Source organism: Astatotilapia calliptera, chromosome 6 (assembly GCF_900246225.1).
Source record: "Astatotilapia calliptera chromosome 6, fAstCal1.2, whole genome shotgun sequence".
In the NCBI taxonomy this organism is placed as follows: domain Eukaryota; kingdom Metazoa; phylum Chordata; class Actinopteri; order Cichliformes; family Cichlidae; genus Astatotilapia; species Astatotilapia calliptera.
The window spans coordinates 10444340-10497017 of record NC_039307.1 but is presented as its reverse complement, the minus strand read 5'-3'; the positions used below and the strand labels follow the sequence as shown (position 1 = coordinate 10497017).

General features: G+C 38.1%; 4 protein-coding genes across 4 annotated transcripts; all 4 read left to right on the top strand.

The window, feature by feature from the left end:
* Positions 1-5935: 5935 nt before the first annotated feature.
* LOC113023833 (polymeric immunoglobulin receptor-like) lies at positions 5936-17119 on the top strand. Its single transcript, XM_026170233.1, has 8 exons — positions 5936-6077; positions 7031-7185; positions 7439-7759; positions 7846-8139; positions 13143-13178; positions 13272-13352; positions 13445-13521; positions 16529-17119. Exons 3-8 carry the CDS (start codon positions 7636-7638, stop codon positions 16754-16756), a joined length of 840 nt encoding a protein of 279 aa, XP_026026018.1. The 5' UTR covers positions 5936-6077; positions 7031-7185; positions 7439-7635; the 3' UTR covers positions 16757-17119.
* A 6999-nt stretch (positions 17120-24118) lies between these two features.
* LOC113023402 (CMRF35-like molecule 3) lies at positions 24119-25385 on the top strand. The gene is made up of 3 exons (XM_026169403.1): positions 24119-24159; positions 24313-24686; positions 25192-25385. Exons 1-3 carry the CDS (start codon positions 24119-24121, stop codon positions 25383-25385), a joined length of 609 nt encoding a protein of 202 aa, XP_026025188.1.
* A 3751-nt stretch (positions 25386-29136) lies between these two features.
* On the top strand, positions 29137-45624 carry LOC113023830 (polymeric immunoglobulin receptor-like). The gene is made up of 11 exons (XM_026170228.1): positions 29137-29596; positions 32698-32906; positions 33104-33433; positions 33740-34060; positions 34156-34476; positions 34607-34906; positions 36865-37158; positions 41715-41750; positions 41844-41924; positions 42017-42093; positions 44714-45624. The coding sequence occupies exons 2-11, from the start codon at positions 32870-32872 to the stop codon at positions 44819-44821; spliced, it is 1905 nt and encodes a 634-aa protein (XP_026026013.1). The 5' UTR covers positions 29137-29596; positions 32698-32869; the 3' UTR covers positions 44822-45624.
* A 2160-nt stretch (positions 45625-47784) lies between these two features.
* LOC113023832 (polymeric immunoglobulin receptor-like) lies at positions 47785-51776 on the top strand. Its single transcript, XM_026170232.1, has 6 exons — positions 47785-48698; positions 48908-49234; positions 49778-50098; positions 50223-50365; positions 51350-51409; positions 51714-51776. The coding sequence occupies exons 1-5, from the start codon at positions 48662-48664 to the stop codon at positions 51374-51376; spliced, it is 855 nt and encodes a 284-aa protein (XP_026026017.1). The 5' UTR covers positions 47785-48661; the 3' UTR covers positions 51377-51409; positions 51714-51776.
* The last annotated feature ends 902 nt before the right edge of the window (positions 51777-52678 follow it).

Genomic DNA, 52678 nt, shown 5'->3' with positions numbered 1-52678 from the left:
AAGAAGACGAAATAAACGAAAAGAGGGTGTCTCAAGACGACCTTAGGTTTCTCGAGAAACTTGAACAAGGCATAACACAAACAAAAAGGGGACATTACGAAATGCCATTGCCATTTAAGGAAAGGCCACAAATGCCAGATAACAGACAACTCGCCGAGAGCAGACTCAATCAGCTCAAACGTAAACTAACGCGCGATGAAAAATACAGAAGAGACTATGTCACATATATGAATGACATCATACAAAGGGGCGACGCCGAAGAGACCGATGATAATGGACCTGAAGGCGAGACATGGTACATACCGCACCACGGCATCTATCACCCAAAGAAACCAGAACGGTTACGTGTGGTGTTCGACTGTTCAGCCAGACACAAGGGTACCTGTCTCAACGACCATTTACTAAATGGCCCCGACATGATAAACAACTTGATCGGCGTGCTCGTCCGCTTCCGACAACATCAGGTAGCGCTAATGTGCGACATTGAAAAAATGTTCCACCAATTCAAAGTCGACACGAACGATCCCGACTACCTACGCTTTCTATGGTGGAAAGGAGGAGACATGAGCAAACCACCTCAAGCTTATCGAATGACCGTACATCTCTTTGGTGCTGTTTCATCACCTGGTTGTGCAAATTACGGATTTAAACGTTTAGCCAAAGTGAACAGCTCCAAGTACCCCGTAGCGGCACAGTTTATAACCAGAGACTTCTATGTCGATGATGGGGTAACAAGCGTTGAGACCGTGAAAGACGCTGCACAACTCACAAGAGAAGCACGTGCGAAAGGTGGGCTAAGGTTACATAAGTTTGTGTCTAACAACAGTGTTGCACTCAAAGACATTCCTGCTTCAGAACATGCAACAGACACAAAAACAAGGGACTTGACATTCAGCGAATCACAAACAGAAAGAGCACTCGGGATGTATTGGAACATAGAAAAGGATTGTTTTACATTCAACAAAGCTGTAAAGGATCAACCCCCAACCAGACGCAGCATCTTGTCCACAGTCGCAGCAATATTCGACCCGTTGGGTTTCATTGCTCCGTACGTTCTTAACGGCAAAAGAATCCTGCAGGAAATGTGCCGCCAAGGTACAGACTGGGACGATCCACTTCCTGAACATCTCAACCCGCAATGGCAGTGCTGGAAAGAAGATCTACACAACCTGAAAAGGTTGCAGATAAACAGATGTTATGTTCCTGCATCGTTTGGAGATGTGGTAAAAAGAGAATTGCATCACTTTTCTGATGCAAGTACGACAGGATATGGACAATGCACTTACCTAAGACTGATAAACAAAAACAAAGAGGTACACTGTAGTTTTGTAATGGGCAAAGCTCGAGTCTCTCCAACAAAGGTTACCACAATTCCGAGGCTGGAGTTGACTGCAGCTGCAGTATCAATCACAGTAAGCAGCATGCTAAAGGAAGAGTTACCCTATGACAATGTGGAAGAGTTCTTTTGGACAGATTCAAAGGTCACGCTGGGGTACATTAGCAATGAAGCAAGACGCTTCCACACATTCATTGCCAATAGAGTGCAAAAAATACGTAACAATACCGCACCACAGCAATGGTTCTATGTACCAACGGGTGAAAACCCTGCTGACATAGCTTCAAGGGGCACATCAGTAGCAGAGCTGCTATCATCAAACTGGCTCACAGGCCCTCAGTTCTTATGGGAAAGGAAGTTAAATCTTCCAACTAAAGAGTCTATTGAACTTTTGGTGGGAGATCCAGAGGTGAGAAAAGTGCAAACACTCAACAGCCAAACTACAGAACACAGGAGTCTCTGTGACCGTCTCACAAGGTTCTCATCCTGGTCACATGCTGTCAGTGCCATAGCACGTCTCAAGCGGTTCCTACTCAGAGACAAATCAAAGTCACTCAGCACTGTAACTGAAAGACAAAACGCTGAAATGGTGATTATCAAAAACCTACAAGGACTAACATTTTCAGATGAGATAAAGACATTAAGCAAAGGAAAGGCACTACATGAGAGCAACAAAATTTACAAGTTGGATCCTTTCTTGGACGAAGACAATGTGCTCAAGGTGGGAGGAAGGCTACAACACTCATCGCTTCCTAACACATTCAAACATCCAACTGTCATTCCAAGAGACCATCATACTACAAAACTCATAATCGCTCACTGTCACGAAAGAATAAATCATCAAGGAAAGAGCTTCACAATGAACGAAATACGGTCCAGCGGTTATTGGATTCCCAAGCTAAGTCAAACAGTATCAGACTACATCCGTCAGTGTGTGACATGTCGGAGACTAAGGAGAGCTGTGGAAGGACAAAAAATGAAAGATCTCCCCACAGAAAGAGTCGAGCATTCTCCGCCTTTCACATACTGTGGTATGGATGTTTTCGGCCCGTTCCTAACCAAACAAGCAAGAAAAGAAAACAAAAGGTACGCTCTCCTTTTCACTTGTTTCTATTTACGAGCAGTACACGTAGAAATGTTAGAAGACCTGACTACGGACGCTTTCATTAATGGACTAAGGTGCTTTATAGCTCTGAGAGGCTCTGTCAGACAAATAAAATGTGATCGAGGTACTAACTTTGTAGGTGCCAAAAATGAACTGTGTGCAGCACTGAATGAAATAGACACCGAAAAACTGACAATCTTTCTATCTGAGAAACAATGTGAATTCGTGTTTAACACACCCCATGCTAGCCACGCAGGTGGAGTATGGGAACGACAAATTCGGACTGTGAGAAACGTCCTCAACGCCACACTCGCTCTCGCAAAGAGACGACTCACCGATTCATCGCTCAGAACCTTTCTCTATGAAGCAGCTGCAATAGTAAACAGCCACCCATTGACGACAGACAATCTCAATGATCCAAACAGTTTGAAACCAATAACTCCAAATCATCTCCTAACTATGAAGACCACAACAGCCTTGCCTCCTCCAGGACAGTTTGTTAAAGAGGATCTGTACGCCCGGAAGCAATGGCGTCAGGTGCAATACCTAACGGAGCAATTTTGGAGCAGATGGAAGGGAGAATATCTGCACAACATCAGGGTCCGGCAGAGATGGCATGTTGTTAAAAGGAATATGCAAGTAGGTGACATAGTGATGGACAAGGAAGAAATACTGCCACGATCCCAATGGAGACTTGGTAGGGTTGTGGACACCATAACAGACGAAGATGGACTTGTGAGAAAGGTCAAAGTAACCTTTGCAGACAGAAACCTTAGTAAAAAGGGTGAACGTTTGCATAAGATGTCTACAGTGGAACGCCCAGTTCATAAGTTGGTTCTACTGCTGGAAAGTTGTGAAAAACAAGATGCACTAAGCAGTTAAAATGCGATGAGAATTTGTTGTTGCATATACAAAGGTATTATCATTGTTAAGTTACCTGTTTAGAAATTATTTGTGTTTTATTTGTTTGTAACAGCAAATAATTTGGTGGGAGTGTAGCGGCGGATGTGTAAAGCTGGCCCACATTCACGTAATGTAACGTTTGTGCTTTTGTTTTGGTAACTTCCTGTGGGACCGGAAGTGAATGTTTTAACGGTAAACGGCTTGATGTGCAGAAAGACGGAAGAAGGTGAAAAATTAATGCTAACGGAGAAAAGGGAGAGAGGGATATAGTTAAATTGTACGAAGACAAATGGTTCTAGCTACAGTCGACAGGGGAACAAGGTTTGTAATGTATAAGATTTAATTTGAGCAATCTGAAATGCATAATATGTATTATATAGTTTAATAGATAACGGTTAGACCAGCGTAATGAGCGGTTAAGATGCTGTACATGAATAATATGGTAATTGTTTCATTTGTTTGTCTAGCTCTTACGTTGGTTCGTTGTCTGATACACGGCAAGGAATAATAAAGGTCATTCAACAACCATCAGTTCTGGCCTTCTCAGTTCGACTGGATGCTACAGATGAAGTCAGCTATCTCATCGTAGCATATTTATATGCATATTTATAATTATACGCTTCTTGGAGTGAGTGCATACACTCGTGAAGTTTAGTAACTACAGGTCACTGCAACAAGCCCAGGTACAGTTTACCGACGGATGGGTGCAGGACCTTGAAATGCACCGTGTAGAACGAAAGACCATCGTACGTATCATAAGTTTACCAGTCTCACAAATCGTCGTCATAAATACACATTCCTTAACCGTTTATTAATAGGACCTTTGAGCTCAACGGTAATTAATTAGCAGTGGAAATAATTTCTGGTAGCATCACAGAAATGCAGCAGTGACAATAATATTGTATGCTGTAATCGTACTGGGCAATTAGTGATACAAAACAACTGTTTTATCCTGTGAATAAAAGTATATGTTTTTGTCAATGTACCATAATAACAGAAGCGAAACGCAATATTGTGTCAGGACAATTCACTATTTATGCACAATAAACAAAGGAGCATAGCGCGACAATTTCTGTTCAGCGCCAGACTTGCTTGTAACCTATATCACCAATTATGTTATGAAAATGACGCATTAACTACAACAGAAGACTTGCCTTTGTGGAAATGCTTGGAGCAGACTAACCTGTGAGCTGGAGTGTTCTGGGACGTTATATTTGGTCTTTGAATGGCTGCAATCCAGGCCATCCGTCGCCTCTTTGTTACTTCGGAAACATGGCTCGAACAATTTCTCTTCAACGACGTAATCCGATAACAACCGATCTCTTTACCCGTCGGCTTCCCGTGGCTGTCATGCGACCGGCTATTGCAGTTAATAATACAACAGCTTCTTGACATTTTTGTGTTTCTTTTTATCGCTGTGTGACTGATTTCAATTGAAAGGCTGTGTGCGCTAGTACCTCTTGCCACGAGTTCCCAGAATCCTTTGCGGTTTTACCCCTGAATGACGTCACATTTTCAATCTCTATATAATATGCATGTTAAATTTTATATTTGGGGTAAAATATCAAGTCTTTTCAAGTAAACCGGTTCAAGTCCAATTCAAGTCCCAAGTCATTGGTGTAAAAGTCCAAGTCAAGTCACAAGTCTTAGAACATTTTTTCAAGTCAAGTCTAAAGTCATAAAATTAATGACTCGAGTCTGACTCGAGTCCAAGTCATGTGACTCGAGTCCACACCTCTGCTTACGCATATGTATATGTGGAAGACAAAGTGCCAGAGAGAAAAAAAAGAGGAAAAAAGAGAAAAGAAGACAAAAAGAAAACAGAGGAAAAGAAAAAAAGATGAAAAAAGATTGACAGAGTAAGAAAGAGCGAGAGCCGTCCTGAACCCTCACTTATGTTGACTGAGGATCCTTGTACCTTTCCTCCTCCATGAAGTACAACCCATGAATCACATAACTTTCTGGGCATTCTACACAGACCTTATCATCCACCTTAGTTACAGTCATCATTGACAGGTTTATGACCAAGGTTATGCCAGCCTTACATACGTGTGTAGGATGTAATTAACTCTACTTGACAAGTTTTTATTAAAAATGGCTTACAACGCCAAAATAAACCATAAATCTAACTAGTTAGGCATTTTTACAACTTTGAACATTTTGTGGTGTCAATTTTATTATTATAAATTATGGCTCTTTTGAGACATAATTTATAACAGTGCCAGTGCTATTAACAGTGACATTTATTGCGTGTCTTGTGCATTTGTCCTGTCTTCCTCCTCTCACCCCAACCAGTCGCAGTAGGTGGCTGCCTGAATCTGGTTCTACAGAAGGTTTCTTCCTGTTAAAAGGAAGGTTTTCCTTCCTACTATCTGCAAGTGCTTACTCATAGTCTCAGTCTGTCTGCTCTTCCTGGACTACAGCTTGACATTCAACACCATAATGCCAAACTGGACCACCCTCAGATTCTCCCTGTGAAATTCTCCTGGATCAAAGACTTGCTCACCAACTGGCATCAATCAGTCCGATTCAGTGTGCTCTCCTACTCCCTGTGTGTTTGGCACGCAGGGGCCACAACTGAGAACAGGAAGGCACCAGGGGTGGCTGCCCTCTGCCACCCCTGGAGGCCATCACCAACTCCTCCTGTCTCAGGAAAACCAGGACCATCACAGGTGACCCCTTGCAACCTGCATACCACCTGTTTGACCCCCTGCCCTCTGGTTGGAGCTTCAGGTAAATCAGGTCCTACACCTCCAGCTTCTTTGTGCAGCACGCATATGTCAACCAGCATGCAGCCTGTTTCAGTTGCTCCTGCTTTTTTCTTCATACTTTAACTTTTATTAATTTTTGTCTCTGTCTTTTACTTAGCAATAGAGTGGTAGTTTGTTTTAATAGCTTTCTCTTTAAAAAGGGATTCCTGCTGTCTACTATTTATTTTTTATTCCGGCAGGTGTGGAACACACACACAATTTCATTGTACATGTACAATGACAATACAGGGCTATTCTATTCTATTCTATTCTATTCTATTCTATGCTATTATGGAAAGCTTGTGAAAACTTCTTTAACCACTAGATGGCATATGTCAGCTATTTCAGAAACCCAACTAAGAATGTTCCATCTGTGTTGATGGTCCAGCCCTACCCCTCCCTTCACATTACTATGGCATTAAATAACGCCTATTGTTCCCATCATTTTTTTTTAAACCTGAGAAAATTTCCTGTCAAGCCTCTATTTGGACAAACTAAAGCAAAGATGAGGAGACTTCAAAACCTGCTGTTCACCTTTTGCAGTAAGTTGTTTAAACTGGTAAATAACTAAAATATAAAGATCAAAGGCTGATGTAGACCAAGTAGTACATCTATCTCTTCTAGTAATTTAGAAGAACAGTAGGCCAAATGCTTTTTCAGTCTTGGTAATTTCGTTATACAGCATTAACATTGTTAGTATGAAATCTTGCATGATGACCACAAAGAAAATACACACACAAAAACGTTTCACATTCTTTTTCCAGTTGCTCTGAGGTGTGTGACCAGTGCAGTAGGGGTGATCCATGTAACTGGAAATGTGGGGAGTGCGGTTAACGTTTCCTGTTCCTATGATGAGGGTTACGAGTCTTATGAGAAGTACTTGTGTAAGAATGACTGTGGTGACAGTGATGTTCTTGTTACAACATCGGAATCAAGGAAAAATAAATACAGGATCCATGATGACAAAACAGCACGAATCTTCACAACGACCATCTCTGATCTTCATTCTGTGGATGCTGGAAAATACTGGTGTGGGGTGACCATAACTGGAAAAGATATTTACACTGAAGTCGAGCTGAAATTAGTAAAAGGTAAATAAAGACTTCTTTTGCACACTGAAAGTGAGTTACAGTTAAAGATAAGGAATTCATAGATAGTATCTGTTTGTTCAGCATTATCTGTTTCTCTGCTGTAAAATTTAAACTACTATATGAGCATCAAATGATGGAAAGCAGTCACAAGTTTAGAAATATAAACTTGAGTTCAATATGAAATCCTTAAGTTATATATACAGCTGTTTAATGGGTGTAACATGTCTTCTGATGCTTTTACCCCTGTTGACAGACCACTGCTGTGATACTGTGACCAAAATTCTGAATTATCAGGGATATTCAGAATCCATTAGTTGTCCGTATGAGCGTCAGTACCAGAACAGCCTGAAGTACATCTGCAGAGGAAACCGGCCCTCCACATGTCTTCAGCAGGCATTAATCACCTCTGACAACAAGGAAAATGGACGATTCAGACTTGATGATGATAAAATGTTAAAAAAATTTACAGTGAACATCACCAGTTTGAGCCAAGAGGATTCAGGGTATTACCTTTGTGGTGTCCGAAGAAACTTTGCCCATAATGTTTTCTCTGCAGTTCTGTTGGAAGTTGAGGGTGAGCAGTCAAAGCTACAGTGTATTTAATTACATCCGTTGAATATCTGATGATTCTGAAATAACCTTTTTCTTTCATTCATACAGAGTTCTGCTGTGTCAAATCAACTAAAATAAATGGTACTGTGGGACATCCACTAACTTTGCAGTGTCCTTATCCTTCACAACACCGGGATAACAGGAAGTTCCTCTGCAAAGGAGACCAGCACAACAGCTGCACAGATATGCTGAAGAATCAAAGCAGATTCACACTACAAGATGCTTCTTCCAGCACTTTCATTGTGATAATCTCAAAGCTGGAGGCAGCTGATGCTGGGACATACTGGTGTGGATCAGACTCACAGTGGAGAGTTGGAAACTACACCAAGATTCAGTTGTCAGGTATGTTATACACTTTTGTACACACTATGATAATACAATAAATATATTTGTAGGATATGTGTTTGTTTGAGCTCCATTATGGAAATAGAGAGTAGGTGATCATTCAATTGTCTGAGGTTTGATCTAATAAAAACGGTTAGTCCAGTGCTCCCCACCCAAAGAATAAAATAAATAAATAAACAAAAACAAAAAAACAACAACAACTGAGCCTTACTACTGCTGGTAAATCACTACCAAAACTTTTTGCTGCCTCAGGACTGCGCTCTTCTGGACAGAGATCTCCGATGTTATTCCCGGGATCTGCTGGAGCCACTCGCCTAGCTTGGGAGTCACCACACCTAGTGCTCCGATTACCACGGGGACCACCGTTACCTTCACCCTCCACATCCTCTCGAGCTCTTCTCTGAGCCCTTTGTATTTCTCCAGCTTCTCGTGTTCCTTCTTCCTGATATTGCTGTCATTCGGGACCGCTACATCGATCACTACGGCCGTCTTCTTCTGTTTGTCTACCACCACTATGTCCGGTTGGTTAGCCACCACCATTTTGTCCATCTGTATCTGGAAGTCCCACAGGATCTTAGCTCGGTCATTCTCCACCACCCTTGGGGGCATCATTCATTGTCTCATCCTGGACTGTGGTGCTGACACTCACCAGTCCCCGGCCCCCTTCCTTCCGCTTAGCGTACAGCCTCAGGGTGCTGGACTTGGGGTGAAACCCTCCATGCATGGTAAGGAGCTTTCTTGTCTTTATGTCAGTGGCTTCTATCTCCTCCTTTGGCCAGCCTATTACCCCAGCAGGGTACCTGATCACAGGCAGGGCGTACGTGTTGATGGCCCGGATCTTGTTCTTACCATTCAGCTGACTCCTCAGGACTTGCCTGACCCTCTGCAGGTACTTGGTGGTTGCAGCTTTTCTAGCGGCCTCTTCATGGTTCCCATTCGCCTGCGGGATCCCCAGGTACTTGTAACTGTCCTCTATGTCTGCAATGTTGCCTTCTGGTAGTTCAATCCCCTCAGTTCTGACTACCTTCCCTCTCTTTGTTACCATCCGACTACACTTCTCCAGTCCGAACGACATTCCAATCTCATTGCTGTATAGCCTGGTAGTGTGGATCAGTGAATCGATGTCTCGTTCACTCTTGACATACAGCTTGATGTCATCCATGTACAGGAGGTGGCTGACAACTGCTCCGTTCCGTAGTCGGTATCCGTAGCCAGTCTTGTTAATGATCTCACTGAGGGGGTTCAGGCCTATGCAGAACAGCAGTGGGGACAGAGCATCTCCTTGGTAGATCCCGCACTTGATGGTGACTTGTGCTATGGGCTTGGAGTTGGCCTCTAGTGTTGTGCGCCACATCCCCATTGAGTTCCTGATGAAGGCTCTTAGGGTCCCATTGATCTTGTACAATTCTAGTCATTCCAGTATCCAGCTGTGGGGCATTGAGTCATAGGCCTTCTTGTAATCAATCCAGGCAGTGCACAGGTTGGTCAGTCTGGTCTTGCAGTCTCGGCTGATTGTTCTGTCTACCAGTAGCTGGTGTTTTGCGCCTCTGGTATTCTTGCCAATTCCTTTCTGTGTCCCGCCCATGTATTGACCCATGTGCCTGTTCATCTTAGCCGATATGATGCCTGACAGGAGCTTCCATGTGGTACTGAGGCAGGTTATTGGTCGGTAGTTGGAGGGGACCGGTCCCTTCTTGGGGTCCTTGGGGATCAGGACCGTCCGACCTTCGGTTAGCCATTCCGGGTGTCTCTCGTTAACTAGCAGCTGGTTCATTTGTGCTGCCAGACGCTCGTGGAGTGCAGTCAGCTTCTTTAGCCAGTAGGTGTGAACCATGTCGGGCCCTGGTGCTGTCCAACTCTTCATACTGGAGACCCTTTCTTGGATATCTGCCACTGTGATGGTTACTGGACCCTGTTCAGGGAGGTCGCTATGGTCTGCCCTCAGATCCACTAGCCACTGGGTTGCGTCCTTCTCCCATATGCTCTTCCAGTATTGCTCCGTCTCCAGCCTTGGTGGTGCTGTTCTCTTATTATTATTGTTCCCTTGCCACTGAGAGTACACCTTTGCTGGTTCTGTGGAGAACAGCTGGTTTATTCTCCTGCCTTCTATCTCTCTGGTGTACCTCCTCAAGCGGCTGGCCAAGGCTGTGAGTCTTATGCACCTTCTTTGTCGCACCTTTCTGCAACTCCATTAGTTGGCTAACCTCCCTCCGTGCTACTTTGATCTTGCTTTCTAGCCTCCTTCTCCATGGAGGGTACGGCCCCTTGTGGCTGTTCAACTTGTAGCCAAGCATCTCACTGATCACTGCTGCCGTATTGTAGATCAGCTTGTTAGTGTCGGTAATCGTGGTTGTAGGTATTGTCCGTAGTGCTGCATTAACATCATCTAGCAGACCTTCTGAGGGTACTTCACGTAATCTTGGTAACCGGCTGTGGGGGATCCAGGTTTTAAGCTTGGCCATGATCCTATTTTTCAGGTCAGGTCCTCTGGCACTCAACGATCCTTCTCCTATCGCACTTGGGGCTATGTACCCACTCTCGGGTGGGGGTGATGATATCTCCCCCCCTGACCTGGCGTCCTGACTCCTCCTGTCGCAAAACAGTTGTCAAGCTCTAAAAAGTACTGAAATAGTTCAGCTGATGCCATTTTGTAAAGGCAGAGAATTCAGAAACACATCATCTCTAAAAATGAGGTTCATACATTCTATATATTCAAGTTTCATTCTATATATTCAAGTTTCACTCTATATATTCAAGTTTCATTCTATATATACAAGTTTCATTCTATATATTCAACAGATCATTCTATATATTCAAGTTTCATTCTATATATTCAAGTTTCATTCTATATATTCAAGTTTCATTCTATATATTCAACAGATCATTCTATATATTCAAGTTTCATTCTATATATTCAAGTTTTATTCTATATATTCAAGTTTCATTCTATATATTCAACAGATCATTCTATATATTCAAGTTTCATTCTATATATTCAAGTTTCATTGTATATATTCAAGTTTCATTCTATATATTCAAAAGATCATTCTATATATTCAAGTTTCATTCTATATATTCAAGTTTCATTCTATATATTCAAGTTTCATTCTATATATTCAAGTTTCATTCTATATATTCAACAGATCATTCTATATATTCAAGTTTCATTCTATATATTCAAGTTTCATTCTATATATTCAACAGATCATTCTATATATTCAAGTTTCATTCTATATATTCAAGTTTCATTCTATATATTCAAGTTTCATTCTATATATTCAACAGATCATTCTATATATTCAAGTTTCATTGTATATATTCAAGTTTCATTCTATATATTCAACAGATCATTCTATATATTCAAGTTTCATTCTATATATTCAAGTTTCATTCTATATATTCAAGTTTCATTCTATATATTCAACAGATCATTCTATATATTCAAGTTTCATTCTATATATTCAAGTTTCATTCTATATATTCAAGTTTCATTCTATATATTCAACAGATCATTCTATATATTCAAGTTTCATTCTATATATTCAACAGATCATTCTATATATTCAAGTTTCATTCTATATATTCAAGTTTCATTGTATATATTCAAGTTTCATTCTATATATTCAAAAGATCATTGTATATATTCAAGTTTCATTCTATATATTCAAAAGATCATTGTATATATTCAAGTTTCATTGTATATATTCAAGTTTCATTCTATATATATTCAAGTTTCATTGTATATATTCAAGTTTCATTCTATATATTCAAAAGATCATTGTATATATTCAAGTTTCATTCTATATATGCAGAAGATCATTCTATATATTCAGACTTTGGTTGGAATATATATATATAATATTTTCCTAAAGGGCATTCCATTATATATATATATATATATACTTTGTTAGAGTGTCAGTTTAGGACATTTGGATTGAAAAATAGAGCAGTGAAAAGTAACAGGGCCATAATACACAGAAATGTGTAATGTGTAAACAGCCCAGCACTCGCCTTTGACGGATATCCTTCAGAGAAGCCAAGAAAATCAATTTCCTTCCCTTACCTGCAGTATTGCTGGATAGTCTGTCACAGTGAGCCCCCTGCTGGTGATGTATTAGTGTAACATTGATTATAAGAGTAGGACTAGAAGGTTATCCACATTGTGGTTATTTCCTAACAAACTGTCAGTCACAGGTTGTAAATAAATGAGTGCTCAGAGTCCTTGTTTGCATAAGTAGTTCCTTTGTGTATCTGGTTTAAAAACACCTACATGGCAAAAAACCCTGTGTGATTGGACTTTTTATAGTTTTGTACTACTCTCGCTAAAAAAAATCATGGTAATGACACCATTCACCTCTATGTAGCTGTGTTTTTAAGCAGTTATGCTGAACTGTTAATCAACTAATTAGTGCAGAGGTTGTTCGGTACAATAAGTTTCTTTGACAAACTGCTTTCATTGTATGGGCTTGGTTGGCTCAATAATTGATAGTTTCTGTTTAATGATGAGTAAAGAAAGGTGGCATCAAAAGTAATGAAAAATAGAGTATTTACACCAACAGGATTTGCAAGGTTTTGGGTTATTTATTTATTTACTTTAAACTGTGAGCGAAAAATGTTGCAGACTTCTTTTGCAGTCATTGCTTTTATCCTCACAAGGGCATGTATCTAGTAAGGGTCCCCAGGCTAGATCCCCACATGCTACCTAAGCTTACCTCGGAATATGACACAATTGAATCCATATCCCAAAAAGTTGATTCTGTTCATTTGGATATTGCAGAGGATCAAATAATTATTTTCCCCACTCTATATTTCACATGTTATAAGTAGATTTGACCTGCTACATACTAAAGATAATAATGAAATTCTTTCTACATAATGAGACAGGAAGGAAAGAGTGAGCGGCACGTGATACATTTTTAGTTTATCATCTCCTGCCATTGTATTAAAGTCTGTGTTAAAACAAAGTTGCTAAGAGCACTTATAGTTATTTTCTCTTGCAGTCTTTCCACAGAGCACTCTGGGGAAAAAAAACACAGGTAAATAACTTAAAGATATATTATATATGTATGACTGTCAATGTGTACTTCTGTGTTATGAGAACAATAGTTTTTTGTTTGTTTGTTTTTCAGCACTCTATGTGATACCCCCTGTACTGCTTTTGATATGTATCCTCGTTCTTGTTTATAAGTACAGACGTTCCAGGATTGAAGGTATCTTTTATATTCATATGCACAGAGAGACCCTTACACTCAAATGTGCATGCAAATACAGCATAACCATATTTAATGCTGTGTGTTTTCAGAAGCTGTTCTCTCCCTGCGGAGAAATGCATCTAGGAAAAAGAGTTCAAAGAAGGTGATTGGTGCAGCACAAAGTGAAGTAAGAAAACTAAAGTCTAAAGTCTTAATAGAGAAGTATGAATGAATGAATTATGAATATTTAGGATTAAAAAAATAACTGATTTTTTACTGTTTGTTAGGTTTAGTATGCAAGATTAGTTTGGAATGTGGGACAACTGGAATTTAATTGGATCTCCCATTTGGATTTGTTATGTCTACATTCATTTACAGATGAGGACACAATTATTAGCCCCACCCTATGAAAATGAATGTTTTTGTAAAATATTTTCACAGGTGTTTTTTTTTTTTTTTTTTTAAACAGAACAAGTGATTTTCAACACAGCATTTCTAAACAAACTAATTTGCACACTTTCACAGAAACATTTGGGGGAAATAATACCAGAATCAATGCAGTGTTTCTGATGTTTATAAGACAACTATAGTGGCAGCCTAACAGAAACTTTCCTGACTTCAGCCAATGTGACCATTGAATTGCTTCTCTGTTCATTATTTATTGTCCCTCTAGTGTCCACTGGGTGGCGACATTTTTCCACACAAGACAGCACCTGTGACTATCACAGTCAGTATAATAAGCCCTATTAAAAACTGACCTTTTTCATTCAGCCACAGCACTGCTGCTATGCAAGGATGTGGTTAAAACTTTGGGTTATGTTCCAGTTTACAAACAGTTCAAAAACTTCAGCAAATCTGTTTAAACTTGAGAAAAATACTTTTAGATGTAGAAAGTTATTACAGGATTTTAAAATGTCAAGAACTGGAGTGAAATCAGTAAATTCAATGAAAGTGACACATTATGGAACAAGCCTGGGAGAGGTAGGAAAGAAACAATCTCAAGGACAGACGTGTACATAGGGCTGGGTATCGTCACTGATTTCTAGAATCGATTCGATTCCAATTCCTAAGGTCCTTATTTGATTTGATCCAAGATTCGATTTGAACCACGACTCGATTCGATGGGAAATTTTGCCTCAGACAGTCAGACATATACATATACAATATACAATATACAATAGACATATACAAATTTTATTTTTATAGATATAAAAATATGGATAAGTGTGATCACACTTATCCATATTTTTATATCTATAAAAATAAAATTGACACTTGTGAAACTTTATCAAAGGTGTAAGCATCACAGCAGATGCCTTTGTGTCAAAGTAACTGTGGATAAAACACAGAAAACCTTGAAGGAGATTTTCCTGGCCTGGCTTTTTATAGCAGATAACCTTAAAAATATTCTGCAGTAGAACAAAAACTGAAGAAAACCATGACTCAACATATGAACATTACCTGATGCTGCTGAAGTGAAGCAGAGCAAAGTTACAGAGGCTCTATTAGAGACACAATTTTGCATAATTTTTAAAAAGTTTACATTTCTTCAGTATTGAACACCAGAAATAAGGTTTTTTTGTCAGAAGTCATTTAAGTTAAAAATTAATTAATTAATTAAAAAAACAGTGGCCGAGAGCACATTACGGTAGACTGGTGGGTAATAAGCAAGCACATAATGCAAAAAAAAAAAGATTTGAGATGGGAAACTTTTCTTGAAGTACACTGAGAGAGAGAGAGAGAGAGAGAGAGAGCTGTGCATGAAGTGTGATTTTTATCGTGGTGGAGACAAAGTAAGAGGGAATTCATGACGTTCATGTGAAGCAAAAATCTGAAGCCAGTTTGCATCTTGTTTTGCTCCTGGTTCCGTCAATTTTGGTTGGAGAGAGACAAAAACCTGCAGCTTCAGAATGTAGCACAAAAAAAGACATAAACACAAAGCACAGACCCGACGCATCAGAATCAGTGAGCTGTCGGCTTTCAGCCCCGGCAGCATGTACGTGCCATCGGGTGAGAAAGCCGACATCTCACTGATTCTGATGCGTCGGCGGGTCCTTAACGTCTTTGTGCAGAATCTGTGTACCTGCTCTCATTTACTGTTTTAGCTGTTTGGTGGTTGTCGAAATTTTTCTGAGGTTCAACCTGAGATTCTGGCGTTTCGGGCAAAATAAATTTATACTTAAAAATTGATTCAGGATTTTAATGAATCAATATCGCGTTATTCAAGCTAGAATCGACTTTAATTGGAAAAATTATAATCAAAACCCACCCCTACGTCTACACTACAACTTGACTCACTGTTAAGGTGTACAACCATAAGGAAATACTTCTACTGGCTTTAGTGTAATTGTAGAACATTTCTAAATGTGTCCACAACTCAATTCTCTGCAACACGTGTCATTCATTTGTTCTGTTTAATGTGTCTTGATTCTTTTTTAGATTTATAAAAATCAAGGTGTGGTGACCTCCAATGACCAAAGCACCAGTAACGTCTATGAAGAAGTAGATGTAGAAGTACACTACGAAAACTTGACCGCAAGTGAATAAATCTACTGCAATGAAAATTTCCATAAACCCAACAGAAGATACAGTTCAGTCCATAAATATTTGGACAGATACAACTATTTTCTCATTTTGGTTCTTTAAATGAAACAACTCAGATGCAGCTGAAGGGACTCAAAAGTAATTGGACAAATTAAATAGGTGAAAATAAAATGTTAATTTCTAATACATGATTGAAACCCTTTGCTGGCAATTACACCCCCAAGTCTTGAACTCATGGACATCACCAGGTGCTGGGTTTCCTTCTTTTAGTCTTTAACAAATAAAATGCACGCCCACTTGGGTTAAGATCAGGTCACCCACTTGGCCATTCAAAAATATTCCACATCTTTGGTTTAATAAACTCCTGGGTTGCTTTGTCTGTATGTTTTGGGTCATTGTCCATCTGTACAAGTCCATCTGCCCAATCAATTTGAAGAGTGCTGTCACTTGGTTGGCTGTTGTAAACGGGTTTCTCTTCACCATGAAATGATTCTGCGATCATCTACCAAAGTTGTCTTCCATGGACATCCAGGTCTTTTTGCATTACTGAGTTTACCAGTGCTTTCTTTCTTTCTCAGGATGTACCAAACTAGATTTTATCACTCCAAATATTGAAGCAATTTCTCAGATGGGTTTTTCTGTTTTCTCAGCTTAAGGATGGCTTTTTTCACCTGCATGGAGAACTCCTTTGGATGCATGTTGTCTGTTCACAGCAAAATATTCCAAATGCAAGCATGACACATCAAATCAACTCCAAGCCCTTTATCTGCTTAATTAATAATGACATAATACAGGAAGTGCCCACACGTGCCCATGAAACAGCCTTTGAGTTGTCCAGTTACTTCTGGTCCCTTTATAAAGCGGTTGGCACATGTTAAGAAGCTGAAACTCCAAAACTCTTTATTCAATTTGACTGTGGATACCCTCAAATGAAAGCTGAGAGTCTACGCATTATGTCCATGTTCAGTTCAGTTCAGTTCATTTTTATTTCAAACATTTCAAACATGTGCCTTCACAATCATGTCCACTGTATAACTATAATTAGAATATGTTCTGGCAAAGAGGTATAAAAACAATTATAAACTGGAAGTAGCGCTCGCATCTGTAGTTACTAGCTTTGATTTTAATTGCTTAGTGTTCATAAAAATATCTGCTGTTTTTTTAATGTGAAAATCTAATAATGCAAAATCTCACATGATTTTTAAGTGAACAAATACAAAAGTGGAACACAATCAAATTTGTTTGCATACAGTAATAAAACATTACCTTTTATTCTATTTTATATATTAGTTTTTGGTTTGGTTTATTGTTTTGAACTATTTAAAGAAGTCACCACTTTGTTAGAGTGTCAGTTTTAGACATTTGGAGTCAAAAATACAGCAGTGAAAGTAAAATATACACACATATATATATATTGGACCTGGTCATCACCCATGGGCTGTCCACCAGCGTGTCCTCTGTTGTTGACTTGGCTGTCTCTGACCACTACTGTGTGTGTTTTTTTTTTAACATCACCGGTTTTATTCAGCGGAAGACCTCAGTGCGAACTGTGAGGAGGCGCTATCTAACCTCTGAAGTGGCTGCAAATTTTACCAGGGTTTTAGTCAAATGCCCCCCTGTGATTTTACCTGCACCCTGCGATTTGATTTTTAGTTATTTTAACAGCAAACTGAAGAAAAGCCTTGACTCCGTTGCTCCACTCACCACCAAAAAGATTAACGTAAAACATGCATCACCCTGGAGAAACGAAGAAGTCAAAAAACTCAAAAGAAATTGCAGGGCAGCAGAAAGGAGATGGAGGAAAAAGAAAAATAATATCAACCATCAAATATTTTCCGAGCAACTTAAAATGTACAATAATACATTAAGGAAGTCAAGAAATTCATACTTCACCAAAATAATCAGTATTAACAAAAATAATCCCAAGGTCCTCTTTTCCACCATAGATCATTTATTTAACCCTGATTTTAAAAGCTCCAAAAGAACCCCCACAGACTCGCTCTGTGAGCAGTTTGCAGACCACTTCAGGGGAAAGATCAGCGCCATCAGATCTGATATTTTATCTAATCGCGATATGATTGTAAACACATCTGAGGGCTCGATTGTACCTGAGGAGACACTGGACAGCTTTGTCCTGGTTAATGCTGAGAACTTTCAGAAGGTTTTCTCCACAGTGAGACCCACCACATGTCTTTTAGATCCAATCCCTTCTTCACTCTTTAAAACACTTTATGGATTTTTTGAGGCTGAGCTTTTATACATGATGAATTGCTCTCTTCAGTTGGGTGTCTTCCCTGCTGCCTTTAAAACGGCGGTGGTGAGGCCCCTTCTGAAGAAGAGCAATTTGGATTGTAATGATTTTAATAACTACAGACCTGTATCCAACTTACCATTTTTAAGTAAAGTCTTAGAAAAACTTGTTTTTACTCAGATTACTGATTTTCTCAATGATAGACAGATCCTGGAGATATTCCAGTCTGGATTTAGGGTGAACCACAGCACAGAGACTGCTCTCCTAAAGGTTTTAAATGATCTTAGATGTAACTGGGACGCCCAAAAGCTCTCAGTCCTGGTGCTACTGGATCTAAGCGCAGCCTTTGATACAGTAGACCACGCTATTCTTTTAAATGCTGGTCTCTGGGGTCCTCTCAGCCTGGTTGGGGGGCTCCTTGGCCTCCCTCCTGCTGTGTGCCCAGCCCGGAGGCTGCGGTCTGTGACCGGCTCCCGGTGCAGACGGTTCTCTGTTATAATGTTTCCTCACTTGGCTCATGCGAGCCCAGCCCAATTTTTACTCTTTAAGTGTGCGCGTATGTGTATGTGTGTGTGGGTGGGGGTGGGGGGGATATACACTGAAAAAAATATGTTGTTGGATTTACTTAATTCAATGGTGGACATTTGTTGCACACAGATGTTTTGCTTTGGCAGCAACTTAAACAATTGAGTTAAATTAACACAATTTATTCATGTTCAATAAACCTGTGCAATTTGTGTTGATAAAATGTGACTTAAACATGTTTTGATGAAGTAATTTGAGCTCTTGAAATATTTTAATCCTTCACAATTTTCTCACTTTATCCCAACACGATTCAATAACTTTTACCCAATACTACTTGGTCACTTAAATACTACATGTTATCTTCAAATTACATTTTGCTATTATATTCTAGTATCAAATACACAATTTTCAAATGGAGGCCTTATAACAGATTATATTGTTCTCTTCCAAGATGGTTGCTGGCATCCACCAGTAACCTTTCAAAACAAAATGTCTAATTTCACTGCAGTAGGTAAAGAATTAAACTGACATTACTCCTCTACTGAATCTATATAAACCAACAGTTAAATAATGTCAGTTCTTCCGTGTTCTCTGGAATCAATCACAGCAAAGAAATTGGACTCTTTCTTTTGAAAAATGTTGGGAAAGAACAATACAAAACATTCTATTTAAGGCCTCTAACGTCAAGATTCAGTTAAACAACAATTATAACTAAACAATTTGAGGTAATGTTAGTTTCCATTAACATTAAATTAGGTTACTGAATTGGCAAACACCTTCCTATTAACACTACCCATTTTACCCCAATAACTAAAGAAATTAGCACTTGCAGGTCAAAACCTTTATTCAAGAGATGCAAAAATAACATTGATACAGTGACTGTCAAAAATTACGGCACTGATCATACTGTGACATCTTGGTTCAAAACAGCACACTTAGAAATATTCAACGTTCCTTACTTCAACTGAATGAAACTGAAAATACCATTTCACACGGCCCATATGGGATATTTAGACTGCATAACTGTTCATGCTACATCTCTTCACTAGTAAAAGAAAGAAAAAATACAAAGAGAAATTTAAAAATGCTGCCAAACAGACAGAGAACTTGTACAGAGCAAAAGGAAAAACAAACAACAACAACAACAAAAAAACGGCTCGTCCTCATGGCAGTTGCAGTGTATATAAAAATGAACCCTGCGATCTGTTCCTGGAATTGAGGTTCAAAAATGCAGCAGAACAAGTGTGAGATTTAAATGTCTTCTCACCTAGAGCTGGTCACCTCACATGCATAACAGTGAGCTTCGTTGCAGGAGCAGTTTTGTCTTAGTTGTGAGCTTTTCTTGAGAGCTGAGTTGCTTCCAACTCCATTACCACCCTTTGAATCACCTCAAAAGTGTAGCAGAGTTGTGATGGGTAACTCATATTGAAGGAATAAAAAAGGTCCAAACAGCATGGCTACTGCAAAGGTCACGTTATCCAGATCTTGAAGAACTACTATACCCTCGATGATGATGCCAACGTCAGAAAAGTCATTGCCTGGTGCATCCTCTGGAGACAGATGTTCATTGTGGTTTTCTCAATCTGTGCAGTGGCCTCAGTCAAGTCCTGGTTAAACACAAAACATTTCTTTAAGATTCCTTTTTAAACTCATCTCTTTTGAATCTACCAGTTCTAATGTTAGAGTAATTTAAACCAATGCAAGCAACATAGTAAATAGCTATAGCCAAAGAGTGGCCTGCCATGCTGCCATTCATGGTCTAACAGAGTTTCTAAGAGAGGGTGAAAAACATAATTTCAAATGCTTTACATTAGTTTTTCTTAGAAAGACACCGGCCCATCAGAAATCCAGGTTTTGTCACTCAGAAGATGTTAGAATTTAGACTTTCAGCCCCACAATTTGGTTAGCTGTTGGTCTTTTTTTTTTTCTTCAAACAAAAGCTAATGTAAATATTGGTGGGATTTTCCTTTGTTCACTAGAATGACAAATTTAAAGTTTTTTCACACTGATGTGACCCCTAATACAGGGGTGGGGCCTCAAGGGCCGGCGGCTGAGTTCACTACCAGGCCTTATGTGAACTTCAAATTATTAAAGAGGACTACTGGTCCTAACTGGTCCAATGAGGATCAAGTGGATAACTAAATGCATTTTTAAATGTTGCAAAGCCACAATCTACTCATAAAACACTCACCATGAACTCCTGCACCAAGATGTTGCAATTGTCTTTCACACAGATGCGGAGCACTTTGATGAGACTCCCTTTGAGCATTAATGTCATCCTAAAGTATTATAACAAAGAAAACAGAGATTTGTGAACTTTTCAGTAGCACAGAAGAAAATGATCCCAGACCAAAACTTAAACCAGTCAACATGCAACACCAGCATCTACAAAGCAATATCAAAAGTTCCTGTTTGACATCAACTTTATGGATATATAGTTTCCAGAACATTTATTTTTTTAAAAAGATCAATTTTTCTCAGTGGGCCAGTAAATGCATGACGAAAATTATGGCATCCTTTCGGTGGAATCAGTACTCACAGGTAATAGTTGACTGTTTCAATGGATGCAGCATAAAAATCTTTTACTGACCTAATGCAATACATATACACTTTGTAGTTAAAGAATTTTAAAGTTCTTACTGTCATCATGGCAGCTACATCCTTTAGCTTTGTGCCCTGTTCCCCCGATTACTTTGCAAACACTTTCAGCAGACTGTCAGAGAGAAACTCAGCTCCGTCAGAAACCTTGACTGTAAAGGCATGGTTGGGATGCACTGGAATGCTGCATTTCATCTGAAATGACATAAAATTATTTTGAAATAACAGCAGGCACTGTGCTTGGTTAATAATCAGTAATGTTTTGTTGAATAAAAACTGTGTTTCCAGATCTTATGGGATTAAAAAAATCCAAAGATGTTTATTTCTGATTTGCAACCCAAGAACCCACAAGTTACAACCTCATTTTAGTTCAAGTGTGCATTAATGTGAGTCCAGTAATCACCTTTCTGACAATACATACAGGTATAAGTTAAACCTATGGCAGATTTTGGATTTCTCAGTTGTATTAATAGGGTGGTCTATTTGAGTATGCATGCACCTAATAATTATAAAAAACCTATTATAATTAAGTTACAGAAACCTTAAGCGAAAATAGAATATACTTTCTTACCATAACACCTTGAACCCACAATCCATCAGCTGACTCCTGGTGAAATGCAGAATAGATGTGGTCTCTCAATGTGCATCAACAAAAACAAAAACAAAAACAAAAGGACAGCAGGTGAGGGCAGGAGGGGTAGGGATGTAAGCTAGCATAATACCGCTGATGATATTAGCTAAAGCTGTTCAATGTCCAAAATCTCACTAACACCACGGTGCAGTAAATACACAATGTAACTGAAGAGTCAGTTGACAAATCTATTCACACAGAAAACCAAATTATGTTATGAGTGCCTCGTAATTAGGTTTAATGTGATATTACGGCTCTTGTGCCAAAGACAAATTCAAATGAAAAAGCGCCAATTCTTTGATAACAGATAAAACAGCAAATAAGCTAACGGCTCTTTTTTAGCATGTTACATGGCGGCACTTTAGACGTTTAACTACATTTGGCTGAAATATGGTAAATATTAATTCAAAAAATCAAGACATACCAAAAAACGTAGAGTTGGCTGCTCAACTTGACTGAGATGGATGCATTTTTTAAACCACGATCCAAAGCCCGCGAGATGAAATCACGCGTGGTTTCACGAGATTTAACGTTGCTATCTTATTGACTTACTTCACCTGAACATGATATGAACAATTTAATACACCCTTTCTGCATATCATGTAGTTTTTACACTATATAGTTACATTTATCTTTAAAACATGAGGCAATTGTGTTAAATACATGCAAGATGCTTACATAAATCCAAGAGATGGCCAGTCCCTTTTTTTCAGTGTATGTGTATTGAGAGTGTGGGGAGTGAGTTGGAGGGTGGGGTGGGCTGCTTTTAACTATGTAAAGCACTTTGTGCTACATTTTTTCTGTATGAAAAGTGCTTTATAAATAAAGATTGATTGATACACACATATATATATATATATATATATATATATACACACACATACGTGTGTGTGTGTGTGTGTGTGTATATATATATATAGCATTTTTCAAATCTACTAAATGCATTTTATATGTGTAATAAAGATTGCCTCATGATTTCTCAGGATAACAATCTGAGAAAATGTATTATCTGTGTTTGTTATTAATTAAAAATGTACAAAAATAAATAGCTTACTGTAAAGAACTGTGTAACATTAAAAACCACCAGGTTCCTGCTTCCTTCCTTGTCATCATCAGGGGAACAGATTTTGAGGTGGTTGAGTACTACAGACACCCAAGATAATAACGATGAAGGTGTTTTTAAAAAGGGCCAGAGCTGCCTTTGCCTATATCTAATGAGAATTATCATTGTTACGGCCTTTGCAGGTTATCCTGTGAAACAACAACAACACAATAACAACAAACCTCTCTGCTAGAAGCTAGTTAGGAATTAAATCTTTTGCTAGCGAACTGCCATTTATGCATAACCTCATTTTAACAGAAGCAGAAAAAACTGCTGATAAGTCATCAAATACACTCATGGCTAAACACAGACATAACTGAGTGAAATACAACATCAAATTTACGGTCTTATAATCGCACTGTCAGTTGTTCGGCGGCTGTTTTACTCTGAGCTGAAGCTGCGGACATGCACACCTACGGTGCATTCAGTGGTGCATGGGAAATCCCATACACACCCTATCCTTTTGGACATTAAAGAGAGATTGGGCAAAATTCCATTGTATATTGAAAGTTAGTAAAATTAAAAAATATATTTAGTTAAAGACAAAGACTTCAGTTTGCATGTCTTTAAACAGTGGTATAAGATTATCTGTTTTTTCTGCTGCAGAATCAAATAACCGTTTAACTCTAATTTTGAGCTAATTAATAATGGAATAACTGGTTCGTCTTAGTTCAGTCTTTATTAAAGTATCTGTGCAGGCCCCAAGTTGAAGACGATTTTTTTTTTTAACTTGTCGTCATTAGATTCAAGCTTTGGGACTAGAACAAAATCAGACGATTAATGATGCTTTTATATTAATGCATGCTTAATGTCAACAGGATGAAACACAAAACCTCTGAGTTGTTTTTCTGCAGTGAAAGCTTTATAGGTACAATTTCCTAAATCTCCTAACTCTTTTATTGGCAGTGCTGTTCTTAACACTTCTAACTTCTAAATACTTCTTTCACCACTAGATGGCCTATGTCAGCTATTTTACAAATTACTAAAATACATTTAGAGGAAGAGACATCGAAGAAAGCGCCATCCCCTCTGTACTTATAGTTCAGCTCTGCACGTCCCTTCTCATTGCTGTAAAAGACCACAGTGTCTGCTTAACATTTTCAAATCTTAAATTTTAATCAGCCAAAGCAAAGATGTGGAGCCTCCAAAACCTGCTTTTCATCATCTGCAGTAAGTATTTTAAATGAATAAATAATTAAACATGTAAAGTTCAAAGGCAGATGTAGATTAAACAGTAGATTTATCTCTTTTAGTATTAAGGAGCAGTATGCAGGACCAGTTATGAAAAGTTAGATGGCTGTCCTGGTCATCTGATTTCTTTTTACAGCTCTAACGTTGCTTCAAATAAAACACATTTTCACATTATCTTTACAGTTGCTCTGAAATGTGTGACCAGCGCAGTAGGGGTGATCCATGTGACTGGATATGTGGGGAGTGCGGTTAACGTTTCCTGCTCTTATGATGAGGGTTATGAATCTTATGAAAAGTACCTGTGTAATAATGACTGTGGTAGTGGCGATGTTCTTATTACAACATCAAACTCCTCGAAAAATAAATACAGTATCCATGATGACAAAACAGCACGAATCTTCACAACGACCATCTCTGATCTTCATTCTGTGGATGCTGGGAAATACTGGTGTGGAGTGACCATAACTGGAAAAGATATCTACACTGAAATCGAGCTGAAATTAGTACCAGGTAAATAAAGACATGGACAAGTTGAGTTGTCCATTTAAAGTGATTAAAAATTATATAAAGAAAGTTAAACGTACTGCCATTACCAGCTATATCTGCTGTAAAATCAACATACTGTTAAACTGTAGCTTAACTCAATACTCATTGGTTCAGTTTAGTACAATCAATCTTAAGCTCCTATGCTGACATCTCAGTGCTTAAGCCCGATGGATAAACATGTACAGACCAGTAACAATAAGACATAAAACACTCCCGAGTAGATAAAATAATAAATGCAAACAGTAAACGCTCATATAAGTACTGCATGATGCAAAAGACATTAAATCAGTGACTAATGAGGAGATAAAATAATAAATGCAAAAAGTAAATATATTTAAACCCTCATATAAGCATGTATGTGAAGCAAGCGAAAGACCTTAAAACAATGAGTTGAATATAAAACTCTTGTTCTTTATATATAACCATTTTTTGGCTGTAACGCTTCTGGTGCTGTTTACCTTCTTGACAGACAGCTGCTGTGACACTGTGACCAAAGTTCAAAGTTATGAGGGATACTCTGAGTCTGTCAGTTGTCCGTATGAGTCTCAGTATCAGAACAGTCTAAAGTACATCTGCAGAGGAAACCGGCCCTCCACATGTCTGCAGCAGGCACTGATCACCTCTGACACCAAACAAAATGGACGAATTTACGACTGTGCGTAAATCCCCCCTAATATTGGTATGATCCGAGCTCAGACACTTAGGCTACGTTCACACTGCAGGTCTTAATGCTCAATTCCGATTTTTTGATCAAATCCGATTTTTTTGTCTGCGTGTTCACACTACAAATAAAATGCAACAGCAAACGCGCTCTAGTGTGAACCCTCAAAGCGGCCCGCATGCGCAAAAGAAGACTTCACACACAACGCGCTCTGTTTAGACCCAGAGCAAACAGTATTGTTTGATAGATGGCCCTTAATATAAAGAGTTCGGACTTTACATTTCCCAATTTTTGCTTTAAGTTATTTTGTCATTTACATAATAATGTAAATAACCTAATAATGATCCTTATTGCTGTTTTAGAGAGGAGCGGTGCTTCAAAGGATAGTTGCAGATTTCTGTCAGAATCTGCAGATTATACAGTACAAATAAAATGTTCACGTTTCTCCAACATTGTCTTCCCAACAGTTTCACTGATATCTACACGGGATGGCCAGAGAAGCGTTCGCGATGTCTTCTCCGGCGCTGATAATTGGCGTCTGTCTTGTGTCAGTGACGTAAAAGACGGATTTAATGCGACCTGACCGTTCAAACAGCAGTCGCTTTCTAAAACATCGGATATGTATCGGATTCAGTACCACATACGAAAGATCGGATTTGAAAATATCGGATTTGTGCCGTTCACACTGGGTCAAAAAAATCGGATTTGATGCGCTTTCGCTTGCAGTGTGAACGTAGCCTAAGCGACTGAGCGAGGGGGCAGGGGGAGCTGCTACCTGCGAGTGCGCTGTTGGAGAAGCGCAGCGAGGCAGACAGAGGAGAACTGAAGTCTGACCAGGTACCAAAGCAAATCATTCGTACTGTAAAAATAATGTAAATATGACGGTGTATCACGAAAGATTGATATCAAACTGATCACTTGACCCATATTACATTAGTTGTTCTTCAAGTGAATCAACAAATGGCGAAATGAAAAGCCGAACAACAATGCTGTTTTTTTAGAGTCTTAGCTTATATGTATGTTTATTTCATATTTTCAGTTGTTACCCTCCACGGATAAATAAATCGGTTTCAGTAATGATATACAAGAATGGACATAATGGGCTTCTTTCAAAGAAAAAACTCTGGTAGATGTTATTTTATATATTATGCTTTGTATGTTGTTCAGTATAGTTCTATGCAAAACAAGAGGAATTTCAATACACAGCAGTATATTCACAGTTTAAACCAGATATTTACACACACTTTATGCAAAACACTATAAAAAATTTTTTTTTACTGTACAACATCAATTTAGAGGAAACTTGTTCTGTCTTGGATAAATAAATATTGAAATATCTTTTGAATTAGTTAAATGTCAGAATAAAGAGAGACAGAGCGGTCTATTTTTTATCGCTTTCATCAAATTTAGGAGTACATATCCACTAAGTTTATTGTTAATTAATAAGAAAACTCCAGACGATTTCATTCTGAGCTGAAGAAGCTTCTGATAGGTTAGTAGAGTCCATGTGAGTAAATTGGTGGCACAGCTGTGGATGCATATAAGGCAAAACACAAAGCCTGTTTCTTTGAAATGGGAAAATCAAGAATTGTCAACCAAAACACCAGGAAAAGAATTGTGGAGCTCCATAAGTGTGGCTCAATTTTGAATACAATTTGGTGCCATTTACAGTTAAGAAATACAGAGTTTCTCTCTTTACTCTTAAAGTTAACGAATGTTTTTTATATTTATCAACCTAAAAAATTTAGTCTGATTTGATGTTACAATTAAAAAAGTGTTTGTGTTTTTATTAAAAATATATATATATAAGTGTAGTGCAGGTCTATGATGATTTTTAGTGCTGCTATCATCTAGTTCTGATTCTGGTTCTGGCTTGGTTAAATCCTAAGTAGTCCTGATTTTGAACTGTTGTAGTCCTGTTTTAATTCCGGATCAGATCTGTGTCATGAATCGCTGTGTGGCAGGCATGAGTTGGACCCAAGATGCAGGCACTCAGACTCGAGGGATGAACTCAAAAAACTCAGCTTTATTTGCTGACAGGGGAAAAGCATACTAAACTAAACTAAACTAAACTAAACTAAACTAAACTAAACTAAACTAAAAAAAATATAAACTCACACTTTGCAGAGAGGCACACGAGGAAACACACAGCTTGAGGGACAACACTGACTCAGAGAAACACAGGGTTTAAATACACTGGGAAGTAATGAGGGGAATGAGACACAGAAGGAGGGCACAGCTGGGAGAAATCAGGACTGACGAGACAAGGAAGCAAAGCAGGACACATTCACATAAGACACGGACCTTCAAAGTAAAACAGGAAGTATGACACAGACTTACACAGAACCGAGGAGACACAGAAACATGAAGGGCAAGGGATCAAAACTAGAAACCATAGAATAACTCACACAAAAATCACAAAGAACTAAACACGCTGGGTCAGGAGACCCAGGACCCTGACAATCTGGGTCTGGTTGAATTGGGGTTTAGTCCTCGTGTCTTGATACAGACCTGATTTTGTTCTGCCTTGCTGCTTAATTAAAAAACTAGTTTAAGGTGTCCTGCATATGTGATATATATTTTTCCCTATATGAAGTCATTCTTTTTTGAACAAAACTCAAAACAGAGCCAATTAATCTTTCAGTCATTTCCATAAATAAATAAATAAATTTCATACCATGAATTATGGTTAACATTTGGTTTTGGTTATGGCTTCATGGTTACATGAAGTAAATGTAAGTCAAGCCAATATGTTAAAACATCTGTGGGTGTGTGCACCAGTAACCACAGTTAAGTTATAAACGTAACTTATAAACCGAAAATTATGAAACCATTACGCAAGTCCACGGGTCTTCTGTTAGGTGCATGAAAGATTGTTATTGAAAGTGTGCAATTTTACTGTGTTCTGTTTTGGTTTCTATTTTTCAGATGCAGCACTCTATGTCTTTTACACCAGCGGTCCCCAACCCCCGGGCCTCGGACTGGTACCGGTCCGTGAGTCGTTTGGTATCGGGCCGCGAGAGTTGAGGCTCAGGTGTGAAATGTATGGTTTTGAGGGGTTTTATCGGTTTTCAGCATTATTTTGTCTTCGTTTTTATCGTTAACTTGGTTTTCCTGGGTCTTTTCACGTGTGTTATGAATAAATCTTCTTTTTTTCGGTACCGGTACTAGTTTTATTTTGTTGTATTTATCTGCGACACCTTAAAGGCCGGTCCGTGAAAATATTGTCGAGCATAAACCGGTCCATGGCGCAAAAGAGGTTGGAGACCGCTGGTTTACACAGTACCCATTGCGCTGCTGATAATGTGCGTTCTAGTAATTGTTTATAAGTACAGATGTCTCAAAGGTATTGTTACATTCATATACACACAGAGACCCTTAAACTCAGATGTGCATGAAAAACTAGCATAACCACATCTAATGCTGTGTATTTTCTGAAGCTGGGGACACCACGAGCAAACATACACCAAAGGCAAAGAGCTCAAAGGAAGTGATGGGTGCAACAGGAAGCAGAGTAAGTCTTAGAGAAAGAGTATTAATAGAGTTGTGCGTCTATAACACACTCCACTATAAATAATTACAATAAAAGAAATGACTGATTTTACTCATAGTCCAAACAACCTTTAATATGTAAAATTTATTTGACGATTTAATTAAATAGGAAGATGTAGTCTAACTGTTTTGAACACAAGAGTTAAAAGAGAAGTGCTCCCTTGACCTGTTTTCACTTCTATATCATAGTGTGACATTAACTGTACACTTTTAGGAAGTGTATCATGGTGCATTGTTACATTGTGGCATGAAAGAGTGGCTATTGACCAACAGGCTGCACTTCCAGAACACTGATTATAGAATTTGTGTGCTGTTACATTTATTACCCTTAACTATAATTCCTTAAAAAAAATGTTTACTGAATTTTGGTTATTATAACCCTGGATGGACATAAATTAATACTGCAACCTGACTTGCTGGAGGAAGCATAAGGCTACTTTGGCTGAAATGCCAGTGTATAGACATTTTTTTCCAACAGCCCAGGTCTCTGCAACGTGTGTCGTTCATTGTTCTGCTTACTGTGTGCTGATTCTTTTTTAGATTTATGAAAATCAAGAAAGTGTCTTGACCTACAAAAAGCAACGCACCTGTAGCCACCATGAAGATCCAGGTAGAGATGAAGAGGTCTACGCAAACATGCCCACAACAGAAGAAATCCACTGTAATGAAAGTTTCCATAATAGAAAAACATGAATTGAGTTCACAACTGTGGTTCCATATATTTCATTTCATTAGTATTCCTTAGAGTGTTCATAAAACTTTCTACTCTTTTTAAAATAAAAATGTAGAATTCTCCAAATGTAAATTATCAACATGAGTGTGAACTAACTAAATAAGCAAAGTAAAATAAAGTACAGTCTGGCGAAACATAATAATACATTTAATAGTACACTGATTTATATTCATCTTCATTTATTTTACCTAATTAAACTTTTATTACCACAACTGCTTTTCCAGTTAACAGAGTTTTGTACCCCCCAAAAAAGACAGACATACTTCAGAAGAGCAGGACAATCAACTTCTTTCCTTCCCTTTCAGTGTCTGGATATAACATATATATTCACTGGACTGTAATGGAAAGTATATCACAGAGGTGCAAAGTGTAAAATATAGAAAAACACACAACACAGTTTCACACTACGCCTTGTGAGTCCATATGTTACTTAAAGGAAAAATCATCAGAAGGTTCTCCAAGAACAAATACTTTCTTGTCTTGGTCATGAAAATAATGGAACGCTGAATTTGCCAGGATCTACTAAAGAAAACATGAAGTTCTTTTGTAAATTATGGCCATATGGTAACATGGTGGCGTGGTGGTTAGCATTATTGCCTCACAGCAAGAAGGTCCTGGGTTTGACTCAGCTGACCAGGGCCTTTCTGTGTGGCGTTTGCATGTTCTCCCCATGTTTGCAGGTTCTCTCCAGGTACTCCAGCTTCCTATCACAGTCCAAAGACATGCAGTTATGGGTGTTAGGTTAACTGATGATTCTGGGGATGGAGACAATGGTTGTCTGTCTCTCTGTGTTAGCCCTACGATAGACTGGTGACCTGTCCAGGGTCTACCCTGCCTCGAGCCCTATTAGGCTCCAGCAGGCAAACCCTGACGAGGATAAGCGGAACACAATGGATGGATGACCATTATTAGAGTAACAATAGAAGATTCACTACAATATGTTTATTTTCTCATGACGTGTAAATCACTGGTTGTTTTCTGTGTAAGAAAAACATGGTAATTATGCCATGAACATGTACAGTTTACATCTGAAAGAGAAGGTACAACCTCTCTAATGACCTAAGGATGTGTGTGTATGCCAGAGCACTCTGGAACACACACAGTCTTTGCAGACTACTTGTAGAGGGAGGGCCCAGTGAACCATGTGTCTCAGAATGAAAGCATAATGGTGAAACAGTAAATATGGAACCCCCAGGCCGCCCGACTTGACTGGTTGATGTAGCCTTTTAAGCTTTATACTAGGACATTACTTGTCAAATTGATGGAAATATTTTGATGGGATTTTTAGCAGGAGTGTTTGTAGTGTTTGTAGTAAGTAATTACATTCTCACCCTTTTGGGCACAGTTCATTTTAATGATGTTAACTTTGCCCAAAAGGGTGAGAAACAAAGGGGACCATCTAATTATGTTGGTTCTGAACTTGTCCAATAGAGGTTCAAAATTAGCCTGAAACATGTTAGATATCAAAGGGGGGAATGTAATGCCCAAGTATTTAATACCAGTCTGAAGCCAGCTGAAATCATCTGGCTGGAACAGGGTTTGGGGGCAGTAGGCAGTCAGAGGGAGCGCTTCGGACTTTGACCAATTTCATACTTGAACTTTTATTAATTTTTTCTGTGTGTCTTTTACTTAGCAGTAAAGTGGTAGTTTGTTTTAATAGCTCTCTCTTTAAAAAGGGATTCCTGCTGTCTACTATTTATATTTTATGCCGGCATGGTTGGTGTGGCACACACACAATTTTACAATTTCATTGTACATGCACTGTTAAAAAAAACCATCCTGAAACAACGGTAATATTCCGGCAGCTGGGGCGCCAAAATACGACCGTGAAATAACAGAAAATAACTCCCCATAAAAATACGGTTATTTCCAGTAATGAAAATACAATTAGTTGCGCTAATTTGACATGGGATCTCGCCTTTTTCAAGTGCCGCTAAACATTAAATCAGGAACATGTTAATGTGATTAAACAATGAAATCATCTATAAATAGGGGGAAAAAAACATCTTAAAAAAACGGTAATATTCCGGCAGCTGGGGCGCCAAAATACGACCGTAAAATAACAGAAAATAACTGTCCCATAAAAATACAGTTATTTTCAGTAATGAAAATAGAGTTTGTTGCGCTAATTTGACATGGGATTTGACATTCAAAATGTGAAGTCAAAGTCTATTTACGTAACTTTAATGATATTCTAGAAGAACAGAAGATTACTGTAAAATGCACAGTAAAATACCTTCATATTAGGGTTTTTTCCTATGGTCGCAGCCATACCCGCAACCTTGTTGTTGTTAGTTCACATTCATTGGCCAATGCTTAGCGTCATGTTATTTATAATAATTACAATTCCTACCTCTACATTTCTTTTTCAAAATATATCATTAGCATAGCGTGTCCGTGCAATGTTTTACATTGTGGCATGCAGAGAAATCTTAACAAAGAAGCTCACAGAAAGAGATTGAGCTTGTAATTTAACCCCTAGCTGGTAGGGGGAGCTCTTTATTAAAACACTTGCCGGTGCTACAATATGCCTCAAGGTTCAGCAACAGCACAACAGAAGTCACTCATGGTACAGCACTCTCTCTACAAAACAACAACTGTCAGTGACGCTGCACCACGGCGTAAACATAACATTCAAGATAACAGTTAAAAGTAACGTAACCATAAACAATAAAACAAGAACATCTGAACAGCAGCACATGTCCCAAGGCCTGATGGGAGACATTTCTGGATGTATTTTTACAATCTAAATATGCATATGTACAACAAAATATATTTAACAAACAAGTAAATTGTGTTTTATTACATTTACAGTGATGTTATGTTATTTTACATCTGACGTGTCAGATCACAGTCTACTTATGTAAATGTAATGATATTCTAGAAAAACAGTACACAACTGTAAAATACACAGTAAAATAATTTGACATTACTATTTTTTGGAACAGTGTGTACAATGACAATAAAGGGCTATTCTATTCAATCCTATGCTATTATGGAAAGCTTGTGAAATCTTCTTTAACCACTAGATGGAATGTGTAAGCCCAACTAAGAATGCTCCACCTCATCTGTGTTGATGGTCCAGCTCTACCCCTCCCTTCACATTACTATGGCGTTAAATGACACCTATTGTTGGCATGATTTTTTTTAAACCTGAGAGAATTTCCTGTCAAGGCTCTATATGGACAAACCGAAGCAAAGATGAGGAGACTTCAAAACCTGCTGTTCACCTTTTGCAGTAAGTTGTTTAAACTGGTAAATAACTAAAATATGAAGACCATATAAAGGCTGATGTAGACTAAGTAGTACACATATCTCTTCTAGTAATTTAGGAGCAGTAGGCCAAACGCTTTTTCAGTCTTGGTAATTTCGTTATACAGCACTAACATTGTTAGTATGAAACCTACCATGTTGACTTTTACATTCTTTTTCCAGTTGCTCTGAGGTGTGTGACCAGTGCAGTAGGGGTGATCCATGTAACTGGATATGTGGGGAGTGCGGTTAAAGTTTCCTGCTCCTATGATCAGGGTTACGAGTCTTATGAGAAGTACCTGTGTAAGAATGACTGTGGCAGCAATGATGATGTTCTTATTACAACATCAAATCCAGTGACAAGCAAATACAGGATCCATGATGACAAAACAGCACGAATCTTCACAACGAGCATCTCTGACCTTCGTTCTGTGGATACTGGGAAATACTGGTGTGGCGTGAGCAGAACTGGAATAGATATCTACACTCAAGTCGAGCTGAAATTAGTCCAAGGTAAATAAACCTTTCCCAATATTGAATTATATGTTGAATTGAGGTAAAATCATATGTACAAACCCGTTGTTATTGTATAGGTTCCAATGTAACGACAGACAAAAATATAACTGATAGAACATTACTTGCATTAAATGCTATAAATATGACCTGCACCTCAGTTTTAGCCATTATCAATGTTTCAGTTTAGTTCAGGTTTTTTTAAGATCCATTACATACAATTTTGTTGCAGCAAGCTAATTAAATAAAACATCATATCTGTATTGGCTGTAGCGTGTTTTCTAATGCTGTTGATCTTTTTGACAGACAGCTGCTGTAACAGTGTGAAAGAAGTTGAAAGTTATGCAGGATATTCAGTGTCCTTCAGTTGTCTGTATGAGTCCCAGTACCAGAACAGCCTGAAGTACATCTGCAGAGGAACACGGCCCTCCATGTGTCTGCAACAGGCACTAATCACCTCTTACAACAAACAAAATGGGCGATTCAGATTTGACGAAGAAAATATGTCAACACAACTCACAACAAAGATTAGCAGTTTGACCCAAAGTGATTCAGGGCGTTACCTCTGTGGCATCCAAAGAAACTCTGACCTGCATCTTTTCTATGCTTTTGAGCTGAAAGTTAAAGGTGAGAGGTCATAGTAACATCTCATTATATCAGCTGACAGAAAACTAATACATTTTACAAACTCTGTAAAATTAATACATTTGTCTTTTTGACAGACCACTGCTGTGATACTGTGACCAATATTGAAAGTTATGAGGGATACTCTGAGTCCATCAATTGTCCTCATGAGAATCAGTACCAGAACAGCCTGAAGTACATCTGCAGAGGAAACCAGCCCTCCACATGTCTGCAGGATGCACTAATCACCTCTAACAACAGAGAAAATGGTCGCTTCAGACTTAATGATGTAAAAATGTCAAGAATATTCACAGTGACAATTAGCAGCTTGACCCAAAGTGATTCAGGGCATTACCTTTGTGGTGTTCAAACAAACTCTGACCATGATGTTTTCTCTGCTGTTGAGCTAAGAGTCAAAGGTGAGAGGTCATAGTAATATCTCATTATACCAACCAAAAGAAAACAGCTTCTTCGAGAAAAAAAAAAAAAGTCTTTCTGAAAGTTTAATATTTTTGAATCGTAAATAGTTTTTCTCTTTCCATCTGACAGAGTGGTGCTGTGTCAGGTCAACTAAAATAACAGGTACTGTTGGACAGCCACTAACTCTGCAGTGCCCTTATCCTCAACAACATCAGGATAACAGGAAGTTCCTCTGTAAGGGAGACCACCGCAACAGTTGCAGAGACATGGGGACGAGTCAAAACAGATTTGCACTACAAGATGATATTTATTCCAACTCTTTCTCAGTGACGATCACAAAGATACAAGAGGATGATGCTGGGACATACTGGTGTGGGTCAGACTCACAGTGGAGAGTTGGAAACTACACCAAGATTCAGCTGTCAGTCGGTGAGATGAACACATTTTAATAAAGGAAAAATAGACAGAGCTATGAGTTACATGCTTTTTTTACACTGCTTTTAAAGCATACACTGCGGCTGGTGATTCAGTTGTTTGTAGTGTGATAGAATTATGACAACTCTGCCCTCATAGTGTTTCACACAAAGCACAGAATATATGCCAAACAGAACTAGAGGCCAGTTTTTTTTTTTTATCTTCTTTACTGGATGGTTTGCTACATAAATGACTAAATTAATTAATTATGTCATTAATTAATAATCTAATTTCAGTTGTGTAAATAGTTTAAGATTTTTAGGGTAGGACCCTCTGCACTAGTCATTCTACTAAAACGTGATTCTTGTGTTAAAATAAAGTTTCTAAGAGAACTAAGAGGGTTTTTTCTCCAACAGTCTTTCTGCAGCATACCAGCACTGTACCTTCTACAATAAAAACTCCTGGAAAAACTGTATCTCCTACAGTAGAAAATCTTGTAAAAACTATAACTTCTACATTGCTTTTATCCCCACAAGGGCATGTATCTAGTAAGGGTCCCCAGGCTACCTAAGCCTACCTCGGAATATGACACACAATTGTATCCAGATCCCAAAAAGTTGATTCTGTTCATTTGGATATTGCAGAGGATCAAATAATTATTTTCCACACTCTATATTTCATATTGTTTTCCAGGGGCCAGAGCAGGCAACATTGAGGGAAATGTAAACCTGCCGGCTAAGGGTAAACATAAATACAGTAAAATCATAATATACGTCGGCAGTAATGGCACCCAGTTACGCCAATCGGAGGTCACTAAAGTCAATATTGAATCGGTGTGTAACTTTGCCAAAACAATGTTGGACTCTGTAGTTTTCTCTGGTCCCCTCCCCAATCAGACCAGGAGTGACATGTTTAGCCGCATGTTCTCCTTAAATTGCTGGCTGTCTGAGTGGTGTCCAAGAAATGATGTGGGCTTCATAGATAATTGGCAAACCTTCTGGAGGAAACCTGGTCTTGTTAGGAGAGACGGCATCCATCCCACTTTGGATGGCGCAGCTCTCATTTCTAGAAATATGGACAAATTTATTAAACCCCCCAAAATATGAATATCCAGAGCCTCTCTGCAGCGTCTCTCCTCCTGCTACCCCCCCCAAAAACCCATCTCCATTGAGACTGTGTCAGCTCCCAAACAGACAAAAAAGAAACTAAAAACCAGCAATAAACAACCTTAACGTAAAAAATCACAAAGAAAGAACAATACAGTATCCACATCTGAACCAAAGAGTAAAACAGTGGAATGTGGATTATTAAATATTAGGTCTCTCTCCTCCAAGTCTCTGTTCAGAAGATATCTACACTGATGTCAAGCTGAAATTAGTAAAAGGTAAACAAAGACTTAGTAAAATTCAGTTTGACACTGAGTTACAGTTAATGGGAATTCATAGAAAGTTTCTGCTTGTTCAGGATTATCTGTTTCTGTGCTGTAAAATTTAAAGCACTATATGAGCATCAAATGATGGAAAACTGTCACAAGTTTACAAATATGAAGTTGTTCAATGAGTTAAATATGAAATCCTTAAGTTTTATATACAACTGTTTAATGGGTGTAACATGTCTTCTGATGCTTTTACCCCTGTTGACAGACCACTGCTGTGACACTGTGACTAAAATTCTGAATTATCAGGGATATTCAGTATCCATTAGTTGTCTGTATGAGCCTCAGTACCAGAACAGCCATCTGCAGAGGAAACAGGCACTAATCACCTCTTATAACAAGAAAAATGGACGATTCAGACTTTATGATGATAAAAAGTTAAAAAAAAAAATTACATACATAAACATCACCAGCTTGAGCTAAGAGGATTCAGGGTATTACCTTTGTGGTGTTCAAAGAAACTCTGATCTGAATGTTTTCATTACATCAGTTGAATATCTGATGATTCTGAAATAACCTTTTTCTTTCATTCATACAGAGTTCTGCTGTGTCAAATCGGCTAAAATAAATGGTACTGTGGGGCATCCACTAACTTTGCAGTGTCCTTATCCTTCACAATACCGGGATAACAGGAAGTTTCTCTGTAAGGGAGACCAGCGAAACAACTGCACAGATATGCTAAAGAATCAAAGCAGATTCACACTACAAGATGCTTCTTCCAGCACTTTGATTGTGATAATCTCAAAGCTGGAAGCAGCTGATGCTGGGACATACTGGTGTGGGTCAGACTCACAGTGGAGAGTTGGAAACTACACCAAGATTCAGTTGTCAGGTATGTTATACACTTTTGTACACACTATGATAATACAATAAATGTGTTTGTAGGATATGTGTTTGTTAGAGCTCCATTATGGAAACAGAGTGTAGGTGATCATACAGTTGTCCGAGGTGTGATCAAATAAAAACTGTTAGCCCAGTGCTACCCACCCAAAAAATAAAATAATAAAATACACAAAACAATAACTGAGCCCTCCCTACTTACAGTTTTTCTCAGTCGCTTTGGTGCGTTTCTCAGATCAGAATTGAAATTCTCATAACTATTAGTTCAACCTCCACAACACTCAGTCATTTGTGCACATCATAGTAGCAATTTCTCCTCTCTCTGAACAAACTGCAAATGATTTTGGACATGAATCAGTTGCTTCCATACATTTCCCTGCTGCTTTCTGACATTTCCATTTGCTTATGTCATGTCAGTCAAAAGTAATCATACCTATGGATGCTGAATAGTCGTTCCCAATAAAACTAATAGTCATACATCCATTGCTTGAGTCATCACACACAAAATTGTTGAACTAGTTATCACATGCCAAATATTGGCCATCTGTCAAGCAAATCCTATACCTTTCTGTATCATTGTTCCTGGAAATGTCTCCGAAATTGAACAATTGATCTCGGGTGAATTACAGCTGTCACTCATGAGGAGGCGTGTGAAAGTTTAGTTGTAACCAATGACAAACAACTTGTTCACTGTCAATTATGGATGAATCCTGTGAATCCCCAATTGGCAAGCATATATAAACTGCGCAGGAGCTAGTGTGTACCATTTCTACACTTCTGTGACACAAAATGGAAGGTCAGCACCGTGGAAGAGGGGTGAGGATGCGGGGAGGAAGGGGAAGGGGAAGAGGGAGAAGAGGCAGATATAGGCGGATTCCTAATGAAATAAGGGCTACAATTGTGGACCATGTTGTCAATCACGGCCTCACCATGGAGGAGGCTGGTCGAAGGGTGCAACCCAATATTGGAAGAACTACTGTCAGTTCAATCATTCAAATATTCCGTAGGGAAAACAGGTATGCAAACAGTAATACACTGTACTGTACTGTGCCATCTCAGACACATCACATGTTACTGTACTGTATTTGCAATTTCACAAAAAGTTCACTCTGCACCACATAGGATTGTAAGACAACCTCGCGGAGGCGGAAGAGGGCCCCTTTTTACCCCACAGCAAGAAGAAGCCATTTGTGCAATGGTCATTGCAAACAATGCAATAAAGCTGAGAGAAATACAAAGCGCTGTCATAGAGAATTACACGGTATTTGGCAATATTGAATCTGTTCCAATTTCAACAATTGACAGAGTACTCAAGAAAAATGAAATCCACATGAGCAAATGGCCCTGCTAGCAGCCATGGATGCAGCATGTGACGACATCACAACAGGGTCCTGCAGAGGATGGATTCGCCACTCCAGGAGATACTTTCCTCGCTGCATTGCGAGGGATAACATCTGTTGTGATGTAGATGAAAATATGTGGCCAGACAGACAGGAACGTCTGGATGTGCAAGAATGATTTACTGTACTGTTACATGTGCTGTTTATTGTTCACATTAGTGCACAGCTCTACCAAATGGGTGATTTTATGTTTACATGTATTCTACAGTGAACAAGTGATTGTAGCATATTTTTCTTTTGCACAATTCTGTAGGATTACAAACACTTCTACACAATGGAAATGTGAAACGTACGTATTCAGTGTCTCAGTTACTCCCAAGACTCCCATAACATCTACAGTGACTTTACTGCACATTTCAGATGGCTGTACAGGTAGGCCATAGTGCTGTCGTCAGCATTTTCAGGTGCCACCAATTGTTTTTGCAATGGGAAACACTGAAATTATAAACTGTCATAGTGGAAACATGACAATGCCATTTGACTATCTTGTTCATAAAGATGGTGTCAAGACTTTTCATTTTGATGGCACTGACAGTTTCATTGACATGGATACTTGCTTTTGAGGTATGGATAATCAATTCTGTGCATGTGACGTGCTTTTGCAGGCTATCCACTAGGTTTTGCAGTTTGCACTAATTGTTTTGGGAAATGCACTAACTGCTGTGCAAATGTTAATGGTGTTCTGAGAAACGCACCAAAGCGACTGAGAAAAACTGTAGTACTGCTGGTAAATCACGACTATATATATATATACATGTATGTATATAGACAGACAGACAGACAGACAGACAGACAGACAGACAGACAGACAGACAGATAGATAGATAGATAGATAGATAGATAGATAGATAGATAGATAGATAGATAGATAGATAGATAGATAGATAGATAGATAGATAGATAGATAGATAGATAGATAGATAGATAGATAAAATTTAAGATTTTGTATTATGTTTATTCAGATCTTTAGTTAAATTTCCAAACCTTTGACTTAGTCTTTTTAGAATTTTTGGTTAATACTCTGTCTCTGTCCATTAAAATGAATCTACAATTAAACAACTGGAGAGGAACAAATAATTATTTCCCACTTTGTTAGGGTGTCAGTTTAAGACATTTGGATTGAAAAATAGAGCAGTGAAAAGTAAAATGTCCATGATACACAGAAATCTTTTGAAAACAGCCCAGCACTCGCCTTTGGCGGATATCCTTCAGATAAGCCAAGAAAATCAATTTCCTTCCCTTGCCTGCAGTATTACTACACTACACACTACGCAGTATTAGTACACAGTGAGCCCCCTGCTGGTGATGTATTAGTGTAACACTGATTATAAGAGTAGGAATAGAGAATTATCCACAGTGTGTTTATTTCCTAACAAACTGTCAGTCACATGTTGTTAATAAATGAGTGCTCAGAGTCCTTGTTTGCATAATTAGTTCCTTTGTGTATCTGGTTTAAAAACACCTACGTGGCAAAAAAAAAAAAAAAAACAACCCTGTGTGATTGGACTTTTTATAGTTTTGGACTACTCCCTTTAAGAAAATCATGGCGATGACACCATTCACCTGTGTGCAGCTGTGTTTTTAAGCAGTTATGCTGAACTGTTAGTCAACTAATTAGTGCAGAGGTCTTATTTTGTTGTTCTGTACAATAAGTTTCTTTGACAAACTGCTTTCATTTTATGGGCTTGGTTGGCTCAATAATTGATAGTTTCTGTTTAATGATGAGTAAAGAAAGGTAGGATCAAAAGTAATGAAAACTAGAGTATTTACAGCAACAGGATTTGCAAGGTTTGGGGTTTTGTTTTAAATGTGAGATAAAAATGTTGCAGACTTCTTTTGCAGTCATTGCTTTTATCCCAACAAGGGCATGTATCAATAAGGGTCCCCAGGCTACCTAAGCCTACCTCAGAATATGACACAATTGTATCCAGATCCCAAAAGGTTGATTCTGTTCATTTGGATATTTGAGAGGATCAAATAATTATTTTCTCCACTCTACACTGTAAAAAAAACAAAATCCTAAAAAAAACCAGGAATATTTCGGCAGCTGGGGCGCCAAAATAATACCAGAAAATAACAGAAAATAACTTTGAGTAATGACAATACAGTTTGTTGCCCTAATTTTACATGGGATTTTGCCTTTATCAAGTGCTTTTAAACATTAAATTAGGAACATTTTAATGTGATTAAACAATGAAATTACCTATAAACAAGGTCAATGAATGCGGCAATATGAATAATAATACTTAAATGTACAGAAATATACAGTTAACAGTTGGTTTAAATAATAATGGATTGCAGTTATATAGCACTTTTCGAGACCCTCAAAGCGCTTTACAATTCCACTATTCATTCACTCTCACATTCACACACTGGTGGAGGCAAGCTACAGTTGTAGCCACAGCTGCCCTGGGACAGACTGACAGAGGCGAGGCTGCCATATCGCGCCATCAGCCCCTCTGGCCATCACCAGTAGGTGAAGTGTCTTGCCCAAGGATGAAACGAGAGAGACTGTTGAACCGGCAACCTTCTAATTACAAGGCAAACTGCCAACTCTTGAGCCAACTCTTGAGCTACGATCGCCCTAAATAACAATGATAATAATAATCATTTGATGTAAAAAAAGTTTATAAGAATCATTTTATATATTTTTCCATAGCATTACATTTGAATTAAACAGTTCAATCTTTCAAATAAAGGACAAATATTTGTGAAATTATGATACATTTGTGAATGTATTTTAACAATCTAAATATGCATATGTACAGACAAATACATTTACAAAACAAGAAAATTATGTTTTATTACATTTACAGTGATTTTACGTTAATTTACATTTGAAATGTAAAATCACAGTCTATTTATGTAAATTTAATCATATTCTAGAAAAACAGTACAAAACTGTAAAATACACAGTAAAATACTTTTATATTACAATTTTTTTTTACAGTGTATATTTCATATGTTACAAGTAGATTTGACCTGCTACATACTAAAGATAAGAATGAAATTCTTTCTACATAATGAGACAGGAAGGAAAGAGTGAGCGGCATGCGATAAATTTTTAGTTTATCATCTCCTGTCATTGTATTACAGTCTGTGTTAATATAACGTTGCTAAGAGCACTTATAGTTATTTTCACTTGCAGTCTTTCCACAGAGCACTCTGGGAAAAAAGAACCCAGGTAAATAAATTAAAGATATATTATATATGTATGACTGTCAATGTGTACTTCTGTGTTATGAGAACAATAGTTTTTTGTTTGTTTGTTTTTCAGCACTCTATGTGATACCCCCTGTACTGCTTTTGATATGTATCCTCGTTCTTGTTTATAAGTACAGACATTCCAGGATTGAAGGTATCTTTTATATTCATATGCACAGAGAGACCCTTACACTCAAATGTGCATGCAAATACAGCATAACCATATTTAATGCTGTGTGTTTTCAGAAGCTGTTCTCTCCCTGCGGAGAAATGCATCTAGGAAAAAGAGTTCAAAGAAGGTGATTGGTGCAGCACAAAGTGAAGTAAGAAAACTAAAGTCTAAAGTCTTAATAGAGAAGTATGTTTGTCTCACACTCAATTATGAATATTTAGGATTAAAAAAAACTGACTTTTTACTGTTTGTTGGGTTTAATATGCAAGATTCGTTTGGAATGTGGGACAACTGGAATTTAATTGGATCTCCCATTTGGATTTGTTATGTCTACATTCATTTACAGATGAGGACACAATTATTAGCCCCACCCTGTGAAACCCATAGGGTGGGGCTGTTTTTTTTTTTTTTTTAACAGAACAAGTGAATTTAACACAGCATTTCTAAACAAACTAATTTGCACACTTTCACAGAAACATTTGGGGGAAATAATACCAGAATCAATGCAGTGTTTCTGGTGTTTATAAGACGACTATAGTGGCAGCCTAACAGAAACTTTCCTGACTTCAGCCCACAGATACATGTGACCATTGAATTGCTTCTCTGTTCATTATTTTCTGTCCCTCTAGTGTCCACTGGGTGGCGTATTTTTCCACACAAGACAACAATTGTGACTATCATAGTCAGTATAATAAGCCCTATTAAAAACTGACCTTTTTCATTCAGCCATAGAACTGCTGCTATGCAAGGATGTGGTTAAAACTCTGGGTTATGTTCCAGTTTACAAACAGTTCAAAAACTTCAGCAAATCTGTTTAGATTTGAGAAAAATACTTTTAGATGTAGAAAGTTATTACAGGATTTCAAAATGTCAAGAACTGGAGTGAAATCAGTAAATTCAATGAAAGTGACACGTTTTGGAACAAGCCTGGGAGAGGTAGGAAAGAAACGATCTCAAAGACTCTGGAAAGAAAACTTTGTGATTATGCTGTAGGGATGCTCCAGTGCATCTGGAACTGGGAAACTTGTGAAAGTGGAAGGAATCGTAAAGATATAAAGATATGTGAATATTATGAAAGACAACCTCAAGCAGTTAGTAGCACATCTAGGTCTGGGTCACTACAGTGACTCAAAAGATACCTCACTCTTGGTGAAGAATGACCTCCAGAAGACCAAAGTGAACATCTCTGACTGACTTGCTGAAAGCCCTGACTTTAATTCTATTTCAAATGTGTGGGGTGAACGAAAGACCAAGGTCCATGCCAGAAGACCATCAAACCTGGAGGAACTTAAAAGATGCAACAAAGACAAATGGGCCAGGATTGCCCAGGAGATATGTGTGGGATTTGTTGAAAACTATAAAAAAAAAATGACTGCAGTCTGTTGTCTAGCAAAAAGGATACACAATGGACCTAAATCAAGAAGGCTAATCGTTTTTGATGCTTATAGTTTTTGGTTTTTGTGAAATAATTTTAAATCTGTGTGCAAAGTAAATAAATTAAGCATCCAAATTAAAACTAGGCCGTTTGGAAAAGCTGTGTTAAAAGTTCCTTTTTTCATGTGTTAGAATCTGTATCTAGAATCAGTATTTTGATGGCAGTGCAGTGTATGCATATTTTTATATTTATAAAAAGAAAGTTGACTTGTGAGACTTTATCAAAGGTGTAAGCATAACAGCAGATGCCTTTGTGTCAAAGTAACTGAGGATAAAGCACAAAAAAACATGAAGGAGATTTTCCTGGCCTGGCTTTTTATAGCAGATAACCTTATAAATAATTAGCAGTAGAAAAAAAACGAACAAAAACATGAATCAACATATGAATATTATCTGATGCTGCTAAAGTGGAGCAGAGCAAAGTTATAGAGGCTTTATTAGAGCCAAGCATTTTTTAATTTTGCAGAATTTTTAAAAAGTTTACATGTCTTCAGTATTGAACACCAGGAATAAGGTTTTTTTGTCAGAAGTCATTTAAGTTAAAACTAAATAAATAAATTAAAAAAACAGTGGCCGAGAGCACATTACAGTAGACTGGTGGGTAATAAGCAAGCAAATAATGCAAAAAAAAAAGAAAGATTTGAGATGGGAAACTTTTCTTGAAGTACACTGAGAGAGGGAGAGAGAGAGACAGAGAGAGCTGTGCATGAAGTGTGATTTTATCGTGGTGGAGACAAAGTAAGAGGGAATTCATGACGATGTTTATGTGAAGCAAAATGTGAAGCCTAGTTTGCATCTTCTTTTGCTGCTGGTTCACTCAATTTTGGTTGGAGAGAGACAAAAACCTGCAGCTTCTGAATGTAGCACAAAAAAAAAATAAAGCGCGGACCCAACGCATCGGAAACAGTGAGATGTCGGCTTTCAGCGTGTACGTGTACATGCCGTCAGGTGAGAAAGCCGACATCTCACTGACTCTGATGCGTCGGCGGGTCCTTGTGTCTTTGTGCAGAATCGGTTTACCTGCTGTTTAACCTGAGATTCTGGTGTTCAGGGCAAAATAAATTTATACTTAAAAATTGTTAAAAAAACTCAGGATTTTAATGAATCAATATCGCGTTATTCAAGCTAGAATCGATTCTAATCGGAAAAATTATAATCAAAACCCACCCCTACGTCCACACTACAACTTGACTCACTGTTAAGGTGTACAACCATAAGGAAATACTTCTACTGGCTTTAGTGTAATTGTAGAACATTTCTAAATGTGTCCACAACTCATTTCTCTGCAACACGTGTCATTCATTTGTTCTGTTTAATGTGTCTTGATTCTTTTTTAGATTTATAAAAATCAAGGTGTGGTGACCTCCAATGACCAAAGCACCAGTAACGTCTATGAAGAAGTAGATGTAGAAGTACACTACGAAAACTTGACCGCAAGTGAATAAATCTACTGCAATGAAAATTTCCATAAACCCAACAGAAGATACAGTTCAGTCCATAAATATTTGGACAGAGACAACTATTTTCTCATTTTGGTTCTTCAAATGAAACAACTCAGATGCAGCTGAAGGGACTCAAAAGTAATTGGACAAATTAAATAGGTGAAAATAAAATGTTAATTTCTAATACATGATTGAAACCCTTTGCTGGCAATTACAGCCCCAAGTCTTGAACTCATGGACATCACCAGTTACTATGTTTCCTTCTTTTAAATCTTCAACAAATGAAATGCACGCCCACTTGGGTTAAGATCAGGTCACCCACTTGGCCATTCAAAAATATTCCACATCTTTGGTTTAATAAACTCCTGGGTTGCTTTGTCTGTATGTTTTGGGTCATTGTCCATCTGTACAAGTCCATCTGCCCAATCAATTTGACTGCATTTGGCCTGATTTGAGCAGACAGTATGTCTGAACACCTCAGAATTCCATTGGCTGCTTCTGTCCTGTGTCACATCATTAATAAACACTAGTGTCCCAGTGCCACTGGCAGTCATGCACGCCCAAGCACACTGCCTCTGCCGTGTTTTACAGAAGATGTGGAATGCTTTGGATCATAAGCCATTCCACGCCAGCGTAGACTTGGATATCGATACACCTACGTCCTGGAGAGTGCTGTCACTTGGTTGGCTGTTGTAAACGGGTTTCTCTTCACCATGAAATGATTCTGCGATCATCTACCAAAGTTGTCTTCCATGAACATCCAAGTCTTCTTGCGTTGCTGAGTTTACCAGTGCTTGCTTTCTTTCTTTCTTTCTTTCTTTCTTTCTTTCTTTCTTTCTTTCTTTCTTTCTTTCTTTCTTTCTTTCTCAGGATGTACCAAACTGTAGATATTATCATTTCAAACATTGAAGCAATTTCTCAGATGGGTTTTTCTGTTTTCTCAGCTTAAGGATGGCTTTTTCACCTGCATGGAGAACTCCTTTGGATGCATGTTGTTTGTTCACAGCAAAATATTCCAAATGCAAGCATGACGCATCAAATCAACTCCAGGCCCTTTATCTGCTTAATTAATAATGACATAATACAGGAAGTGCCCACACGTGCCCATGAAACAGCCTTTGAGTTGTCCAGTTACTTCTGGTCCCTTTATAAAGCGGTTGGCACATGTTAAGAAGCTGAAACTCCAAAACTCTTTATTCAATTTGACTGTGGATACCCTCAAATGAAAGCTGAGAGTCTACGCATTATGTCCATGTCCACTGTATAACTATAATTAGAATATGTTCTGGCAAAGAGGTATAAAAACAATTATAAATGGACCTAACTGGAAGTAGCACTTGCATCTGTAGTTACTAGCTTTGATTTTAATTGCTTAGTGTTCATAAAAATATCTGCTGTTTTTTTAATGTGAAAATCTAATAATGCAAAATTTCACATGATTTTTAAGTGAACAAATACAAAAGTGGAACACAATCAAATGTGTTTACATACAGTAATAAAACATTACATTTATTCAATTTTATATATTCGTTTTTGTTTGGTTTATTGTTTTGAACTATTTAAAGAAGTCCCCACTTTGCTGAAAATGTCAGTTTTAGACATTTGGAGTCAAAAATACAGCAGTGAAAGGTAAAATGTTCATGATACACAGAAACATCTACAAAACTTTCAACTTGAACATTTGACAAAACTTTCATATTGTATAAATTATCTTCCTTTACGTGCAATATTACTGGTTAGTGTTTCACAGTGAGCCCCCTGCTGGTGATGTATTTGTTTAACACTGATTATTAGAGTAGGAATAGAAGATTACCTACGATATGCATATATCCTAATGACCTGTTAGTCACAGGTTGTTAACAAATGAGTGCTTGTTTGCATAACTAGTCCCTTTGTCTATCTGCTTTCTAAACACCAAGATGGCAAAAAAAACCTCCGTGTTATTGGGCTGTTTACTAATTTGTACCACTGTGTCTTTTTCATGTTAACATCAGTCCTACATAAGAAAATCATGGTAATGACACAATGCACCTGTTCTGTTTGAGCAATGATGCTGAACTGTTTATTAATTAATATAAAGCTCTCCAGGCTTTTGGCTGTCTTATTTTGTTGTTCTGTAAAATAAGCTTCTCTGTGTAAGCTTATTGGCTCAATTAGCTCTTTCAAAACTTTTTGATATACCACATTTTTCAAATCTACTAAATGCATTTTATTTGCAAGCAGCTTAGTGTATGTTTAATAAAAATTGCAGTATATTATATAAAATTGCCTCATGATTTCTCAGGATAAGAGTCTGAGAAAATGTATTATCTGTGTTTGTTATTAATTAAAAATGTACAAAAACAACTAGCGTACTGTAAAGAAATGTGTAACATAAAAATAAAAAAGCAGCAGGTTCCTGCTTCCTTCCTTGTCATCATCAAGGGAACAGATTTTGAGGTGGATGAGTACTACAGACACCCAAGATAATAACGATGAAGGTGTTTTTAAAAAGGGCCAGAGCTGCCTTTGCCTATATCTAATGACAATTATCATTGTTACGGCCTTTGCAGGTTATCCTGTGAAACTGACCTTGTGTGGGTTTGTCCTGCTGTCTTCCTGCCTTAGTTGCCACCCTTTTGTACAGCTGACTCTAATCAGCAATTAGGAGTACTTAAGGCCAGGGAAAGGTGTGCTCTAATGCCAGAGAGCCTTGTTGGTTTTGTAGCTAGTGAGCTGTGAATGCATATGTGGTGAAGGTGACAGCTGAAACTAACAGCTGACAGTAAATATGGCCGAAAGCACAGCACCCAACCGAGTAAGGCGAGGAAACAACTTACCTGGCAGAAAATATAAGTTCTGGGAATAGCACAAACCTGTGTAACTATACTAAGCAATAAGTATCGAAAGAGAGCAGTGGCAGCAAAAACACGCCAGCGTTCAGTCCCTCAAAAGACCTGCTCCCTTAACTATGATCTCCAATCTATGGATGTTGGGAAATACTGGTGTCCAGTGACCAGAACATTTGATGATATGTAGACTGAAGTCGAGCTGAAAGTAGTACAAAGTAAATGTTTTTTAAGGTTTCATGAAATCTGAGTTGACAGCAATCGCTTCAATGTGTCAGGTCAGAACACTTATAAATGTTCAGATGAGAGTGGCAGACTCCAAGAATTAGGTTGTTATACGTGTGTGTGTGTTTTCTGTAGACAATGCAAAGCAAACAAATATCAGAAACCGAATTACATTGCATTACCTTAATTACATAGTTAAAGGCAAGGACTTCAGTTTGCATGTCTATAAACAGTGGTACAAGTGGTACAAGTAACTGTTTAACTCTAATTCTGAGCTTATTAATAATGGAATAACTGGTCCGTTAGTCTTTATTAGAAGTATCTGTGCAAGCCCCAAAATGAAGATGATTTTTTTTAACTTGTCATCATAAGACTATAAATTCTCCCCATTTTGAATTAGGTTCAAGCTTTGGGACTGACACAAAATCAGGGGATTAATGATGCTTTTATATTAATGAATGCTTAATGTTAACAGGATGAAACACAAAACCTCCGAGTTGGTTTTCTACAATGCAAGCTTTATAAGTAAAATTTCCTAAATCTCTTAACTCTTGTATTGGCAGTGCTGTTCTTAACACTTCTAACTTCTGAATACTTCTTTCACCACTAGATGGCCTATGTCAGCTATTTTACAAATTACTAAAATACACTTAGAGGAAGAGACATCGAAGAAAGCGCCATCCCCTCTGTACTTATAGTTCAGCTCTGCACGTCCCTTCTCATTGCTGTAAAAGACCACAGTGTCTGCATAACATTTTCAAATCTTAAATTTCAATCAGCCAAAGCAAAGATGTGGAGCCTCCAAAACCTGCTTTTCATCATCTGCAGTAAGTATTTTAAAAGAATAAATAAATAAACATATAAAGGTCAAAGGCAGATGTAGATTAAACAGTAGATTTATCTGTTTTACTGTTAAGGAGCAGTATGCAGGACCAGTTATGAAAAGTTAGATGGCTGTCCTGGTCATATGATTTTTTTTTTTACAGCTCTAACGTTGCTTCAAATAAAACATAATATTTTCAAAATGTCTTTACAGTGACTCTGAGATGTGTGACCTGTGAAGCAGGGGTGATCCATGTGACTGGATATGTGGGTAGAGAGGTTAACGTTTCCTGCTCTTATGATGAGGGTTATGAATCTTATGAAAAGTACCTGTGTAACAATGACTGTGGTGACAGTGATCTTCTTATTACCACATCACACTCCTCGAAAAATAAATACAGGATCCATGATGACAAAACAGCACGAATCTTCACAACGACCATCTCTGATCTTCATTCTGTGGATGCTGGGAAATACTGGTGTGGAGTGACCATATTTGGAATAGATATTTACACTGAAATCGAGCTGAAATTAGTACCAGGTAAATAAAGACATGGACAGGATGAATTGTACATTTAAAGTGATTAAAAATTATATAAAGAAAGTTAAACGTACTGCCATTACCAGCTATATCTGCTGTAAAATCAACATACTGTTAAACTGTAGCTTAACTCAATACTCATTGGTTCAGTTTAGTACAATCAATCTTAAGCTCCTATGCTGACATCTCAGTGCTTAAGCCCGATGGATAAACATGTACAGACCAGTAACAAAAAGACATAAAACACTCCCGAGTAGATAAAATAATAAATGCAAACAGTAAACGCTCATATAAGTACTGCATGGTGGAAAAAAGTCACAACTTTATAAATGTATGTGAAACAAGCAAAAGACATTAAATCAGTGACTAATGAGGAGATAAAATAATAAATGCAAACAGTAAATATATTTAAACCCTCATATAAGCATGTATGTGAAGCAAGTGAAAGACTTTAAAACAATGAGTTGAATATAAAACTCTTGTTCTTTATATATAACCATTTTTTGGCTGTAACGCTTCTGGTGTTGTTTACCTTCTTGACAGACAGCTGCTGTGACACTGTGACCAAAGTTCAAAGTTATGAGGGATACTCTGAGTCTGTCAGTTGTCCGTATGAGTCTCGGTACCACAACAGCCTGAAGTACATCTGCAGAGGAAACCGGCCCTCCACATGTCTGCAGCAGGCACTGATCACCTCTGACACCAAACAAAATGGGCGATTCAGACTTGATGATGACAAAATGTCAGGAACATTCACAGTGACCATTAACAGTTTGACTCAAAATGATTCAGGATCATACCTCTGTGGTGTCCAAAGAAACTCTGACGTGGATGTTTTCTCTGCTGTTGAGCTGGAAGTTGAAGGTGAGAGTTCATAGTTATACTTAATTACAGCAGCCTGAATATATCAATGATTTCTCCTCAATAAGCTCCAAACAAGCTGAATATCTGGTGATTCTAAAATACCTTTTCTCTTTCAATCTGACAGAGTGGTGCTGTGTCAAATCAACTACAATAAATGGTACTGCAGGATATCCACTAACTTTGCAGTGTCCTTATCCTCGACAATATCGGCATAACAGCCAGTTCCTCTGTAAGGGAGAACACCGCAACAATTGCACAAAGATGGCGGTGAGTCAAAGGAGGTTCACACTGCAAGATAATGCTACTTCCAGTTCTTTCATGATGAAGATCACAGCACTGGAAGCAGATGATGCTGGGACATACTGGTGTGGGACAGACTCACAGTGGAGAGTTGGAAACTACACCAAGATTGAGCTGTCAGATATGCTATGAACAATTTTGTATATATAATGCAACTAATAGATGTGTAAGCTGTGTGCTTGTTTGGGCTCAGTTCAGCTGTCTGAGGTGTGAACAAATGAAAAAAGAAAACTGTCTGCATGAAGCTCACAGTGAGCACAACAAATAGCACCACCGAAATAGAACTACTGACAACCTCACCTACTCGTTACTTATCAGATGAACATTTATCTGAAATCTGTTTTGGGGTTTGTTTTGTTTTGCTGTATGTAAGAATTTGTTAAGTTATACAAGCTTATGTGCTATGTGCTCGCATGTATCAACTACAAATATAAAATAGGAATCAAGCAAACCTTGAAAGTGTAACTATCACCTGAGTATTAATACTGTGAAAACTGATACCATGGAATATATAACAATAGCTTCATTTATGTAGCACTTTTAAAAACACAGAGTTAAAAAATGTTTCACAATTTAAAAAAGCAAAACAAACGTCAGGCTGAAGATAGGGTGGATTGAAGATTGAGTCAGCCAAGCTGACTGACTGGGGACGTCTGTTTCACAGTTTGTGCGCTACAACCTCAAAAGCACAATCACCTTTGGTTTTAAAAACAGATTGACAAACATGACCAATTTAATGTCTATGAAACTCCATGAAATACAGTAACAGAAATAAGCACTGGTTTCTTGGTTGATTTATCTGTTTCCTGGTAATTCAATGGAGAAAACGTGAAAAGGTGTTTTGGTACAAACATTTGGTCAAATGACCCAGTGTTTTTGACTTTTTTGACTATAATCTGTCTCTGAAATATAGTTGCTGAGAGCACTAAGAGTTTTTTTTTTCTCTTACAGTCTTTCTGCAGCACACCAGCACTGTAACTCCAGGCACCACAGTGGGAACAAGAATCCCAGGTAAAACTTTTACAGATACAGGAAACACGTGTGTGTTTGTTACTGTGTACTTCAGCTGATAGGTGTTGTGACAAGAAATACATTTTACACCATGAATTATGGTTAACATTTGGTTTTGGTCAAGCCAATATGTTAAAACATCTGTGGGTGTGTGCACCAGTAACCACAGTTAAGTTACACACATAACGTATAAACCAAAGATCATGAAACCATTACGTAAGTCCACGGGTCTGCTGTTAGGTCCATGAAAGATTGTTATTGAAACTGCAGTTTTACTGTGTTCTCTTTTGGTTCTATTTTTCAGATGCAGCACTCTATGTGGTTTACACAGTACCCGTTGCGCTGCTGCTAATGTGTGTTCTAGTAATTGTTTATAAGTACAGATGTCTCAAAGGTATTGTTACATTCATATACACACAGAGACCCTTAAACTCAGATGTGCATGAAAAACTAGCATAACCACATCTAATGCTGTGTATTTTCTGAAGCTGGGGACACCACGAGCAAACATACACCCAAGACAAAGAGCTCAAAGGAAGTGATGGGTGCAACAGGAAGCAGAGTAAGTCTTAGAGAAAGAGTATTAATAGAGTTGTGCGTCTATAACACACTTCACTATAAATAATTACAATAAAAGAAATGACTGATTTTACTCATAGTCCAAACAACCTTTAATATGTAAAATTTATTTGGCGATTTAATTAAATAGGAAGATGTAGTCTAATTGTTTTGAACACAAGAGTTAAAAGAGAAGTGCTCCCTTGACCTGTTTTCACTTCTATATCATAGTGTGACATTAACTGTACACTTTTAGTAAGTGTATCATGGTGCATTGTTACATTGTGGCATGAAAGAGTGGCTATTGACCACCTAAGGATCCAGCTTGGGAGTAAATTAGTTCTAAGACAGGGATGGGCAACTCCAGGCCTCGAGGGCTGGTGTCCCGCAGGTTTTAGATAATACCCTGGGTCAACACACCTGAATCACACGATTAGTTTGTTACCAGGCCTCTGGAGAACTTCAGGACATGTTGAGGAGATCATTTAGCCAGCTGTGTTGGTTCAAGGACACATCTAAAACCTGCAGGACACCGACCCTCGAGGCCTGGAGTTGCCCACCCCTGTTCTAAGATATAGTTGGGGACCACCAACTCCCAAGGCCATAAAAGTAAGAACCAGGATTTGAAATAATACAATATGGAGATAAAGCACCTGAATTTCAGTTACTGACATGAAAGAGTGACTATTGACCAACAGGCTGCACTTCCAG

Coding starts and splice junctions, on each gene's coding strand:
- LOC113023833 (XM_026170233.1), top strand. CDS start 7,636: ATGTTAAAAAAATTTACAGTGAACATCACCAGTTTGAGCCAAGAGGAT. Junction 8,140..13,142: donor CACCAAGATTCAGTTGTCAG/GTATGTTATACA, acceptor TTTCTCTTGCAG/TCTTTCCACAGAGCACTCTG. Junction 13,179..13,271: donor TCTGGGGAAAAAAAACACAG/GTAAATAACTTA, acceptor TTTGTTTTTCAG/CACTCTATGTGATACCCCCT.
- LOC113023402 (XM_026169403.1), top strand. CDS start 24,119: ATGTGGAGCCTCCAAAACCTGCTTTTCATCATCTGCAGTAA. Junction 24,160..24,312: donor CTTTTCATCATCTGCAGTAA/GTATTTTAAATG, acceptor TTCTTTTTACAG/CTCTAACGTTGCTTCAAATA. Junction 24,687..25,191: donor CGAGCTGAAATTAGTACCAG/GTAAATAAAGAC, acceptor CCTTCTTGACAG/ACAGCTGCTGTGACACTGTG.
- LOC113023830 (XM_026170228.1), top strand. CDS start 32,870: ATGAGGAGACTTCAAAACCTGCTGTTCACCTTTTGCA. Junction 33,434..33,739: donor CGAGCTGAAATTAGTCCAAG/GTAAATAAACCT, acceptor TCTTTTTGACAG/ACAGCTGCTGTAACAGTGTG. Junction 41,751..41,843: donor TCTGGGAAAAAAGAACCCAG/GTAAATAAATTA, acceptor TTTGTTTTTCAG/CACTCTATGTGATACCCCCT.
- LOC113023832 (XM_026170232.1), top strand. CDS start 48,662: ATGTGGAGCCTCCAAAACCTGCTTTTCATCATCTGCA. Junction 48,699..48,907: donor CCTGCTTTTCATCATCTGCA/GTAAGTATTTTA, acceptor ATGTCTTTACAG/TGACTCTGAGATGTGTGACC. Junction 50,099..50,222: donor TGTTGAGCTGGAAGTTGAAG/GTGAGAGTTCAT, acceptor TCAATCTGACAG/AGTGGTGCTGTGTCAAATCA.